The sequence below is a fragment of the Anguilla anguilla genome, chromosome 9 (assembly GCF_013347855.1).
Source record: "Anguilla anguilla isolate fAngAng1 chromosome 9, fAngAng1.pri, whole genome shotgun sequence".
NCBI classification, from domain to species: domain Eukaryota; kingdom Metazoa; phylum Chordata; class Actinopteri; order Anguilliformes; family Anguillidae; genus Anguilla; species Anguilla anguilla.
This window is the reverse complement of record NC_049209.1, coordinates 1,161,396-1,231,447: the sequence shown is the minus strand read 5'-3', so window position 1 is coordinate 1,231,447 and position 70,052 is coordinate 1,161,396. Positions and strand designations below refer to the sequence as shown.

The 70,052-nt window shown below is 48.3% G+C and overlaps 5 protein-coding genes across 10 annotated transcripts in view; 1 reads left to right on the top strand and 4 right to left on the bottom strand.

Annotated features, from left to right (window-relative positions):
- The window catches only part of dbn1 (drebrin 1), a 65,997-nt gene extending 59,544 nt beyond the window's left edge, over positions 1–6,453 (bottom strand). Inside the window, 1 exon segment of the mRNA XM_035433515.1 lies at positions 6,239–6,453. Within this exon segment, the coding sequence (XP_035289406.1) occupies positions 6,239–6,321 (83 nt within the window). The 5' untranslated portion in view covers positions 6,322–6,453.
- An 8,214-nt stretch (positions 6,454–14,667) lies between these two features.
- Positions 14,668–31,974, bottom strand: zgc:77151 (uncharacterized protein LOC337153 homolog). Its single transcript, XM_035434722.1, has 10 exons — positions 31,491–31,974; positions 27,873–28,133; positions 21,525–21,717; positions 20,740–20,994; positions 20,134–20,246; positions 18,961–19,108; positions 18,446–18,498; positions 17,269–17,366; positions 16,808–16,970; positions 14,668–16,270 (listed from the first exon to the last, which is right to left on the bottom strand). The coding sequence occupies exons 1-10, from the start codon at positions 31,509–31,511 to the stop codon at positions 15,125–15,127; spliced, it is 2,451 nt and encodes an 816-aa protein (XP_035290613.1). The 5' UTR covers positions 31,512–31,974; the 3' UTR covers positions 14,668–15,124.
- A 1,433-nt stretch (positions 31,975–33,407) lies between these two features.
- On the bottom strand, positions 33,408–43,649 carry LOC118235402 (hexokinase-2-like). Of its 3 annotated transcripts, none has more exons than XM_035432665.1 (11): positions 43,548–43,649; positions 42,078–42,198; positions 40,059–40,221; positions 38,703–38,851; positions 38,130–38,249; positions 37,451–37,546; positions 37,018–37,117; positions 36,586–36,769; positions 35,287–35,442; positions 34,509–34,742; positions 33,408–34,064 (listed from the first exon to the last, which is right to left on the bottom strand). In XM_035432665.1, the coding sequence occupies exons 2-11, from the start codon at positions 42,183–42,185 to the stop codon at positions 33,854–33,856; spliced, it is 1,521 nt and encodes a 506-aa protein (XP_035288556.1). In that variant the 5' UTR covers positions 42,186–42,198; positions 43,548–43,649; the 3' UTR covers positions 33,408–33,853. The 3 variants fall into 3 exon arrangements, with proteins under 3 accessions (XP_035288556.1, XP_035288557.1, XP_035288558.1); XM_035432666.1 differs by having other exon boundaries at positions 42,078–42,192; positions 43,548–43,589; XM_035432667.1 differs by lacking the exons at positions 36,586–36,769; positions 37,018–37,117; positions 37,451–37,546; ... (3 more) ...; positions 42,078–42,198; positions 43,548–43,649 and adding an exon at positions 36,510–36,536.
- Positions 43,650–49,072: 5,423 nt separating this feature from the next.
- uimc1 (ubiquitin interaction motif containing 1) lies at positions 49,073–59,968 on the bottom strand. Of its 4 annotated transcripts, none has more exons than XM_035432661.1 (17): positions 59,087–59,967; positions 58,627–58,696; positions 58,184–58,332; positions 57,471–57,797; positions 56,586–57,095; positions 55,671–55,725; positions 55,365–55,483; positions 54,405–55,181; positions 53,883–53,947; positions 53,227–53,321; positions 52,875–52,936; positions 52,110–52,386; positions 51,063–51,135; positions 50,527–50,632; positions 50,351–50,402; positions 49,972–50,011; positions 49,073–49,361 (listed from the first exon to the last, which is right to left on the bottom strand). In XM_035432661.1, exons 1-17 carry the CDS (start codon positions 59,204–59,206, stop codon positions 49,196–49,198), a joined length of 3,063 nt encoding a protein of 1,020 aa, XP_035288552.1. In that variant the 5' UTR covers positions 59,207–59,967; the 3' UTR covers positions 49,073–49,195. The 4 variants fall into 4 exon arrangements, with proteins under 4 accessions (XP_035288552.1, XP_035288553.1, XP_035288551.1 ...); XM_035432662.1 differs by having other exon boundaries at positions 58,184–58,311; XM_035432660.1 differs by having other exon boundaries at positions 58,184–58,344; positions 59,087–59,965.
- A 61-nt stretch (positions 59,969–60,029) lies between these two features.
- On the top strand, positions 60,030–64,650 carry znf346 (zinc finger protein 346). The gene is made up of 7 exons (XM_035432668.1): positions 60,030–60,139; positions 60,916–61,019; positions 61,402–61,500; positions 61,593–61,740; positions 63,545–63,763; positions 64,170–64,269; positions 64,500–64,650. Exons 1-7 carry the CDS (start codon positions 60,082–60,084, stop codon positions 64,621–64,623), a joined length of 852 nt encoding a protein of 283 aa, XP_035288559.1. The 5' UTR covers positions 60,030–60,081; the 3' UTR covers positions 64,624–64,650.
- Positions 64,651–70,052: the final 5,402 nt, after the last annotated feature.

Here is a 70,052-nt window from a genome sequence, read left to right as displayed (position 1 = left end):
AGTGTGTGTGAGGGGGACGGTAAGTGAGCTGCTCCTGGCTGCTACAGTGTGTGTGAGGGGGACGGTAAGTGTGTGTGTGAGGGGAACGGTAAGTGAGCTGCTCCTGGCTGCTCCAGTGTGTGTGAGGGGGATGGTAAGTGAGCTGCTCCTGGCTGCTACAGTGTGTGTGAGGGGAACGGTAAGTGAGCTGCTCCTGGCTGCTACAGTGTGTGTGAGGGGGACGGTAAGTGAGCTGCTCCTGGCTGCTACAGTGTGTGTGAGGGGGGCGGTAAGTGAGCTGCTCCTGGCTGCTACAGTGTGTGTGAGGGGGACGGTAAGTGAGCTGCTCCTGGCTGCTACAGTGTGTGTGAGGGGGACGGTAAGTGAGCTGCTCCTGGCTGCTACAGTGTGTGTGAGGGGAAGGTAAGTGTGTGTGTGAGGGGGACGGTAAGTGAGCTGCTCCTGGCTGCTACAGTGTGTGTGAGGGGGACGGTAAGTGAGCTGCTCCTGGCTGCTACAGTGTGTGTGAGGGGAACGGTAAGTGCGTGTGTGAGGGGAACGGTAAGTGAGCTGCTCCTGGCTGCTGCAGTGTGTGTGAGGGGAACGGTAAGTGTGTGTGTGAGGGGGACGGTAAGTGAGCTGCTCCTGGCTGCTACAGTGTGTGTGAGGGGGACGGTAAGTGAGCTGCTCCTGGCTGCTACAGTGTGTGTGAGGGGAACGGTAAGTGTGTGTGTGAGGGGGACGGTAAGTGAGCCGCTCCTGGCTGCTACAGTGTGTGTGAGGGGAATGGTAAGTGAGCTGCTCCTGGCTGCTACAGTGTGTGTGAGGGGCACGGTAAGTGTGTGTGTGAGGGGGACGATAAGTGAGCTGCTCCTGGCTGTTATCTGTGTGGTTTAATACAGGATGCGCTGTGCTGTGAGTGTGGCGAGGGGGTCCACGTTGTGAGGGGAGGGGGGGGGGGGCGGGAGATGGTGTCTGGATCCGTGGGAGGGCTCTCCCAAAACCTTGAGCCCAGAGGCACTTAAACGCCTGCTTTACCCGGGACGCTCAGAAACACAGGAACACTCCGCCCTGAAACTCTCCTGTTTCTAACAGGCCTTTAGGAGGTCATGACCCCCCGGGAGACACTGCACAGCCTGGGGGGGAGGGGAGGTGGGGTAGGGCCCTGTAGGCGTAGCTGATACAGAGATGGAGTATCTAGCATGCTCCTTCCTGTCCAAAAACACTAAAATTTGCCTTTTTCATTATTCAGCCTTTCATATACCTGGGCCTTTATCTCTGCAAGTACACACCCTCATGAGAGAGGAACTGATCTTCAGGCATCAGGCCTGTGGGGGGGGGGGTTGTGTGTGGGGGTGGGGCAGGGGGGGGGGGGGATTAGAAACAGATAATCAGGGCCTTTGGGACGCATCACCTGCTCAGTAATTACCTTCTGAGGGGGGTTAGGGGCCGAAGGCCAAAAACCTGTAATCAGCAGCCTAGGTGAAACACTACTGACCTCTGTGTGTGTGTGTGTGTGTGTGAGTGTGTGTTGTGCGTGTGTGTGTGGTGTGCGTGTGTGTGTGTGTGTGTGTGTGTGTGTGAGTGTGTGTTGTGCGTGTGTGTGTCTGTGTGTGTGTGTGTGTGTGTGTGTGTGAGTGTGTGTTGTGTGTGGTGTGTGTGTGTGTGTGCGTGTGTGCGTGTGTGTGTGTGTGTGTGCGTGTGTGTGTGTGTGTGTGTGTATGTGTGTGTGGTGTGTGTGTGTGCGTGCGTGTGTGTGTGTGTGTGTGTGTGTGTGGTGTGTGTGCGTGTGGAACAGACACACAGCCTCACCCCCGCTGGAGAAGACATGGCTGCTTGCTGAACTGAGAAGGTCGATTATGCGGATATAATTCACACTCTGAAGGCTGATTATGGGTATTAAAAGGGGGGGGAGGGGGGCGGAAACAAGCGAGTCTTTCAAAGATGCCGCTTTTATATGAGTCTGCAGTATTCTGTCAAGTTTTGTGCCACATTGGGGGGGGGAGGGGGGCGGCAGGGTGACAGCGGCCATCTTGCCATGGTGCCATGGACTGGGAGTGAAAATGGTGAGTGTGGAGGGGGGGGGGCGGGGGGGGGAGGGGGTAAAGCTCAGTGGTTTGGGGTCAGCAGTGGCTGGGAGCATCTTCTTTGTTCATCTCACTCTGAGTGTGAGTAATGGGGGCAGCTTGCACTCTCTGCCGATTATTTTCCACAATATGATTTAAAAATAATAATAAACATGGTTTGACCCGGGGTGAGCATCGCGTTGACATTTCAGTGTGGCCTAGAAACTGAGCCTGCTGCAGCTAGCGCCTCACACTGCCCCACACACGCACCGCCTCACACACGCACCGCCTCACACACGCACTGCCTCACACACGCACTGCCACACACACGCACTGCCCCGCACACGCACTGCCCCGCACACGCACTGCCCCACACATGCACCGCCTCACACACGCACCGCCTCACACACGCACTGCCCCGCACACGCACTGCCCCGCACACGCACCGTCACACACACGCACCGCCACACACACGCACCGCCTCGCACACGCACTGCCCCGCACACGCACTGTCACACACACGCACCGCCTCACACACGCACCGCCCCACACACGCACCGCCTCACACACGCACCGCCTCACACACGCACCGCCTCACACACGCACCGCCTCACACACGCACTGTCACACACACACACTGCCTCACACACGCACTGCCTCACACACGCACTGCCCCGCACACGCACTGCCCCGCACACGCACTGTCACACACACGCACTGCCACACACACGCACTGTCACACACACGCACTGCCCCACACACGCACTGTTACACACACACACTGCCACACACACGCACTGTCACACACACACACTGCCACACACACGCACTGTCACACACACGCACTGCCCCACACACGCACTGCCACACACACGCACTGTCACACACACACACTGCCTCACACACGCACTGCCTCACACACGCACTGTTACACACACACACTGCCTCACACACGCACTGCCACACACACGCACTGCCTCACACACGCACTGTTAACACACACACACTGCCTCACACACGCATGGTTACACACACACACTGCCTCACACACGCATGGTTACACACACACACTGCCTCACACACGCACTGCCCCGCACACGCACCGCTTCGCACACGCAGAGGAGAGCAGTGGGAGTCATTCACCGTTTTTAAAATGGCCACGCTTTCCCAGGGTGCTGAATCATCAGTGGAGCGGAGCAGGATGCGCTCCAGACTCGTACTACAGCATCTAACATCGTCCGATCGATCGCTGGGATACGATGAAAATACAGTCCATTCTTTAAAAGGCGCCCCCCCCCGAGAGAGAAATCTGTCTTTCTCTGAGTCTAACAGGGCTGGGATTAGACCCTCCTCTCTGAGACAGACTGAGTCTAACAGGGCTGGGATTAGACCCTCCTCTCTGAGACGGACTGAGTCTAACAGGGCTGGGATTAGACCCTCCTCTCTGAGACGGACTGAGTCTAACAGGGCTGGGATTAGACCCTCCTCTCTGAGACGGACTGAGTCTAACAGGGCTGGGATTAGACCCTCCTCTCTGAGACAGACTGAGTCTAACAGGGCTGGGATTAGACCCTCCTCTCTGAGACAGACTGAGTCTAACAGGGCTGGGATTAGACCCTCCTCTCTGAGACGGACTGAGTCTAACAGGGCTGGGATTAGACCCTCCTCTCTGAGACAGACTGAGTCTAACAGGGCTGGGATTAGACCCTCCTCTCTGAGACGGACTGAGTCTAACAGGGCTGGGATTAGACCCTCCTCTCTGAGACGGACTGAGTCTAACAGGGCTGGGATTAGACCCTCCTCTCTGAGACGGACTGAGTCTAACAGGGCTGGGATTAGACCCTCCTCTCTGAGACAGACTGAGTCTAACAGGGCTGGGATTAGACCCTCCTCTCTGAGACAGACTGAGTCTAGCAGGGCTGGGATTAGACCCTCCTCTCTGAGACGGACTGAGTCTAACAGGGCTGGGATTAGACCCTCCTCTCTGAGACGGACTGAGTCTAACAGGGCTGGGATTAGACCCTCCTCTCTGAGACAGACTGAGTCTAACAGGGCTGGGATTAGACCCCCCTCCCCCCTCTCTGAGGGATGCTGACTCAGCATTTTTTGCCTTCACCTTGAGCACAGACAGGGAAAAGCAGTACCCCAACACGCCCAGGGGACCCCAACACCCCCAGGGGACCCCCCGTTACGGCTGGAGCTTGACCCCAGTCTCCTGGCAGCACGCTCAGCCCCAGGTTGGGAAAGAGAAATGGGGTTTTATGTTCTCCTACGGAGGGGGGGGGGGGGGTGTTTTTCCTCAAACACTCTGTGGACCAGACATGGGACAGATTTGTGGGCCCAGCAGCCCACAGCAGCCAGCCCCCGTCCGCTTTCAGAGGGGAACACTAAACAAAAACACATCCCCCGCTTCTGCAACAATCAGAGAACAACAGCAGCCAAACCGACTCCTATCTCCTGTGGACACATGCAAAATTTAGGGAGGCTCCCTTGAGAAAATCTTAATGGGTTTGCATAATAATAATTATGCTACTCATATTTCATATCAATACATGTGTAGTGTGTGTAACAGTATAGACAGTACAGATAGACTATACTAATAGACAGTACATAGAATGAGTTGGCAAATGCTTGAATCACACCGATGTGAACATACATACACAATGAGACACATTTAAAAGAATTAGACCCATTTAGATTTTGTTCAACCTGTTATATTTATAGAGTAAAGGTTTTTAAGAGCAGCACTCAGTAGCACCCACTTAAATCCTGAGGAGCACTGGCAGCCCGTACCGTTCGGAACTGAATCACGGCGGTTCTCTATCAGATTAGTCTGCCGTTCTCGCCAGGAGCAGAATCCATTTCCCCGGGCAGCCACAGTTTATAACAACCATTATCCAACTAATGAGATCTTTCTCCATCTGGATAATCTGAAACTAATTTCTACCTTAACTTCCCTCCTGGCAGCCTGCCGGCAAAACCACTAAAATAGCACATATTAATTATCTCTCTTCCAGAAATGTAATAATAATAATAATAATAATAATAATAATAATAATAATAATAATAATAATAAATTAAAAGCACAAAAAGTTAGTTTCTAATACTCGTGTCTAGAAAAAGGACCTCGCTGCTTTCAATGCTCAAAATGTATAATTAAGGTGAACAGTCAATTAGTCCGATTAATAGTTCCATGAGCGGCCATGTATTTTTTATTAACAGAAGACTATGGCTAATAAAATATGCTCTGAAGTATGTCCCCCAGAAACTGATTATTCGGGAACTCTAACGAGCGATCCAACGGCCCACTCGTCACAGACGGAGAAAAGTACGCACCGTCTCCCCCGCGGCGCTGACGGTCAGTATTGATAACGTATAAAACACAATGCAGCGAGAGGCACGCGATTGTACATTAACACACACTGCGGGATCACAGAAAGCGCGAGCAGGCGCCGTCAGTCTCGTGCCGTGTCAGTTCTCGCCTCGCCCACCTCGGCGCTTAACGTGATGCGAGAAGAGCCTCTCGCGCAAACAGTAATAAAGTGAACGGTTTCTCCGGAACAGAAAATGGGAATCGCTATAGGTTTCGCTAAAAAATGTGAAAAGAACGAGGAAAGGCGTCCACGTTGCAGTGCGATTGAAACTAGCGAATCACTGGCAATGAAGCAAAGACTCCCTCCAACTGTGCAAACAATTGTGCCCCTTGCCCAATATTGGAGCTGCTCGAATTTGTCAATGCGCACAGTGCCTTTTGTACCGAAAGACAAATCGGTTACAAATAACCGAGGAACAGAACTGCGTGTATTACACATCTAATTTAAAACATTCAAAAGTACACAATCAATTATTATTATTATTATTATTATTATAAACAGGGAAATATAATATTTTTGGTAAGGATGGACATTGCTTGAGATATTGCGATATGGATATTATTATATGAATAGTATATGAATCTTAAACATCAATGCGCTAAGCGCAAAAAAAACTGCTGGCTCGTCGTTTCTTTTCATCCCAGAGAGAAGGACCAGGATGCTGCATCTATAAATGTGTGCGCGTGCAGGGTGATTTCCAGCGGCATCCATCGGCACCGTTAACAACTGTGCTCATTGTTCAGAAACCAAAGACCGCATAGGCTAACGAAAATACCTCAATAACTATCAATGAAAGTAATGCCCTTTGATTTTACTCACCAGTCAGTGGACGAGTTTTCGTCGATAACATCCTGGTAGGCTGTAAGGAGGTCCAGTCTGTTTTTGCTGAGGTTCACAGCCATATTGCTATCTTTGCAATCATCCAGCCCGGTCTAAAAACTGCACAGGAACACAGGGGAGGCGAGAAAGACTGCGAGGAGGCAGAGCGGACGGTGGGTAGATATTGAGATTGGAACAAAGAGACGGCGCAGCCCTCCACGCTATCCCAGAAAGCCGCGTGGTCCTAGTGCTGAAATTTCAATGGGCTAAGCGGAGTCACTTCTGGGTCCTAGCGCCACAGAACGTTGGAATAGACGCTGCGCGTGCCCGGAATTTGATTTGAGAAGACAGGTCCGAGGCAACGATATTCTGCACGTGAGAGAAGAAAAAAAAACGAATGCCTGAGGATATCACTGCATTACCGCTGAGGATTCAAACACAGCTCCGCTCTGAGAAGGTTTGGGTCGCCACGTCCTGAAAGTCCTTCTCCCTCAGCTTTACAATAGACCAAGAATATTAATTCCACTAATTAATTTCATTTAATTACATTAATGGAACTGGTCTGCTGCAGCCTTTTGGGGTTAAAAAATGTGCTGAGTTTTTCCAAAACTGTATAATGGCAATGCTGTATGCTATTATAATAACTCACCTGCATTAGCTCCCAAATGAAGCCCTTAATTTTAACACCTGTGTTCTTGTCTCACGTGCTTCTCAAAATCAAAGTGATTTGAATGTGGAATCAGGAATTTTAAGAGGTAAAATCATTGTCCTTTACTGTTTCTTTAACAACCAGAAACAACCCCTGAATCTGACCCTGAAAATATCCTTAATTTTCTTATTTTACATTTTCCACCTCACCATTTCAGCTGAGCATCCGCCACACGGGGCCAATACAAAAATTCAGGAACCTCAATAATCAGTGTTAATGACTTTATCATTATAAGGTACTGTTCCACCTTTTTAATGTTGTTTAAGAAAAGAAAAACAAAGGAACAAGCCGCTGATGTGGCCAGCAAGCTTATGGAAACCCCACCTGGGCTAATTCTTGAGTCGCGCTTGCTGTTGCAGAAACCATAAGCACCTGTCCAGTCACCGCGGCAACAAGGCCCTGTTTTGCTCCTGCTGGACGGACATCCTGATACTCAGGGACCTGGCGTAAGAGGTTCTCTTTCACAGTAAGTCTATAAACAATGATTTTAGGGACCTGGTGTAAGAGGTTCTCTTTCACAGTAAGTCTATAAACAATGATTTTAGGGACCTGGTGTAAGAGGTTCTCTTTCACAGTAAGTCTATAAACAATGATTTTAGGGACCCAGTGTAAGAGGTTCTCTTTCACAGTGAGTCTGTAAACAATCAGAGTGATTTTTTAGGGGAATGTTCAGCGGAGGGTTCAGTACGGGGAGCTGAAGGCAGAGCACGGCTGAGCGGATGGGACGGGAGGCGCTTCGACCACGTTTAGCCGACCTCGGGCCCCAGAGAGGACTGCCTCCCCCGCTCGGTTCGGGCCGCGCCGCAGTTTAATTGCAGTGCTACGCCCCTGGGGGGCGTCTGCCCCCCCTCCTCCCCCCCCCCCCCCCCCCCCCCCCCCTCCTCGGTAGCGCCATAGCGCTGGAGGAATCCGGCTCTACAGACAGACCGGCCGCTCCTCTCCATGGGGACGGGAACGCCGTGGCACTCCGCCCGACCAATCAGAGACGGGCTCTGGAACATGACACTACTTCCTGAATGGGAGGGAGCCTATCACGTGCAAGAGCAGTTTCACTGTCTACATTATAAAACCCACACACACCCCTGCGTGCACACTTATGCTCAAAACAAGCCCCTGCACACACCCCCCTAGTCATAGCATCCACCCCCCAGTGCTAGCCCAACACCCTCACCCACCCGATTACACACACACACACACACACTCTCCTAACACAGACACACACACACACCTCACTCACACGCGCACACACACACACACACACACCTCACACAGACACACACACACACTCACACAGACACACACACACAGATACACACACACCTCACTCACACGCGCACACACACACACACACACCTCACACAGACACACACACACACTCACACAGACACACACACACAGATACACACACACCTCACTCACACGCGCACACACACACACACAGTACACACACTCACACACACACGCACACACACACTCACACACACACTACACTCAGAAACATACACACGCACACGCACACACACACTCACACACACATTACACTCAGAAACATACACACGCACACACACACACACACACACACACGCACACGCACACGCACACGCACACACTCGCACTCGCACACACACACACACACACACACTCAGCTCACAGACCATCCCCTTCGCCGTCCCCCCTGGTCTTACCCAGTAAAGATGGCTGTTGCCTGGAGTCACCTCCTCCTCCTGCAGTAAGTGGGTTAGCATTAATTAATTCTCCAGATCCATCCGATCCTTGGCAGCTCCAGCAGACTGCGAAGGTACCAATTATTCTGTGTTGTGACAGCGATTGTTCTGAGGAAGACATCTGTCCGGCAGTAATGGGCATGGGTCCCAGAGCCTTTCTGAGGCTGGAACCCACCCTCACAGTATTCCACATTCACCCCGAGTGTTAAACTAAACACAGGACACCACCCTCACAGTGAGAGGCAGCCCCACGTAGTCCACATTCACCCTGAGTGTTAAACTAAACGCAGGACCCCACCCTCACAGTATTCCACATTCACCCTGAGTGTTAAACTAAACGCAGGACCCCACCCTCACAGTATTCCACATTCACCCTGAGTGTTAAAGTAAACAGAGGACACCACCATTTCAGTGCTACACTCTGAACTTCAGAGGAACAGATTCATGTTGATTCATATTTCTGTGCCGAAACCACAGTGATTCTGGGAGGTGTCCATCTTTGTTTCAACAATGTACACGGGTCGTACAACAGGAATGTTCCGTTATTTTAATAAACATAAGGAAATAGCAAGTCAGACGATTAAAATGGAAGCTTTAAGAATGGTGATGGCGATGCACACAATCAGAAAAACATAAGCTCTGTTTGTGGGTGCTGTGGGAGGGAGGCGGGTTTGTTTCTGTAGCTAAGAGACTGTGTGCTTATGTGCAGGGTCGGGTTGCTCAGACTGTGGGGGGTGAGAGGGTGAGGGTGAGGGGGCAGGGGGGCAGGGGGGTGGAGGGGGGAACACAGGCTTGAGTTTCATTCACAGTTTCACTTTCAGGAACAAAGGATTGTGCCAGAAAAACAAGGCAGTGTGGAGCCCAGCATGTAAAAACTGCGTCCCCATCAGTGAGTCACCGTCCCAAGTGGCTCAAATCTGTCCCCCAAACGGCCAAAATCTGTGTTCCAAAACACCCAAATATGTGTTCCAAAACACCCCAATGTGTCCCAAACACCCAAATCTGTGTCCCAAAACACCCCAATGTGTCCCAAACACACAAATCTGTGTCCCAAACACACAAATCTGTGTTCCAAAACACCCCAATATGTGTCCCAAACACACAAAACTGTGTTCCAAAGTGCCCAAATCTGTGAACCCACACGTGTGGCCCAGGTCTGATTGGAGAGTCATCCTCAGACAAAACCACCCAGGGCTCGGCTGCCTCTGAAACAGGCAGATGGTTGATTTGCACTGAGAGCTAAATAACTGCTGTAGACTTAAGCCCCATTGTTAGAGACAGGGAGGACGGTCAGTAACAGGTCGTATAAAGAGCCCACTTTAAATGCTTTTTTTTCTCCCTTATTTACAAGTGAAATTCACCAATTAAAATACTGGCAAGGACCAAAAGAGTAATAAAGCAAATTGGGTAAAAGAAATAGACTAGGACTAATGTGCCATCCTTTATCAATGCCACTAATTTAATACGGATTCAATTAGAACACAGCTGCAATGCTTTTATGCGTCTGAAGTGTTCTAATCACGGTCCAAATCATCTCACAGAAAGACAGCTTTTATCAGTTCTGCTATTCAGACTTCAGGGGGCACATTTCAGAATGTCGGTGTTAAGAGCAGCTTCACAACGGCCATTATGGGCATCGGTGAGCACTGAGGATCGAATCACCCAATCATTATGGGCATCGGTGAGCACTGAGGATCGAGTCACCCAATCGCAAAACAGAACCTGCACGCCAGACGTGCGTACAGTAGAGCCATTTCGGAGTCGCGATAGAACCTGAGAGAAGAGAGAGAGACATTGTTGACAGGGCAAAGGCAATGCATGCAATGCAGGTTTGAGTGGGGGGGGGTCTGGGGCAGGGGTTTGAGCGATGGGGGGGGGGGTTTGAGCAAGGAAAGGGTTGAGCGAGGGGGGGGATTTTTAGTAAGGTGGGGGTTTGAGCAAGGGGGGGGTCTAAGTGAGGGGGGGTTTGAGCAAGGAGGGGGGATTGTGAGGGGGGGTCTCAGTGAAGGGGGGTTTGAGTGAGGGGGGGTCTCGGTGAGGGGGGGTCTGAGTGGGGGGGGTTGTGAGCAAGGAGGGGGGTGGGGGTTTGAGTGAGGGGGGGTTTGAGTGAGGGGGGGTTTGAGCAAGGGGGGGGTTTGTGAGGGGGGGTTTGAGTGAGGGGGGGTTTGAGTGAGGGGGGTCTCAGTGAGGGGGGGTTTGAGCGAGGGGGGGTTTGAGCAAGGGGGGGTTGTGAGCAGGCTGGCTGTACTGTGCCCATTTCCCTCCTTTCTTTACCGTCTCATTGTTGTTCAGGAGCTCTGGCCTGAGCAGGAATGCGCACTTCCTCCTGTGAGCCACCGCACGGACTGCAGGGTGTGTGTGCGTGTGTGTGTGCGAGTGTGTGTGTGCGTGTGTGCGTGTGAGTGTGTGTGTGTGTGTGTGTGCGTGTGCGAGTGCATGCATGTGTGTATATCTGTAAATGCATGACTGTATGTATAAGGCATACTGTTCTGTTCAGTCACCTCTCAAAACATAAAACATACATGCAAATAACCAGCTTCAAAAATTAAGACTAGAACGATAAAAATGATTAAACAAAACATTTGTATTTTTACGTTGCGGAAACGAGGGGCATTGACTAGCCTGTTACTTTAAAAGGAAATCTCATCACACAAAGTGCCTGATGTAGTAAATTTGACTGACAGGGCGCAACAGGTCTAGCAGGGCCTTTTATTACGGGGCTCTGCCCATTTGCATGAGGGCAGACATTCTGGTTCTGCTGCAGACGGCTGCCCTGTGAGGCACCTCCGTGCGCACAGTGTCCCCGCAGCGGGGCACTAAGCCAGGACGTCATGACAACAGCTCCAATAAAACCAAACTCACTCCTCCAGCCCATAACATGAGAAGTACGAATAACCCAGAGAAAAATGATTTGGCTTCAGAGATGTAAAACCAACTGGTTTTCGTGAAAAGCAAACAGACGCACTTCCATTCTGTTTAACAGGAGCTCCAGGTAGATTACCTGGCTGAATGCAGCTGGACAGCAGACAGCAGGTTAATGCTCAGCCCGTGTTTTAGCACACAGGTAGAGATGGCCTGACGACAGCCCAACAAATGCAGGAAACATTTAAAGAGGTCATTTCTGTCCACGGAAGACACAGCCCTCCCCACAGAGCTATTAAAGCTTCCCCTCCTATCCTTCCTGGTCTTCTCCACTCAGAAGCATCGTCAGCATTTTTCTCCACAGCAGAACCCACCCCCCACCCCCGCAAAATTACGAAATGGTAAAAACACGTGGCCGACCAAACTAAAAAAAAATTGCATTATGGCTCCACCTTCAGGACACGTTGGGGAACTGCAGCCCCTACCTTTAACAAATGGGCCCATCAATAGAATTCAGATCCAGTGTCTATAATACAGGAGAGACACAGGACACACTGCAGGAGATAAAATTTTAATATAAATATACAGTGTTAATACACATGGTTAAATGACCATCTTTCAACGTTTCATCACAGATTCCTGGATACAAAGAGCTGTGCATGGCGGAGTTACATAATGCTTCAGCTATGGAGGCTCGTACACAGGACCAGAGAGGCATGCGGCTCACAGCCCATCGATACAGGAATGTGGGTCAGCAGTGTGAGCCCATCGATACACAGGTTTACAGAGAAGCCACAAAATGCCATGATCTGCACCCGAACGGCAGCTTTTCAAGTACTGGGGGAAGAAACCACTTAATTACACCATAACTTGTTCATATATATTCTGATTGTTTTGTTACTTGTTAATAAATCACTGTCAAATCTAGGACAGCATAAGTGTGATTTCTTTTTGACATTTCATTGCAAGCAATCTTTTAAAGTCCCCCAGGTAAACAGTTCTGTAAAATGACAACTATTTTTTTCAGTAAAAAAAAAAAAAAAAGCGCTTTGACAGACTATTGATGTTTGGTCCCACGAGCAGAACCATTCTGTGGGGTACAGAGTACACTGGGAGGGAAAGGTTTGGACCAGTACCAGTCAGATAGTGTGGTCAGCTCATGGCATGAAACGCACTTTAAAAATACATTACATATTTTTATCAACATGCATAACTGAATGTAAACAACCTTAAATTATGATTTTAAACATTTAAAGGCTACAAAAAGAATATTAAATAAGGCTTAAATATTGAAAATGTTCACTGAACAGGAAATTACCAAAAAAAGAACAGCCCAGACGAGACAAGAGACATTTAAAATCTGCACCTTTACAAGCCGGGATGGGAATCTCGGACCGCAATACTAAGATGACACAAAACACATCAGTTATAAAAAAAAACAGCTGCAGTACTTATTAAAATATTTCTATCAAACTGTGGAAAAAACACAAACATATTACAGAGGATGATCAAAAAGCAGGTCACCAGGACTGTGTGCTCAAATGGTGTGTTTTTATATATATATTTAAAGATGTAAACAGCTCATACTGACCATGTGTGCAGTGATATGCTGATGGTCATTATGCAATATCATGCTAAAGGACCCAAAATAGCCCACAGAACACTGCTCACTTCCGGTGAGATTCGACCTCGAGCACCTCATGAGTGAGGTCAAAGGTCAGGTGTCAGAACAGAACTTCCAAAAAAAAAAAAAAAAAAAAAAAAATACATTTTGACAACTCACACGTCAAAGTCTGTTTTGTTTCATGACTGTTTAGATTAGTGTCATTTCAATATGGATTATCAAAAGCGAGCAGGCGGGTTAATTTGAAAATTTGGCATCCTTAAAATATATCGTTTTTAAATACCATGGAAACCCACTGGTGGAAAAAGGCGGAGTAGAATGGATACAGTAGATGCACATCCAGCATTCTGGACCAATAGGAGAGAAGAGCGCAACTCTTTTTCTTCTTAAAGGTACACTACACCTTTTTTGGTACACTGAGAGATTAGAATCCAAAGTTCTACTTTGCCATTATTCACTGCTTATCAAAAAAAAAAACAGTTAACAGCTGAAGACGGAGAGAATCTCAGCCTCCACCTGCCTTTCACTGATCGGTTATGCCCCGCAAACCTGCGATTTATTCAGGAATGGCGTGAGAACGGCTGTGTGCTCGTTTTTCTAAAGAAGCCCCTGTCACAGTTTATCAGGGGAAAGTAATGGCGCTGAAGGACGAAGGTGGGATTCCAGTGTCCTGAGCACAGCATACCTACTGCAGAACCGGCAGCTGAAACCACTACGCAGTCTAATATTTAACCAGCTAGCATGCTAGCAGCAGGATCATTAACTGCAGGGCGGGGGGGGGGGGTGCCAGTCTCTCCTGAAAAGGGGCGGGGTGGGGGCACAGCAGGATCATTAACTGCAGGGCGCGGGGGTGCCGGTCTCTCCTGAAAAGGGGCGGGGTGGGGGCACAGCAGGATCATTAACTGCAGGGCGCGGGGGTGCCGGTCTCTCCTGAAAAGGGGCGGGGTGGGGGCACAGCAGGATCATTAACTGCAGGGCGCGGGGGGTGTCGGTCTCTCCTGAAAAGGGGCGGTGGGGGGGGGCAGGTTCTTGTTTTAGCCCAGCACTGAGACGCCTGACTCTGCCTGTCGAAGGCTTGGCTGCTATTTTGATGAATCGGGTGTTTTAGTGTAAAAACTCACACCAGCCCTTTTCTGGGAAGACCGGGCACCCCTGGGATAGACGTTAAAAAGAAGAGTTGAGAGGCAATGCCGTAGCTAATCGATGCTTAAAAACAAGAACTATATGCCGGTGAGATTTTTAGCAGCTAAAAAGCCGTCATTTTGTGTTACGATAGGATGAAACGGATTCGAGAAAAAATTTAAAATTACATAAATATACCTTTAAGTGACATCTAACTGCTTGCACAGGTATTATTTCCTGAAAGATACTTCAGAGATTTCAAATTTAAAATTGCTCATATTATAACAACACATCGTTACAGCAGGTAAAGCCAGGTCATCTCGAGTTTACACACTCAGTAGAGAAGACAGAAGATACAATTGCTGAAATCAACAACCATCAAATAACTGAAAATCTGGATGACATCTTAATGCAGTTAATCTGTATTCTTAAAGAACAAACTGTCCCTTGAGTTTCTCTAAATTAGGACACACTACATGTATAGACAGGTATGTACAGTCAATTCAGTGTCAATTCAGACTCTCAGAACAGGACACAATTGGGAAAATGGATTTAAAAAATAGATTAACTATTGCAGGATATGTCTTAAGAATTAAATATTTAAACAATCTAAATTAAATCAAGTATGAAAGCTGGACAACCTATGTACAGTAAAGTTAACGGTTTTTCAGCACTGACTCATAATATGGCAATATTGCTAAAATGGATGCAAATATGAATGCAGACAGAGTTTGTGTGTGTGTGTGTGACTGCGTGTGTGTCTAAGGAGGTGACTGTGTGTTGGTGTGTGTGTGTGTGTGTATGGAGGTGACTGCGTGTGTGTGTGTGTGTCTTTCATGCTCCTGTTACTCCGCCCCTCTGCAGTCTGCTCCAGTGTCAGAGCAGCTGTCCCAAGCTCCGCCTCCATCAGCCCCGTTGGCCAATGGCGGCTGCAGCCCCAGCCCAGCAGTTCCAGACGGACAGGGAGACCCCGCCCCCCGAGCGCTCTGCTCCCGCAGGGAGGCGCGGGCTCGCCGCGGGCAGCTCAGGTCCGCCGGCTCCTCCTGCTCCTCCTGCTCCTCCAGGAGGAGCGTCCCGCAGGCGGCGTGTTTGAGGAGCCCCCCCGGGGGGGTCGAGCCGTCCCACTCCGCCCGCGCCCGCTTGGCCGCGAGCGGGGAGCCCCCGTCCTGCCAGCCGCCGGCCCCGCCCTCGTCCTCGGCCGGCCGCTTGGCGCCGCAGCGCTTGCTGAGGTTGAGCGGCAACGCCTGCTCCTGATTGGCCGGCGTGGGGGGGGCGGGGTGCGGTGCCCGACCCAGGTCCTGCGCCAGCACCTCCGTCAGCTTCTTGGCGAAGGAGTTGAGCTGGGAGGAGCCGAGCCGCGTGCGCATGAGCTGCCGCACCTGCAGGCTGCAGTCGATGTCCAATGGGAGGATCCGCAGCGGCGGCATGGGGGGCCGGCCCCGCCCCTCCCCCGCCTCCTTCTGCCCCCGCTCGTCCCCCCTCCCCCCCGGGAACAGAGAGAGCCTCGGGCCCTCGGGGGCCGCGGTTTTGGGCTGGTACAGGAGGACGGAGGGGTGCTGGGGGGCCGGGGGGTCGGGCCCCTCCACGCCCCCCAGCCCCAGGCGGGACCGGAACAGGTCCAGCGGGCACAGGCCCTTGGGCAGGCTGAAGGCCCCCGGGGGCCCGCTCATGTGCAGTCTGGTGAGGGCCGACAGAGAGGCCGGGGACAGGGCCGCCACGTCCTCCACCTTCACCCCGGGCTCCGCTTTGGGCTGGGGGGGGAGCGGCGGGGACGGGGCGAGAGGTTGGGCCAGCCGGGGGTCCTCGGGGGCCGCGGGCCCCAGCCCGTTTTGGAGGTTGCTGAAGTTGAGTTCCTGGAAGAGCGACCCCTCCTGGCGGGTGGCGGTGGCGGGTCTGCTCTGCGGAGGCGTGGCCTCTGTACTGGACGCTTTTGCGGCGGCTTTGGAGTTGCGCCGGCTCGGGGGCCTGCCCCGCTTCCTCACCGGCACCGCCTGCGGACAAGGAGGCCACATTTACCCAGAATCCACTGCTGCACACAAGCCATTTGCACAGAGTGTAGCACAGGACGGGGTGTAGCACAGTGGGTAAGGAACTGGGCTTGTAACCGAAAGGTCGCAGGTTCGATTCCCGGGTAGGACACTGCCGTTGTACCCTTGAGCAAGGTATTTAACCGGAATTGCTTCAGTATATATCCAGCTGTATAAATGGGTACAATGTAAAAAGTTGTGTAAGTCGCTCTGGATAAGAGCGTCTGCTAAATACCTGTAATGTAATGCACATCAGTTGGGGTACTTCACTCTCAACCCCGAGCCAGAGCCTGTTTCTACTGCAGGCGTTCACCTGGCACTGATCCACCAGTGAGGGAAACACCCTACAGGAAACGTGCTACAGGGAACAGGCTACAGGAAACAAGCCATTTGCACGGAGTGTAGCACAGGACGGAGTGTAGCTCCAGGGAACAGGCTACAGGAAACACGCTACAGGGAACAGGCTACAGGGAACAGGCTACAGGACTCCGTAAAACTGACCGGGCTGGTGGGCCCATTGGGGCTGCTCGTCTTCTCCTTCTGATTGACCTCTGCTCCTTTCCCCTTCTGCAGCTCCTTGCTCCTATTGGCCGCCGCAGACAGCTGAGGTTTGGAAAGCTCCTCCCCTCCACCCATCAGATGCTGCTCATAAGCCAGGATCAGCCTGCAAGCGAGGAGGATTAATACAGGGGTCCTGGGGGGGGGGGGGGGGGGGGGGGGGGGGGGGGGGGCAGTCACCCAAGGGGGGAGATTTATAAGGGTGTAAGGGAGGGAATGGGGGCATGCAGTCGCACAGGGGGAGATTAATATTGGGGTATTAGGGTTAGGGTTAGTGAGGTGGAGCAGATTACTCAGGAGATGGGTATGGGGCTGGGGCGAGCACCCCGGTGAGCAGGGACCGTGGTTCGGAGGGGGACCGCGGTTCGGAGGGGGACCGCGTCGTTCGGGCCCTTCTCACTCACTTCTCGTAGTGTCTCCGGGTGCAGGTCGCTGCGCTGGTGCTGCCCGGACTCCCCCCGAGCTCGTTATACACCTGCTTCCACAGCCGCTCCGACGTCACCTGCAGGAAATAACCAAACCAGCCAATCACTGACCTATACAACCATCAACCAGCCAATCACTGACCTGCACAACCATCAAACCAGCCAATCACTAACCTGCACAACCATCAAACCAGCCAATCACTGACCTATACAACCATCAACCAGCCAATCACTGACCTATACAACCATCAAACCAGCCAATCACTGAACTATACAACCATCAAACCAGCCAATCACTAACCTGGACAACCATCAAACCAGCCAATCACTGACCTATACAACCATCAAACCAACCAATCACTAACCTGCACAACCATCAAACCAGCCAATCACTAACCTGGACAACCATCAAACCAGCCAATCACTAACCTGGACAACCATCAAACCAGCCAATCACTAACCTGCACAACCATCAAACCAGAAAATCACTAACCTGGACAACCATCAAACCAGCAAATCACTAACCTGGACAACCATCAAACCAGCAAATCACTAACCTGCACAACCATCAACCAGCCAATCACTGACCTATACAACCATCAAACCAGCCAATCACTGACCTATACAACCATCAAACCAGCCAATCACTAACCTGCAGCCAAACCATCACTACCTAGCGCAGAAAACCGGCTGAAACCATCACACACCATCACTGACTACAAGTCCCAGTCATCAACCTCTTACAAAGGCACATGTGACTAATGAATGAATCATCATCAACTCTGTAAAATTCACACGGAAAATACTAATCAATGTAATCAATCCCCATTATTAACCCCTCACATAGACAAGTCTGGGCAGCACACCATCATCAGTCAAAACCAACCAATATAATCAACCCCTTACATTAATGAGTCAAATCATCGCCAACATTGTGCAAACACACGAGGACACTACTCCCAACAGGCTACATTCACCAGGACCCAAAGGGTGTCAGAAACGTTCACACTCACACGGACAGATCACCAGCACCTTCACACCCACATCAGGAGCATGCTCAGAGCAGCACTCCAAAACTACTTAACGCTGACACAGAACGATTCCACAGCTGCACTTAAACTCTTAAAGCTTTTTCCCTTTAGGTGCCAATACTCACCCTTTCATAACCTCCCAGCCGCTTCACCACGGAGAAGAGAAGGAAAAGATCGACTGCAGAAACACGAGTAAAACACGGTTAATACGTTCGGAGATCAGTGAGGAATTATGGGTTTTCATTTTTTAAAAAGCATAATGTTGATTATTAATCTCTCTTTTTGGGTTCCAGGATGTGAGTCATCTTTAATTTTCACATTAATTACAGTCATGCACAGGATCAGACCTGTCTGAAGCCAGCACAGTGATCATAAGAAGCTGTGCTGAAGATGGTGCTGTGATTAGGGGAAGCTGTGCTGAAGCTGACGCAGGCACTGTGATTATGGGAAGCTGTGCTGAAGCTGACGCAGGCACTGTGATTATCTGAAGCTGTGCTGAAGCTGTGATTAGGGGAAGCTGTGCTGAAGCTGTGCTGTACTGAAGCTGACGCAGGCACTGTGATTATGGGAAGCTGTGCTGAAGCTGACGCAGGCACTGTGATTATCTGAAGCTGTGTTGAAGCTGACGCAGGGCACTCACTCTTTTTGAAGCCCAGGTTGGGGACCTTGCTGATGGGGGAGCCCCGATGCTCCATGAAGGCGAAGAGCTGGTCCAGGAAGGGCTGCTCCTCAGGGTGGGGGAGCCAGCCCCCCTCCCACGGCACCTCCACACTGCCCATCACGTTCTCCTGGGGGGGGTGGGGGGGAGGGAGGGTTAGGATCGCTCACACTCAGCGCCCCGTTTCTGACCTGCGCCTCCCATCCGCCCCGTTCACTGCAGTCCTGCCTGCTGGAAGCTCACTAACTCCACATTCACACGCTCCACAGTCCTGCTTCTCAGCTGGAGAAGCGTCCATCGGACGAACACTGAGGCGCTGGCTGGCACAGGCTCACTGTGAGAGAGCGCTGTGTGGAGCAGGCAGGATGCAGGGGAAGAGCTTATTTTAGCTCATCTAAACAAATCTGATGGGAGGGCAACACACAATAAGCTCCAAGTCACAGATTCCATCAAACCACGGCTCTCCATTTTATTCAGCTGTAAGGACCGACGCACTCAGCCAGTACGCCAGCCACAGAAGCTAACCTCTCCCTGGCAACAACAGAGTCAAGCATGCTAAGCACTTTGAGTGGCGAGGAAGCAGTTTTTAAATAAAATGAATTGTTCAAAAACCTTTTGAAAACACAGCTTCTGCACAGAAATATCACAAAGGGCCATTATAGCTGTTCGGTTTCCCCGACTTCCTGTTATTGCTGGTGAAACTCAGCGCCGCAATATAAATACAAACTGGCTCAGCGTCGCTGCCAGACTGGCTGGCCTCCCAGCATCGCTCTCAAATTTACATTTCATCTTAAATTCCTGTGTATTGTTAAAACACTTTTTCCCCCTCAGTGGATTATGTCAGAGGTCATTTTTTCTGTCCAATAGCTGTTAATCTACAGAGGGGTTTTTCAAATGCTTGTTTTATTCATGAATTATTTTTAAAAACCTATGTATATGCCAAAAGGTTTTTTTGTGCCATTTTCCACATACAATTCCATAGAAATTACCAAATATATCAAAAAAGCTCATGTAAATTATCAACTATTTTGGTTAAGAAGCACCATGTAAAATCTGGTAGCTATATCTATAAGTTCAATTAAAAAAAAAAAAAGTTTTTGTACAGGAAATTTACAGAAAACGGCTGATAAACTACTTTAGCTTTTTTCAGCCTACCTTCATCTTCTCAATCCAGGACTCTGATTGGTTGAGGGGCGGTCTCTCCATCCCCTTCCCGTCTCTGCCCCGCCTCTTACGAGGCCTTCCCTTCAGGCTGAGAGAGGTGCATCCTGGGATAGAATCGGACAGGAGTTTGAACAGAACAGAAGGCCAGAGATGAGCAGGCCCTCTCCACCAATCACACGCAGCATTCAAAGGTCACAGATCATTCTTAAATGTAGGGTTTGCATTTTAGTTTTGCCCAATAGCTAAAAAACCCAAGAGCTAATGGATATATTCTAGTTGCAGAGATACTCTGTTATATTTGTAGAGCTAATGGATTTATAAAAAGGCCGTGTATCGTCACTCCAGCAGAAGTTTACCCACGTTGCTCATTTTCCCCGAGCATGGACTTGCATGGACGTCACATGCTTCAGTAGAGTACACTAAGGGCTGCACTACTCTACAGCTGCTCAGAGACGTGAACACAAGGAGCCCCGTGGGATCCATAAACACAGATAAACAAAGTCACAGATGGTCTGAGACATGCTGAAGCTCACCCAATTACAAAATGGCAAAGAGTGTTTTTACTGAATCCTCACAACCTAAAACTCCTGAACTCACCCAGCTGGGTCCACACGCGGGCGCTGCTGTCCAGGGTGGGGTGGTTAAAGGTGTCCCGGCAGTACAGCACCAGGGTGTTGTGGTGCGCCGTCCGAATGCCCCCCAGGGCCAGCAGGTGGGGGTCTTGTGGGCCGGGGGGGCCGGGGGGGCCAGGGGATCTGGGGGGGTCCTGTATGCGTCGCTGAAGGGAACGGAAGCGACAGTACTGCAGGTAGCTCAGCACCCTCACCCGCTGCTGCTCCACAGGTACCCCACCTGCAGGGGAACCCCAAAAAGAGTCAGGGCCCTGCCCCGCAACAAGGCCACGCCCCCAAAGCTGCTCACAGCGCGCTCACAATCACGCTCACACTCATGCTCACGCTCACCTTCACGCTCGCTCACACTCACCTTCACGCTCGCTCACACTCACCTTCACGCTCACACACACACACTCACACTCACACTCAGGCTCACCTTCACGCTCGCTCACACTCACCTTCACACTCACGCTCACACTCACGCTCACACACACACTCACCTTCACACACTCACGCTCACACTCACCTTCACGCTCACCTTCACGCTCACGCTCACCTTCACGCTCGCTCACACTCACCTTCACACTCACGCTCACACTCACCTTCACACTCACGCTCACACTCATACTCATGCTCACCTTCACACTCACGCTCACACTCACCTTCACGCTCGCTCACACTCACACTCACGCTCACACTCACACTCACACTCACACTCACACTCACACTCACGCTCACACTCACCTTCACGCACACACTCACGCTCACCTTCACGCTCAAGCTCAGGCTCCGCCTTCGGCTCGCCGGGGTCAGAGGTCACGGCCGGTGAGGTTCCGTTACAGCCGTCCGAGCCTTTGACCTTCCGCCCGCTTCTCTTCCATCCGGAAGGTTCCGGGCAGGTCCAGTTCACCAGGTCCTCCACCCGGATCACCATCTTCTTCGACACCGCCAGAACTTCGTCCTGGAGAGGAACACAAACCCCACTAACCAACCAAACGGTTTAGAGCCTGCCGCCTGTTTCAGAGAATGAACTGCCAAAAAAAAAAACTTCACCACAGTTTTTTTTTCTTTACGTTTATTGTTTATTGACACATCTCCACCAATGGCAGAAGGGTGTGGGCACACCAATCCCAGGGTGACTTTCACATTCCATTCTCAGTGCGTCAGTGTGAAAACCTGCTGGTTCTGGGAAGAGAAACGTGCAGACAATAGAGAATACGAATAATTTACGCATAAAAGAGAACAGACAGTCCCTCGTCCCTTTAACGCCAGACTGGGGGGTGGGGGAGATCTCACATTCATGAAAATCTGATTTATGATATTTTCTCTGAATATTTACATTTTCATTCTGAAGGCACTTAGGAAAGGCTCTTATCCAGAGCAGCACACACAGCTGACAGTCCTCACCGTACGGACCGTTCATACAGCAGGACACGCACTGAAGCAGGTCACTTTAATCCTGCAGCAGTTAGATTACTGATCCTTAAGCACGCGGCTCGAGGGCACAGCACTCAAACCTGCAACCCCTGCAGCTTCAAGCTCAGTGTCCTTCCCATAATGCCACACTGCTGCACTAAACTACAGTCTTACGACGGCGCCAGCACTAATGAAGTCTAAGGGAAGCGCCCCCAAAAACCACATCACAAATAAACGGTTTTAGGGAAATAAAGAGCAGCTTATCCGTTCCTCCTCAACGACGCAGACAGGCTGAAATAACGGGAGGTCTGAGCGCCGTTAGAGGTCGGGCAAGGTCACCGCAGGAGAAGAACGCGGCAGCGCAGAGAAACATCAAAACGTTTCATCTGCAGGACCTCCGCTTTGGACCGCCGTGGAGCGGGAGCGTGTGCGAGCGTGTGTGAGCGTGTGCGAGCGTGTGTGAGCGTGTGTGAGCGTGTGCGAGCGTGCGCGAGCGTGCGCGAGCGGCAGGAAGAGACCCAGCACAGTCATCCATTACTCAAGCGCATCTGCTTCTAAACTTAGAGCAGCACCCCCCCCCCCCCCCCCCAGCATCTGGGATAAATCACACGCGGGACGGCCAGCCCTGTTCTGGGGGACGCTGCCAGAGGAGGATCAGCGGGACTTCTGTCGCTGACATGCAGAGCAGAGCCAGACTGGCCGGGGGTGAGAAGAGACGCTCGCCCGCAGGAAACCGCCTCGCTCGCCCGCAGGAAACCGCCTCGCTCGCCCGCAGGAAACCGCCTCGCTCGCCCGCAGGAAACCGCCTCGCTCGCCCGCAGGAAACCGACTCGCTCGCCCGCAGGAAACCGCCTCGCTCGCCCGCAGGAAACCGACTCGCTCGCCCGCAGGAAACCGACTCGCTCGCCCGCAGGAAACCGACTCGCTGCCGGTGCTTTAACGGCACGCCCGGATCCTACCAACGCACCGGCAGCGCGTGAGGCTGCCAGGACCAAACCGCACATCACAGGACCAAACCGCGCATCACAGGACCAAACCGCACATCGCAGGACCAAACCGCACATCGCAGGACCAAACCGCACATCGCAGGACCAAACCGCACATCGCAGGACCAAACCGCACATCACGGGACCAAACCGCACATCACAGGACCAAACCGGCCATCACATGACCAAACCGCACATCACAGGACCAAACCGCACATCACAGGACCAAACCGCACATCACAGGACCAAACCGCACATCACAGGGACAGGACCAAACCGCACATCACAGGGACAGGACCAAACCGCACATCACAGGACCAAACCGCACATCACAGGGACAGGACCAAACCGCACATCACAGGGACAGGACCAAACCGCACATCACAGGGACAGGACCAAACCGCACATCGCAGGACCAAACCGCACATCGCAGGGACGTCTCCGCACGTGTCCATGCTCACTGCGTTTATTTCAGTGCTCCCAGCTTCACGACTTCAGTCTGAGAACCTCAGCCTCACATGAACCTGCCAGTAATAAGCGGGTATTTGACTGGACACAAATTACGTGCAAATTATACCAACACTCGCTGCTCGAAATGAGCGAGAACAGCCGGGGCATACGTACAGACACTTACAGACACGCACAGACACTTACAGACACTTAAAGACACGTGCAGACACGTGCAGACACGTGCAGACACTTACAGACAGGTACAGACAGGTACAGACAGGTACAGACACGTACAGACACTTATAGACAGGTACAGACACGTACAGACACAGACACGTACAGACAGGTACAGACACGTACAGACACAGACACGTACAGACAGGTACAGACACTTACAGACAGGTACAGACAGGTACAGACAGGTACAGACAGGCTGGAAACGATCACTGCATTCACTCTTCCTCTCCTGCCCGATACACACAAAAGCTATAATATTACTATTAATACTATTAATTAACTATTAATGACATCACAGTCTGATTCTCCCGCTGGCCGTTCCACTGCGGCAGCCATTTTTCTTTCACATTTCTACACAAAGTCATCTAGTTTAGATTAACAGTGTAAGTCCTGGGCTGGCAGCTTTGTGTGCTACAGACCGATAGATCTGATGGGCTAGAACCTCCCCATTACAATGCCAGTCGCAACCTGACAGAATTAACACTCTTAGCCACACAAAACTCAACATGACTGGATGAACTGTCTGTCTGTCAGAGGAAACTGTGCTTTTATTAACAGACCTGTTCATGTCCCTTTGTCGCCCTCTAGTGGCCCCCAGCTGCAGCCTGAAAAGTTTCAAATATATGATCCTGATGTGAGGTATTCTCACACATTCACAATTCACTTCATCTCACCCTCCTCCCCGGCCTGCCCTGCTCAGCTACCAGCCACAGGGTCATCGGTCCATCCATACCAAAGCGGGTCCACTTCTCTCTCTCTCTCCCACTCTCTCACTCGCTCTCTCTCTCTCCCACTCTCTCACTCGCTCTCTCTCTCTGCACAGTTAACCATTCCAAGAGCCGCCTTCTACCAGCTCAACACGCAACTGTGGAGTGAAATCAAAGCCCTTTCTGGAGCCCAGATGCCGTCTCTGTTCTGCTCTCATCAGCCAGAGCGCCGTGTAACCATGAAAAAGCTTTTTTCCCCAAATAAACACATGAATACTAGCAGCATCTCATTGGGATCCACAGTATGATCATTTCTGGTTAAAAAATAACAGTAATAAATGAGTCTGATTTAATGATAAACCAACATCACTAAGCAGATTGTTTATGCTATCCTTCTGCCCGCCCACCTCCATCCGTTTCTATAGGAACATAGCTGCCAACCGACAGATATTTCCCAATTTAAAAAAAAAAGTATTACTCCCTTTGCACCAGCAGGATTTCACCAGGACACTACATTTAACTGGTGTGAAGACACACTCATTTCTACTGATTAAAAGTCAGGCCCTTATTGGATAACACACGGATCACGTGACCTCAATAAGGTGTAAGTTACGTAATGCAGGATTGGCACAGCAGTCCTGTCCCTACACTCACAGGCTGTAGGGTTTCTGGTTAGGACACCATTTTGTTCCCAAAATGTGACCTTAACACAGAACAAATGTAGCCTGTCAGACCAGCAACAGTCATGCAAATGAAGGACTGAACTGAACGAATGAGAAATCTAACGTGTTTCGCTCAAAATAACATGGATACACCCGAGCTTGCTGATTGTGAAAAGGAATTAATTGACATGGACTTCTTTCCACACACACCCACAGAACAACCCAAGTTCCTACTACACACACATTCTTTTAAAGGGTGTCAACAGACAATCTAGACACGAAAGCTCAGCTTTAGTATTACAGCAATATCAGCATATTATACAGGATCTCCTATCCCTTGTTTCATAAATATACATTTATCTACATAATTGAAGACTGGAAGTCTAGCTAATGGTGCATTTCACACAGCCCGTACACCAGTGTACATTAACTGAAAGATCAGCTCTTTGTTATTGGCCCTGTTTCACCCTAATAATTTTAATACAGAATGCAGCTTTGCAACTTGCCAACAGCCTTCCCGGGCAGGCCCTCACCACACCCCGGCACATCTCGCTCCACGGGCTGCCTGTAGCAGCTCCCATCAGATCCACAGCCACGGAGCTGGCCTGCAGAGCTAGCCTGCTCAGCAGCTAACGAAACGGCTCAGCCACACCCGCAATCACTCCCCAAACCCGACACCCCCGAGAGAACTCCCCACGCCCCCACCACAAAGAGAGAGGCGCTCCCCTCCTGGCATCACACACACACCCACGTGTACGGAACTGCCCAAATACCCCTGTGTGCCCATATCTAACCCTAACCCTAACCCAAATACCCATGTGCCTATATCTACCCCTAACCCTAACCCAAATACCCATGTGCCCATATCTAACCCTAACCCAAATACCCATGTGCACTGGCCCCACAAATCTAGAACTGCCCAAATATCATCCAAACCATAGCGAAGTCCATTTAGGAGTCACTGCAAGTGTGCCGGCACAACAGGGCTAAATTCAGCAGGAGGCCAATCACATCCATTTAGAACTAGGGAAGCAGCCAATCAGAGGACTGGACACAGCTGGAAACAGGGAGAGAGGCTGCTGCGGAAGTGTCCATCACAGCAGCGTGGGATGTGATTGGTAAACAGATTTGGTTCCAAATACCAAAATACCTGGTATAAGCAACTGACCGCTGCTCATTCACAGAAACAGCTCATATGCAATATGCCAGATACAGCGTTAAGCAAGTGTGGGCTTTGGGCATAAACAGACCTACAGGAAAAAACTGCATCAAATTTAAATTAACTGGCAAATGGACCGTGTGAATTATTATTATTATTTTTTTAATGGTCATAATTTTGTTTATTTTTTTAATGGTCAGGTTTTTCTGTGACTTTATTTTGGTTGTAGTTTGTACTGAGCTGTTCATCCAATATTACAGTCAGACATTTTGGTAACAAAATGGCTTCCCTGAGCATTTGTGTAGATGACTACCTCAGAAACACTTAGTCAGACTTCAGAACTTCAGTGTTTATGACATTTATGTGCCTAGCAGTCTCCAACCGACACCACTGAAGACTATATGCGGCAAAACTTTTTGAAAGAATTAAAAACAGGCTACCACGTATTAGAGAAAAATTAATTTAGGGTTTCTGAAAATGATATGGAAATATTCTGGCTGAGACTGACCACATCTGTAACACATTACACCGTTCAAACTATTTCTGGATGTAAAAGCAATGTTCTTCTTATAATGGTACACAGTCTGTGTGAAGGGAAAAAAATGTGCCATTGTGAAATCTGTATAGTTTCAACAAAACATGCTTGAATGGCTTCAAAGTTGAATTTCTTTCCTCACAACTGAAGTTCTGTGCAGCCCAAAAGCATATCATAAAATATCAGAACCCACAAACACATTTGCTAAATCTTTTGTTGCAAACCGAAACATGAGGACTTTTAATTTGACACTTCAGTGACATAATACTCCGAGGGCCCCGCGCGGCGGCGGCGGCGGCGGCGGCTAGGTCTGCTAGCAGCTCACGGACGAGAGCCACACTCACCCGTCCACATTCCTGCACGGCACAATAAGGCCCAGATACCCAGGATACGGCCCAGCGCAGAGAGCAGAGGAGTCCGCAGAGAAACAAACTCGATCCCGGCAGGGTGTGGGACATGAAACCCAAGCCACAGCGGACACAGGAGAGCCAATGCTGCCCCAGGGATGCGAGACACAGGAGCATCCGGAGAACTGTATGACTGCACACAATCCCCGCCCCATCAAAATCCACCCGCCCCCCCCACACCCCCCACACCCCCCTAGCCCCATCAAAACCCACCCGCGCAGTCAAAACCCACCCGCCCCCCCCACACCCCCCCAGCCCCATCAAAACCCACCCGCGCAGTCAAAACCCACCTGCCCCCCCACACCCCCCCCAGCCCCTTCAAAATCCACCCGCCCCCCCACACCCCCCCAGCCCCATCAAAACCCACCCGCCCCTCGCCCCCACACCCCCCCGCCCAGTCAAACCCACCTGCCCCCTGTCCCCTGCCCCCACACACCCCTCACCTCTCCGTGCTCCCCTGCCCGGCCCTTGGGGGTGTCCTCCCTAACCCTCCTCCTCACCTCTCCGTGCTCCCTTGTCTGGCCCTTGGGGGTGTCCTCCCTAACCCTCCTCCTCACCTCTCCGTGCTCCCCTGTCCGGCCCTTGGGGGTGTCCTCCGGGAGGAAGTAGAGCCTGGAGCTGGCCAGCAGGTGGCGCTGTGCGCGGTCCTCCCACAGCAGGGCCAGCTCAGCGACGCACACGGGCTCCTGGGGGCCGCAGCGCAGGAAGTAGAACTCGCCCAGCTTCCAGACCGCCGCCGGCCGCTCCTCCTCCCGCCGACAGCAGAAGGACTTGTAGAAGGCGAAGGACCCGCGCAGGCAGCAGGGGGCGCCCAACCACTGCCCAGAGCAGAGACAAGGAGCTCCGTCAGTCAAACATAGACCCCGCCCCCTCTCCCCTCGCACCCAACCACTGCCCAGAGCAGAGACAAGGAGCTCCGTCAGTCAAACAGAGAGCCCGCCCCCTCTCCCCTCACACCCAACCACTGCCCAGAGCAGAGACAAGGAGCTGCATCAGTCAAACATAGACCCCGCCCCCTAGGGCCCAAACCACTGGCCAGAGCAGAGACAAGGAGCCCCTTCAAACAGAGACCCCCCAGCCTCCCCCAATGCTACACACAGTTCATGCAGCACATGACCATAGATCCCCCTGCAAAAGGAGATAAAACATGGGAGGGGTCACATGGCGTGGCCCACTTCCTGTGCCACACTACAGATCTTATAAGCAATGAAATGAAGTTCCTTAAAAAAAATGATCTTTTTTTTTTTTTTTCCTCCCAGAGTGCCACCAGATATTCCATATCCAGCCAACAGGGAAATAAACTACAAATGATAATGTACCACACAATAAATTCAGCATTATTTTCGATGCAGTAAAGGAAGCGAACACACACTGACTGCTGAGTTCTTGCCTTCACTGGGTCCTGAAGTTCTAAAAACAGGATACCATTCCAATTAAATACAAAGAGAAAAACCTTCGCCAACTTATTCTTCTGTTGGCAGAAGGCTTGACAATGGTTTACTAAAGACAGAATCGACGGCAAACCAAGACGTTCTCCCCCCTCCAAGCATTTCAGAACAACTGAATTCTGTTCCCTGTACGTTAGACTTGAAGTTGTTTTCAGCACAAAGTAAAATAAGAGTATGTAAATTAAGTCAGTTGTGCAACAAAGAAGGAAGAATTCTTCGGTTGGTTCGATCTGGTTGGGTCAGAGAAATGCATTGTTTCCGTATAAAGAAGGGGGGGGGGGGGGGGTGATGATGCAATTTGATTTAGTCTTCCTTCAGTCTTTCCCCTGCTCATTTTACCGAGGTATTCTTATGCTGGCGGAAAGTCATCTTGCATTTTGACCTTTATGTGCAAAAAGGTTCGTACGCCACAACGCTGTTACTTGAACGTGTGGAAATGAAAAACACACAGTGCTTAAGAAGGTTTAGCCCCGGCCCGAGCACTCAGCCCCATTCCACACGCCTTCACATGATACACATTATTTCATCTGGGAAACTGCACATTTTAACCGATTCAACCCAGCGTTTCTGTCAAAGGTCTGCATTCCTCGGCATTTATAAACATGGTGCGCTGAACAAATATTCACATCAGTGCCGTGGCTCACCATATGAATAATCTGTTTCCAGTGAGCCTTGTGAAATACTCCTATTTTTTTTCCAGTCAGTCACTGCAAGAGATTGGCAGCGTTTGTTCTTTTTCATCTGCATTAAAGAAAATGCCTCCCCGTTCCTATTCAGAGTTACTGTGTACCAAACCGCATTCCGGCGCATTAATCTACTTAGGATAATTACTGACAGCAATGTGAGTCTGTATGTATTTTCCACTCATTTAGAGGAGTGACGTTTTTTCCCCAACAAGAACAGAATTTGAGCAACATATTGGCAAAATGGAATAAGCTATTAATGTACATAAAAACAAGTACACGAGTGAGGTACTAACACTAACGTCATTAGGCGTACAAACGTTGTTACCAAATTTTTTATTCTTAACAGATGATTATTATATTTTAAAAGACGTCCAGATCAACCCAGCTAAATTCACATAAGCCTACACGCCACTGGTCAACCCAATTCCATTTTCTTGGATTTAAAGACTACGAGTTTGTTCAACTTCTTTCCAAATCATTTTTTGACTAGTATCCATTTAAAATATTGAACACACCAGTTTAATCTGCGAATTAAAATGATCAATCTTATCGCACGGTGTTTGAACAGAAGGCGATACGTGTACATTTCGTCCTCGCTGCTGTCGAGTAAAAAGTTCCGTATGAGGACTTCTCTGCAGTCTCCCTCACAGAGAAACTGAGCCTTTATTCACGAGCCACAGAGTGAAGCGCGTGCAGCAACACTGGGCCTACTAGCGGCCAGAACGAGGCACGCGAGCAGTGTGATAAAAAGCAAAAAAAAAAAAAAAAAAAAAGGCGAATCTCAATACTGTTGCTTTAATGCATGCATTTCAAAAATAACGCCTCAAATGTGTTACTGCAGCACTCAGGTGCACATTGGCTAGGACAAAAAACCAACAGGAAACCAGAAGTACAAGCACTTATCAAAAAAAAAGCAACATAAGCAACATATCTGACCTTGGGATTTCATATCATTCTAAATATTGTTTACACAATGTCACACCGATCAAAGACAGAATGCTAGTGAATTTAGGCGAAAGCAATATATGCTCAAAATTATTAAACCAGCTAATATTCAAACGTTTAGAATCACATCTATACTATTAATTTTACGAATAATAAAAATGAATATAATTTGTTTTTAAACATTACATGTTGCACGTAGATATATATATATATAATTAAAATACTCCCCACTATCGATAAAGTTTGTAATATAACATACACATTCCATAGCAAATAAAGAACTGCTTTATATGAGCTTGCTAGTCCGGTAATCGTAAATTCAAGTACAAAGCACTGTGGTTTCCTTTCAATATTAATATTCCTTTTTATTCCAATTACACAAGAGACATAGAGTCTGAGGAAGAAACTTTTAAAAACGTCAAGAGAAAATGCCGGCCATTTCTATAATAAATCAAATGCTCCACCTAGTTGTCTTACCAGCGATATAGCCAACAATTTTAAATTATGTTGTTAATCATAAAAAAATATTTAGTTACATCTCTGATATTTCACAATATCGAAGCATTATGGAGCAATACGAATCGTTGAATTACGGAAATAATATCATCTGAACATAACCAAAAGAGTTTCAGAAATACAGAAATGCGTTTAGCTAATCTGTAATGTGGGGGTGGGGGTTGAATGAGGACCTAGGTAGTCGACACGACACACAAAGAAATTAATCATTAACTTAAAATATCGAAATATTGATGTCGAATTAAAATGTTGAACTTTGCTAATAAAGTCGTTTTCTAAGGGTTTATGACATTAGCACACCGCCGATTTCGATGTTTCACAAAAACGATATTTAAAAAAAAAGTTTCCACTCATTCAAAGAAGTTTACATTTCAGAAGTGTTCGCTAGCTACACAGGATAACAATCAATCCGACACATGCTAAAACAAGTTTTATATGTCCGAAGAGAAGCCAGCAGATCTAGAAATGATCGCGATATCAACTCGGTTTATTCCTCTTGGCAACAGGTAAAACAAGCATGCGTCAGCGTTCGTTTACGGCGATTTATTTGAAAATAATATAAAGTGAGTATTAGCGTTACCTGGATTGCATTCCGCTCCATAGCTGCCCAACATTCCCTTATTGCTTCGCTAGGACTCCTATCAAGTTACACAGCCGGGTACTCACCGGCACGCAAACAAATGCACAAGAAGAAAAGCCTTCTCTCTTTTTTTGTGAAAATAGGACAGGATCTAGGTGTGGCCAAACTCAGTCTTAACGAAAGTAGAACTTATTGATAATATGGAAGCATATAAACTTCATAAATCGCGTATTTAAGCGTTAATACATTTGATTATTGGGTGTGAAAATAAAAAAAGTTACGTTTTACATTTAAAACCCGCGTCCATCGACTTCATGTTGGCGGAATATTAAATTGTAAAGAGCAATGCTTAGCTTAAAATATACGGAGCATGCGTAGGAAAGGCATATGGTGATTATCCCAACTTTGTGTTTGCGGATTTGATTCCCCCGACTTCGACAATGAAACGCTCACACGAGCAAGGACACGAGCTCACTTCTCGCCAAGTTACGCAAACCGTAATGCAACATTGTGATTCACGAGTTTCTGCGACCTGAATAATCTTGGTGGGCAATTTAGTAGCGAACCGTTTTTTTTTTTTTAGAAATTCCGCACCATATTAAAACAAATATAAAAGATATGGCACATCTTTTTTTAAACACGTTCATTTCACAGTGTAATTTCAGCACACGTATTGGGTGCAGTGCATATGACGTTTTCTTATTGTTTACTGTAAATAAAATATTACAGTGCTTTTGGAGAAAATAAACTGCTCGACCAGCAGGGGGAGTCTGCACATTATTGTTTCACTCTCGTGGCTGCAAAAATAAGTTTTTAGGGGAAAATCCAGTTATATCTGCGTTTCTCTGCAATGCGCGTGATTAATACGTTTAATTGCACACACATTTTCCAGGAAAAGAAAGTTGTTGGCTAATCGGACTTTCATATAATAATGTACTTTTCTTTTAGGACGTCAGATAAAGTTATTGTGGTCAAAAACGGAATGCAGACAATCATCCACCAAAAATATTAATCTCGGCTGTGTTGGCTCTTCTCGAAATCGAAAGGCAACACGCTGGAATGTTATGAGGGTTGCTAGGCAATACTTACATTATATATTATATGTTTTCCAGTAGCTTTCTGCAGGATTTTAGTTCCAGCTAATGAATGCAGACCAAAGAATGATGATACATGCTATTTTAATTTCCATCAAGATCAAGAGAAACACATTTACATTCGAATTTATTTCTGCCATTATTAGTCATCTTGAAATATTATCTGTTTCCTAAATCTGTAATTGTGCGTTCATATCGAGAGGCACAAACCAAAGCAGAGTCCCGGGTCAAACACTTCCCCAGAACACGAGGTGAGAGGAACTTTAAGTATCCCATAATTTCAGCTCTTATTCATCTTGTGAATACAGAATTTTAAAAAGACCAGCTGCATTTCACAACATACAATATGGGCGGCAGTGTAGCCTAATGGTTAAGGGTCTGAGCTTGTAACCTAAAAGGTCTCAGGTTCGATTCCTGAGTAGGTACACTGCCGTTGTACCCTTGGACAAGGAATTTAATCTGCATTGCTTCAGTATATATCCAGCTGTATAAATGGATGCAATGTAAATGCTATGTAAAAAGTTGTGCAAGTCGCTCTGGATAAGAGCGTCTGCTAAATGCCTGTAATGTAATGTAGACTAATGTATTTTAATGAAAGGCAGGTTGTTCATTTCATGGAAATATAAGAATTCCCAAAAATTCCACCCAAAAATTACCACTTTACCCTCTCCACCCAACAATCCCCACACTTCACCTGGTCCATCAATTCAAAAACACAACACTTTTTAGGGCCTGAGCCCCTCCAGTTTAAGGGCCAGTAAAATCTGTGAAGTAGTCTGCAACATTAAAGCAAAAAAAAAAAAGGTCTCAATATCAGTGCAAATTAACGTTGTCCCAAAGTCAGTGCATTCTACCCCACCCATTTTGAGCAAAATGTGGACGTCAGATCCAGATTCTAAGGGCATAATTTATAGAAAACATTTTCAAATTGATAAACAAAATCTCTCAGCAAACAGTTTAAGCACATGAAAGTATATCAGTCATGACTTTGCTGTCCTTAACTTAATTGTCTTTTAATTTTTATGACTTTTAAACATTGCTCAATCAGCCAGTCAGTGATGTAAACAGGTGTATATGTTTGCCAAACCTGATGAATACTTAAAAATGACACATAGGCACACCTCTCTGGGCAGTTGTTCCCTACACAAACACATAAAAATTGGGCTGCATTTCTGGGCAGGTACTGCTTGCACTGTCACTTTGGTACGCTTTAAACAGACATGTAAAACTGTGTGGCATTTCTGGTGTCTCCTCTAGCAGAGTTAGTTTTCATGCCTCTTCCTCTTCCTCTTCCTCTTCATCCTCCTCGCTGTCCTCATCCCCGTCGCTCTCCTCCAGCAGGTGTGACTGCGCAGCCAGTCGCTGGGCAACAGCGGTCACCATGGCAGAGCCCTTCCCGCTTCCGTCCTCCGAGACCAGGAAGCGGATGTCGCACTTGGGAGCCAGGACGCGCACCACATCACGCAGTCGCTGGCTGAACCTGCAGGGGGCGCAAGCACCGCCCGAGGTCAGCGGGAGGCACAGGCTCTGCAGCGGCACAGCCGCTCACAGACGCATTACCGCTGAGCAATGAGATCACACACAGGCTGCTACGTATCAGACCTGGGTAAAATACGTATCTGTTTTGGATTCAAATACTTTTCTGTGCTCTGTTCATCTTGCTGGTGTAACTGAGCCCGCCAATATGACCAGGAGGCGGGTTTTGCACTTTCTGAGACTATTTCATTGGTTAACAAATACATATTTAACCTTTAACTTGTGCTACATATCTAATGGCAACAACTCTGAAAAAGGGGAAAAAGCCAAAGCAAAATGTTGCACTGTATCTGTATTAAGCCCCAGAGTACACAGCATCCAATGGCAGCTATTGAAATGCACATATAGAATATTCCATCAGTAGCCCAGGACAGGGGTGTGGCCTTACTTGGGGTGCTTCCTGTACACCGTGCCGTCCACCCCCACAGTAGTGCGCAGATGGTCCAGCTTGCGGTTGGTACGGATGCGGTTGGCGATGGTTGCCAGGGCCGCAGCGCAGAGCTGGGCAGAGCGGGTGGACAGGGTGGCGCACACCAAACGCACAATCTCGCAGTCCTCGGGACCAGCCGGCAGCCCCAGCTCCGACAGGATCTCCTGAGCGCGGCTCAGTCCCGTGTCGTCTCTGTGGGCACAGCACAGGCACAGCGCAGCCAGCAGAACCAGTTACAGACTGGTACCACAGCACAGGCACAGCACAGCCACCAGAACCAGTTACAGACTGTTACCACAGCACAGGCACAGCACAGCCAGCAGAACCAGTTACAGACTGGTACCACAGCACAGGCACAGCACAGGCCAGCAGAACCAGTTACAGACTGGTACCACAGCACAGGCACAGCACAGCCAGCAGAACCAGTTACAGACTGGTACCAGTCTGTGCACACACACCCAAGCCATACTAAACTGTGACAAGTGGGGATTTATGTGAAACACATTAATGTGAAACAGGAAGGCTTTCTGGGTCATCTGTGTACTGTTGGTCCTACACACATTCAAATTTAAAAATGTTGTTTTTGAAAATTATGTTTGAATCAGGCATTTTTGGCTCTGTTTAATTCACAACACTGAAAATCATATATTACTATAGATAATATGAAATTGATTTAATTGGAAGAGACAATCTGGGAAATTTCCAGCTCAAAAACAAAACATATTCTCTTACGTACTTCTCTATTTCAGAAATGTATCTGGTTTCAAATTTCTCCGGTGTACGGAGGGCATCAGAGATCTTCCCCCCAAAAAGCATGTTCTCCTGGGCAAGCTTGATGAGAACCAGCCGCGCCACCTCCCCGAGGTACATCCCACTGATCATCTTCTCAAACCTGCAAAGAGTCAGCCATGAAGCCTCAAAACCACAGCCCTGAGGCCTCAAAACCATGGCCATGAGGCCTCAAAACTATGGCCATGAGGCCTCAAAATAATGGCCATGAGGCCTCAAAACCACAGCCAAGAGGCCTCAAAACCACAGCCAAGAGGCCTCGAAACCACAGCCAAGAGGCCTCAAAATGTTTTACTTTCTTATTACATGTTTTGCAAAATGCATCTTTCAAAATGTTAGCTACAACAATAGCAGCATATTTGTGGTATGCCTTTGAATGGTAACATTAACTATAATAAAAACTACATTTCATTAGTTGCTTACATAACAGATTGCATTACTTTCAGTCTACAGAAACAAATAAGTGAAATGAAAAAGCATAATTTTGTATTATTTTGATTTCTACCACAAAAAGACCTCTGCAATCCCAGCTTTAATTATACATTTCCAGAACACTGGAGAAAATTGTGGTTAGATTCCAAACAGGTTTGTGTTCCAAACAAGTTCTGTCAGCCACAGAAAAATGTTCCAGGCATGTCACACACAAACTCACTGGCAAGTGCAGAGTGGAAGGAGAAAAAATCAAATAGGAAACGTTTCAGTACATGGAAATGAACCCTAACCCTTACCTTCCACAATATGGATTCTTTAATAATAACACAGAGAATAACACAGTGGAAGAACATTCTAAGGCCATTCCTGCAATTTCCTTAAATTTCCTGCAATTTGACTTAAAGATAATGTTCAAGAAACATCCAGGAAACTGGACAGAGGTGCATTCTGGGAACGGAGCACAACATCCTGTGTGTGAGAACAAAATACTGGCAGTGTGTGTGTATCAATGAATGAGGACTTATTCATGTACACCCGGGTTGAGTGACTTACATGTGTACACCAAGGACGAGTGACTTGTGGGGACTTGTGTGTACACCTGGGTTGAGTGATTTGCAGGGACTTGTGTGTGTACGCCCGGGTTGACTGACTTGCAGGGACTTGTGTGTACACCTGGGTTGAGTGATTTGCAGGGACTTGTGTGTATACGCCCGGGTTGAGTGACTTGCGGGGACTTACGTGTGTACACCTGGGTTGAGCGACTTGCGGGGACTTACGTGTGTACACCTGGGTTGAGCGACTTGCGGGGACTTACGTGTGTACACCTGGGTTGAGCGACTTGCGGTCCACCTCCACATCAAACTCTGTCTGGATGTCTCTGAGCGAGCCGTCGTCCCCGAACCCCCCCCACTCTGTGTTGATGCACATGCGCCCATCCTCCCCCTCCACCCTCTTCACATTCTTCATCTCCTCCATATAGCATGCGTTCGTTCCCGTCCCTGCAGCGCACACACACACACACACACACACACGCACATGCACATGTTCAACAAATGCAAACTCCTAGGTGGCGCTTTCCCTGCAGTTAAAACTCACTTCGCTCAGTAGACAGTTTATGACATGATTTACTCTGTCAGTCTTCTACACATCTGGCCAGGGTATCACTCTGCAGTCTGTTTGGATAAAATGAGAGGACTGCAGTGTGAATAGGTGCAGGCGTGTAATGTGCTATGCATTCAGGGCTCACCGACTATCATGCCGATTTCACAGCTCCTGTCTCGATATCCACAGCTCATCATGGTCCCCACAGTGTCATTCACCATGGCAACAGAGCCGATGTCATAGTCCTAAAGGCATTGAAGGAGGAGTGTGAGATCAAGCTCCAACCAGCCTGGTCACTGAGCAGACAAAACCATTCCATTTAACCCTCTGAAGAGTAGATTTATTGAAATGTTTTTAGTTTTTTTCTAAATTCTAAGCCAGTGTTCTAGAACTCTTTGCTCTTCAGTTACCAGTGGTGATTGTTACATCAGCATTAGAGTGTTTGGTTAAGAACATTCTAATCACATGTCTGTTATCTTAAAGGGGTAAAGGGTTAGAAGCAGAAGCACTGTGCTGCTTCACCGACTGTCTGTCAAAGCTGCCTTGTCTGCTGATTGGCACAGAGGCCTGTCACTCACCCCTCTCCTGCGAATGGCCTCCCTCAGCAGCGCCACCACATTCTGCCCCTCCACTCCCGAGCAGTTGAACCCCTTCGTCCACCTGATCAGGATGCTCTGTAACCGTGGGCAACAGCAGGGACAGACAGGACGCAGCCATGGTTACCGCATCCCTGGTGCACATAAAACCCTTTCCACACCTGTCCTACCTGCAGGCGTCTACAGCCGCTTAGCGCAAGCAGACCCCACGAACGGGCATCATCACCTGTCCTGCAGTGACACCTGTCTGCACAGTAACACCTGTCTGCGCAGTGACACCTCTCCCGCAGTGACACCTGTCTGCACAGTAACACCTGTCTGCGCAGTCACACCTGTCCTGCAGTGTAACTGGACCCATGTGACTCTCTGTGCAAAACTCCTTTACAAAAATCTGAACAGAAAGTTCATCCTTAATTATCAGCATTTTATGCAGGGCGGTAACCATGGATACACATGGACAGCAACAGTAGTCGGGGTATTGACTCAAGGCCTCTTCCAAAACAGCACATACATCAAAACCGCAGGGAGATGTCTCTCCAGGCTGTCACGATAAATAATAATTAGTATGACAAATATGATGAATAATAATTATGAATATTACAAATAATGATAAATATGATTAATAATAAAGATAAGTATGTTGCGAGGTGCTGGGGCTGACCTTGTCGATTTCTATCTGCTCGCAGGGGAAGGAGAAGGTGAACCCCAGCGGAAGGGTCTGGTCCTTAAGGCCCAGCGACTCCAGGAACTCAGAGAGACAGGCTGCGATGTGGTCAAACAGCTGCAGAGGAAAGCAATTCTGATTGGATCCTAGGCCAATTATACCTTTTATATTCTAAAAAAGAAACGTCTTCCAGGTCACATAGTAGAAGCAGAAACTCGGGGGATTTTCAAGACCAGGCTTGATACGGTGTTAGATACTATCTAGTCTGTAGGTAAGAACACTAGGTAAAATTTAGTTAGGAAAATGGCGAGCATTGTTGACCTGAATGGCCATTCTTATGTTATGTTGTTATGTTAAAAAAAGCTTTTTATGACCATACCAGTTTATGACCAGCAGAGGGCAGTGTGGTTCTTTAGGTGTCACTGATCTAATGTCTTCTATAGAGGCTGCTATTGTCAAGGGTGTCTGCTAAACAAATAATGATAACACTGATAACACACACACACGCACACACACACACAGATAGCACACACACACACGCACACACACAGATAGCACACACACACACACCTTCTCTCCAGGGCCCAGCATGATCTCCTGAGGAATGGCGCAGATCTTGCTGTCCATCTTCAGCACCCTCTGCTCGTCCTCCACCACCCGCACGTGAAGCACGCGGAAGTTCGTCCCGCCCAGATCCAGCGCCAGGTAGTCCCCCTTCTCTGCAGCGACAGGGCGCGGGGTGAGAGGGACTCGCTGCACACTCAGGGCTATAAGGACTCGCTCCACACTCAGGGCTATAAGGACTCGCTCCACACTCAGGGCTATAAGGACTCGCTGCACACTCAGGGCTATAAGGACTCGCTCCACACTCAGGGCTATAAGGACTCGCTCCACACTCAGGGCTATAAGGACTCGCTGCACACTCAGGGCTATAAGGACTTGCTCCACACTCAGTGCTATAAGGACTCGCTCCACACTCAGGGCTATAAGGACTCGCTCCACACTCAGTGCTATAAGGACTCGCTGCACACTCAGGGCTATAAGGACTTGCTCCACACTCAGTGCTATAAGGACTCGCTCCACACTGAGGGCTATAAGGACTCGCTCCACACTGAGGGCTATAAGGACTCGCTCCACACTCAGGGCTATAAGGACTCGCTCCACACTGAGGGCTATAAGGACTCGCTCCACACTCAGGGCTATAGGGACTCGCTCCACACTCAGGGCTATAAGGACTCGCTGCACACTGAGGGCTATAAGGACTCGCTCCACACTCAGGGCTATAAGGACTCGCTCCACACTGAGGGCTATAAGGACTTGCTCCACACTCAGGGCTATAAGGACTCGCTCCACACTCAGGGCTATAAGGACTCGCTCCACACTCAGGGCTATAAGGACTCGCTCCATGGGGATGGACACAGAGCCAAGGCTAACTGAGGCGTCCCTTATGGATGATGTCAGCAGTCGCTTGTGTTTGCTTGTGTTTGCGCTGCCTTTTCAGACTGTTAGGTAGCGTTAGCTAACGTTCGTGGTGAACAGAAAAAATTGAATATATTGGAAAATGTTCGCAAACATTAGCTAACGGTCGCCATCGTGAACACACAACTATACCCAACATGCACATACACACACACACACACACACCTGTACCCAGCATGCACACACACATACACACACACCTGTACCCAGCATGCACGCACACACACACACACACACACACACACACCTGTACCCAGCATGCACACACACACACACACACACACACACACACCTGTATCCAGCATGTACACACACCTGTACCCACCACACACACACACCTGTATCCAGCATGTACACACATAAACACACCTGTACCCACCACACACACACACACACACACACACACACACACACACACACACACCTGTACCCAGCATGGTGGCATACCTGTGCCATCCGGAGTGGCCCTCACGAAGGTGGGCAGCATTTTGACGGGTGCATTGTGGTGCGAGTGCTTGCCCAGTCCCCGGATCAGATCCTTGTGCAGACGGGCTGACACATCACGCAGCGTCTGCTCCGACAAATGGAAGGGCTGCAGCCAGTCTTTCACCTGCAGAGGGCGCCAGAGCGCATGGGAGATAAGGATAAGATAAGAATCCGTGCTGCAGAATCATGTGATGACACAATCCTCTGATTTGGAATAAACTGGAAGGACACAGAGTACATGCCCTACCACCCCACCCCCACAAAAAAATAAATAATTCCAGCCAGCACTCTATCTCCCGCAAGCAGATATCCAGAAGCATTAAAGCAACCCGCTCATATACATACCATAGAATCACACACACAAAAACTGGAGTAATTTCAGATCCTCATCAGAAAGTGGAAGTGTTTATCAAGTATCCAATTATTACTAAAGCATTTTGTTGTTTTCCTATAGCATATGCCCTGTATTAACCTTGGAACAAATGAATTGGCCATGTTGGGGCAGTTATCTTCAGACCAATGAGAGAACTGTCTGACCTTCTACCATTTTTAACAACTCCTTTATGGACATCAGACAGCACTACAAGCCAGTATTTAACAAAACACTGAGGAATTAATTAAAGCACATATTTACCAATATTTCACAAAGACCAAGCATCTAAACTGAAATGTATTTTTTTTTTAAACTGGACTGAGGAGAAAATATTCCACAGGAAGGGCCTGGCATTTATTTGGTCTAAACACTGAGGCATTAACACATTATGGATCTCTAGAGATATCGGACACAATTGCCTCGTTAACAAGCAGAACTTCCTGTTCCGTTTAGGGCCCTGCTACTGGCACAGGATGCTGCTTGCAAAACTCCGCGCTGAAATACCAGACAAGTTTCAACAGTTTTTCTTCATAAGAGCTCTTCTTTGGGAGCGTTTAAAAGCTGGCTCAAGAGCCGCGTAGCTCACACACGTCTCAGTAGTTTTCCTAGGTGTGTCTTCCCCACCTCTTCTCCCTGCCCCTCTCTCTCTCTCTCTCTCTCTCTCTCTTTCTCTCTGTCTCACACTTGCTTTCTCTCTCTCTCAAATTCAAATTCAAATGAGCTTTATTGGAATGACAACACTTTAGCGTAGCATGGCCAAAGCCGCTGTTTACATAAAACAACAGCAGTAGCAATGGCTTTATGAACGATAATGTACAATAATAATAATGATAATAATAATAATAATAGGGTACTCAGACCCTCAGTAATGGGGGTGGGGTTCCAGGCTTTGTAAATATAAATAAAATTATGGTAATAAACAGCAATATCTTTTAAAAAGACTATGTACTCAAACCCTCTCTCATCTTTGGTGCGAAATGCACAGACTGAGCTGACAGACAGGAATGGCCAGATTTCTCATGCACAGCCTACCGTTTCAGCTTCTGCAGTAAAGCAGAAAGAGAGGTGGGCCTTTATTTTTAAAATTACTGTGATATAGAAGAGGGCCCTTGCCCATATTTCTTTTTCTTCTTGCAAAGGAATAGTCACTGAGTAGTTTCAGAAGTGCCAGGTTTATAACTGAACTGCTACACGCAAATATCGGTGGTTTGCAATTAAAATATTTGGACATCTGTGACTAAGAATCGGCAGAGTGATGTCACGGGACACACCTTCACTTTTGTCATGAGGAATGTTGTCATGTGAAGAGAGAGAGAGAGACCATCCTTAGAGTAGTTCAAATAAATCTTCTCCCAGGAACTAAACAATAGGGACACCCAACTAACCTTCCAGGAACTAAACAATAGGGACACCCAACCCCAAAGCCTGGATGGGCCACGTGTCTATTTGTAGCTATTGCCCCATGAGAGAGAGAGAGAGAGAGAGAGAGAGACATTAAGGCAGTTTGGGATGCTGAAAGAGGGAGAGGGAGAGGTTGAGGTTGTGGGGGACTGAGAGAGGTTGCTCATGACTTCAAGAAAGGACAGGTTCAGACTGGCACACAGTACCTTACGCAGGTTGGCGAAGGTAGACTCCTGATCTGGAGGGTTCGGGCGAAGTTTACTACGCTTGGCACAGGGGGCGCCATTGACATCGGCTTGCTCTGTGCTGCTCATCTGGATGCTGAGGCTTAGAGGAAGCACAAATAAAGTTGGCAAATGCAATATAGTTTTCCTGTCAGCAATAAACTGCACTTATTTAAGCTGATGTCATTCTGTCCATTGTATTTCAAAGTGACAGAAATTTCAGAATTGTTTGTCAATCTTGTGAATTATCATAAGTGTGACTTAACGTTTGACTTAACGTTTCCTCAGCTACTAGTAAAACAAGAAGAAGAAAAATAATAATAATAATAATAATAATAATAATAATCACCTGTAATCAATCTTTCCTTCACCAGTAACTTCATCAACTAGAAAGCTGCTGTTTATTCGTGTGGGAATTGTCTTGTGGGTATGTCTCACGTTTTAATTGTATTATACACTCTAATGTTAAACATACCATATGTGCAAGATTTACTTATGTATATCTTCTTGTTGAACAAAATGCAGATAACCAGGCGTGCCCATGCTTTGTAAAGAAAAACACTCAGCGCAGTCGAACACGTGTTCATGTGGTAATAGTAACTTTCATAGAGCCAATGCTATTTCGATTCAAGTGGGAAATTCTGCGTTTCTGCCTTAACATTTTCCTGTAAAATACACTATGCGTCGTGACCATACACATGACAATTTTGTAACAACCGGTCATCTCGATCGCTCTGATGAAATTCGCCACGGGACCGTCATGCAGCAAGCTAACGCTCTGTGCTGATAAGTCAACCGGACGCCTGAACCCGATGCGTAAAGTTGCGTAAAGTCTTGTTAACTTTTAAGGGTGGTTTTTTAAATGTATTTTTGAACGTTTTCATAACATTAGCAACACGACGTTCTTTGTAAACGATTGTATATCATATTTATTTTACTACGCAGTAGTAAAATAAATATGTTAATTCAGCTCTGACAGATTTTATACGAATCCAACAGGGATGTCAGATCCTATCTGTGGATAATTTAATATATCCTAGCTCTTTTAACTCATTACGGTAATAAGACGCGTAACGCAACTTCTGTATTTACAGTGCATCTTCTTCTGGGGTTTCCAGCGTATTACTTCAGTGTGTAGCATGTATTGTATTGAAATACTATTCCTCCATTAGGACTAAATCTATATTACTCGAGAGAAAATGTAGTAAAATGAAGGCAGACTCCGTCGATGTTAACCGAAAGCCCAGTACTTAATTCAGTCTATCACTCTGAAACCCAATGAGTATGACTAATAAAGTACAATAATGTTGCCTATATTGATGTATCTAAACATGGATGTAAAATACTGGAAATTCTCGTAAACCAATATAATACATATGGCAAAAAATAATTCCGAACCCATCTACAATTTGTGCACTAGTGACAGCACGGAAGAGATAAGCAGTCGTTTACCTTAGAGGATTTTTCTCCGACTTCTCTTTTCAAGTATGTCCTACCGTCTCTCACCTACTTCCTGATCTTAGAGTATGTGTAGGCCAACAACTGTACGCGAGGCACACCTCTTCTTTAAATATAATTAGAAATGGGCTTCCTGATCGTCCGCAATTCCACGTGTAATTACTGGTCACCAATTTTGCTTTCTAACATTTTATCACACTCTCATAAATCGTTTGTTCATTGGTAAAATCAAATCAAAGCTAGTAGATGTTCTGTATTGGAATAGCCGTTTTAATACTCATGTACACATTCCAACATCTAGGTGGAAATTCCTGTGTGGTTCCAGACTGGTTTTCAGCTGGTTTGGTGATGGTCAAGCGAGCAGCGAGATGGCAAAAACACATCAAGCTGGTGGGACAACTTGGTACAGACAACAGGTCATCGCCAAATTCCAGATGGTATCTACCTGGAGCAGAGGCTGATTCCAGCTGGGAGGCCGTGTTGTATAATGGGTAAGGAACTGGTCTTATAAGCAGAGGCTGATTCCAGCTGGGAGGCCGTGTTGTATAATGGGTAAGGAACTGGTCTTATAACCTCAACGTTGCAGGTTCACTGCCGTTGTACCCTGCACCAATATTCATCTGCGTAGCTTCAGGCTATATTGTATAAATGGATGAAATGTAAATGCTATGTAAAAGTTGTGTAAATCACTCTGGATGAGAGTGTCTGCTGAATGCCTGTGATGTAAATCTCAGCTGGATCGTTGGAATTCCCACCAGAGCATGAAACGGTCTCTTGACCTCTTGGTTGCGCAACTAAATGAATTAAAACTTGCTGTGCAACCGTATTTTTATCACACAAGGTTCATTTTCATTATAATAATAATAATAATAATAATAATAATAATAATAATAATAATAAATTTATTTTATATAGCGCTTTTCATGAACTCAAAGACGCTTTACAATAGGTGGTACATACATACATATATACATACATGGAAACATACAATTCAGAGAAGGAAAAGAAAGAAAAAAAAAAAGGGGGGGAAGACAAACATCAAGGGAAAGCTGGGGAAAAGAGGTGGGTTTTAAGGCGTGATTAGAAGGAGGTGAGTGAGTCAGAGGTACGGATGTCAGGGGGGAGGGCATTCCAGAGTTTAGGGGCGGCAACTGAGAAGACGCGGTCGCCAAAAGAACGGCGCTGAGAGGGGATGGTGGTGAGGAGACGGCAGTGGATGAACGTAACTGTCTGGGTGGCTGGTAGGGGAGCAGGAGATCAGAGAGGTAAGTGGGTGCGAGGCCATTTAGGGATTTGTAAACTAGGAGGAGGAGTTTGAATGTGATGCGTGATGTGATTGGGAGCCAGTGTAAATCTTTCAAGATAGGGGTGATGTGAGACCGGGAGGATGTGCAGGACAGTATTCTTGCGGCCGAGTTCTGAACCAATTGCAGTTTGTGTAGGAGACGGGAGGGAAGACCAGTGAGGAGTGCATTGCAGTAGTCTAGTCTGCTGGAAATGAAGGCGTGAATGAGTTTTTCTGCATCGGGGTGGGTGAGAGAGGGTCTGAGTCTGGAGATATTACGCAGGTGAAAAAATGAAACCTTGACAGTGTTGTTGATGTGCTTTTCAAAGGAGAGGGATGGATCAAGTATGACACAGAGGTTGTGGACCAGGGGGGAGGGGGAGACAGGGGAACCGTCAATGGTGAGGGAGAAGTTGTGTAGTTTTGTGAGCTGGGGTTTTGGTCCGATGAGAATAATTTCGTTTTTTTCGCAGTTGAGTTTAAGAAAATTGTGTTGCATCCAAGATTTGACGTGAGTCAGACAGGTTTCAATGATGGCAGTGGGTGGCTGATTTGTGGATGTAGAGCTGATATAGATTTGGGTGTCATCTGCATAGAAGTGGAAATTGAGACCAAAGCTGCGGAGGATGGGGCCAAGAGGAAGTATATAGATGGTGAAAAGGAGGGGACCAAGAACAGAACCTTGAGGGACACCCTGTGTGACAGTAGCAAGATCGAAGGTGTGACCATGGAGAGATATGAATTCTGACCTATTTGTGAGGTATGAGTGAAACCAGTTGAGAGATGGGCCAGTGATGCCTAGGCGAGACAGACGGGTGAGGAGGATGTTGTGGTTGACTGTGTCAAAGGCGGCAGAGAGATCCAGGAGGATGAGTATGCTCTATGCACCAGAGTCAGAGGATAGGAGGAGGTCATTTACCACTTTGGTGAGGGCTGTTTCAGTGCTGTGATGGGGTTGGAAGCCGGACTGAAGGGGCTCAAATAGGTTATTGTCGGACATGTATGAGCGGAGTTGGGAAGCAATAACTTTTTCAAGAAGTTTGGACATGTATGGGAGGTTGGAGATGGGGCGGTAGTTGGAGAGGGTGTTTGAGTCCAGGCCAGGTTTTTTAAGGATTGGGATGATGGCAGCAGTCTTGAAGATGGAGGGGACAGCACAGTGGGTCAAGGACAGGTTAATGAGCTTGGTGAAGTAAGGGCAGAGAGTAGGGAGGCAGGCTTTAATCAGGGCAGTGGGGGCGGGATCTAATGAGCAGGTGGTGGATCTGGCAGAGGAAAATAGTTTGGTGAGTGAAGCACTGTCAATCTGGGTAAAGGTAAAACCGGGGGGGGAGAAGTTGTGGTGGCAACAGTAGTACAGAGTAGTTCATCTAAAGGGGGTGTGGGTGAGGTGAGAGTTTGGTGTATGTTTGGATTATGTTGGAATAGTGAGAGGATCTGGCAGCGATAAGGGCATCTCTGTATGTCTGAATGTGGAGTTGGTGGGCTTGGGCATGGACAGTGAGACCAGTTTTTTTGTGGAGACGCTCTAGGTGACGGCCGGTCTGTTTCATGGCACGGAACTCGGGGGTAAACCAGGGGGATGGAGTGGCAAAGGTGACCAGCTTAGTTTTGAGAGGGGCAAAAGAGTTAAGGGTACTGGATAGTGTGGTGGACAGCTGAATTGCGAACTCTTCAGGGGAGTGTACAGTGCGGTCAAGTGGTAGGGTGGATGTGATTGAAGCAGCAAAGTGGGCAGGGTTTATGGAGTTGGTGGTCCTGAAGGATATGGTTCGCGACTGTATGGGCTGAGGGGCAGGGGTGGACAAGAGAAAATTAATCAGTCTGTGATCAGACAAAGTGAACAGAGAGCTGGTGAGGTTTGAGATGTTCAGACAAGGTCAAGTGTGTGGCCCTTGGAGTGTGTGGGGAAGTGTACATGCTGAGTAAGGTTGAAACAGTCCAAGACTACATTGAGGTCAGAGGCAGGTGTACACTGAGTGGAGTCGACCTGGATGTTGAAGTTGCCCGGTAGCAGTAGACGGGAAGACAGGGAGCAGGCAGAGAGTAGTTCAGTTAATTCAGACAGAAAAATTTGATTTGGTTTAGGGGGGCGATAGATAAGAACAGCAATGACATTGTGTAATTTAAATGCAATGTATTCAAAAGATGTAACAGAAATCGGGAGGGAGACTTCGGATGGGGTGAATTTAACATGGAAAATGGTTGTGAGGCCGCCACCCCTTCCAGAGGGGCGGGGTTTGCAGAAGTAGCTAAAACCTGGGGGCGTGGCTTGATTTAAAGAGAAAAAGACGATATATGATGACCATTCTCCTGGCCAAATGCACCATTGCAGGAATGTTTGTAACACATCAAAATACCTGCCACAGACTCAGGTGCATTTCTCTGGATTAGATTGAACACAAACACATTTAAAAGTGAGCCTTTGCTTTTCTTTTATGGAAATGCATAACCCAGCTGCGTACGCTCAGTGGCCCAGGAACTAAGCAACAGTTCACCTCCTTCATCCGCACTGTCCTCATCCTCGCCAGTGTCACCACGGCAACCGCCACACTTCTCTTATCCTGAGAGACCAGGACGTTTCCCAGGATGCATCACGCGGTCATCCTGGTCCAGCGGAGCTCATCTTGAAACGGGAACTGGGGAGAGACTCATCACGCCTTAAATACTGATTTACGACTCACTTTTAATTGTGTGGCGTGACTAACGCAGTTAAACTACGTTATTAAATTATGAGGCACACCCATGTGACACAAGCCTATAATCTGCCTGACATGTACAGAACACAATGTATACCAGTGGATCCCAAACTCGGTCCTGGGGGACCCCTGTGTACGCTGGTTGTCATTCTAACCTCAACTGCAATCCCAGGATTTTAACAAGCTAGTAATTTTTTTAATTAGGTGCTTTTCATGTTTTAGAACTCGGTCTCCAGTCTTATCCAGAAAGGGCCAGTGTGAGTGCACACACCTTATTCTACTAATCAACCACTAGCGTCTTTGCTAAGCACGTTGATTAGTAGAATCAGGTGTGTGCACCCACACTGGCCCTTTCTGGATAAGACTGGAGACCGAGCTCTAAAACATGAAAAGCACCTAATTAAGAAAGATTACTAGCTTGTTAAAATCCTGGGATTGCAGTTGAGGTTGGAATGAAGACCAGCGTACACAGGGGTCCCCCAGGACCACAACAGGATGCATGGACTCGTACACAGCTGTGATCATCGACATATCTACACTCCAATAATAATGAAGTGACTTTACTGGATAGTTCTCCACAGATCAGAATCCAAGCTGTAACGGTCATAATTTCAGGGAGAGTTGAAGACTATGATGTGATTCCAGGTATATTTCATATGGTAGACATGACATGGAATGGACACATATATATCATATATACAGTCAGTACTCCACGGCTGAAGGCCATTTATCCATAAATGTTATGAAACTTAAATAACTGGAAACACCGTGCACTTTAGTCCATTTAATCATTACCACAAGGGGCAGTGTTGAGTCACATATGCGTTATGCAGGCCTCTGGGTGCAGCAGCTCCAGTGAAGCCCAGAAATTCCCACCTGCTCCGCGTGAACCGAGCTTCCGATGGAACGACCGCGGGGCTCGGCTGACGAGAGGAAAACTGAGGTGTGTGGAGAAAGCAGGACGCTGGAGTTTGCCCTCCGGAGGAGAGCCCAAGCTCCGACTCTTCTCATCATTATTTTATATATTTTGGAGGAGAAAATTTCAGTGGAAAAATTCAGTGGAATTTTTGTTGTTGTTGTTGTTATGACCCCAGAAAAGATATGGGGGAAGGAGGAGCATTGGTTAAATGAGAAAGTGAACACTGATCACCATGAAAAGACACGACTAAGAAAAAAAGCTGGGATTGCAACAGCAGTTAAGACGCTTGGGAGATTACGAAAGATCAACTGAAGGTGCCAAAGCTTTTCTTTAACGATGGAACACAACCCCCGAAAACACAACAGAGGTTAGAGAAACTGTGACCCGACAGGTTCGAGTCATCTCAGACATCAGATCTGAAACAGTTCCTCTAATTAAAATTCTGATCACAGATCTTAGTAATAATCCGACTGAGCAAAAAGACCACGCGGTGATGTTCTCCTCAGCTCCCAAAGCAGGGCTAAGCTGAACGCTCAGGTTTGCTTCAGACACACCCCCAAACCAAACCGGGTTCGGAAAAAACAATTACAGCAATACAAACTGACCACAACGGCAATGCAATGCTGGAATCATTTAATTGCATATTATTAAATAAACGTATGAAACACTGTGACATATAAAATTTTTGCAGTTGCTAAAAAAGAAAGAGGAAAAGCTGGCCAGTACTGTTTTGAAAGAGCTACCGGTGGAACTTCCTCTTCCTGCCGGCCCTCTGGCTGGGCTTGGCGGAGAGCTGCCGCTTGAAGTCCACCAGGCAGTCGGTTGCCTCGGAGATGGGCGTGAAGGCCTTGATCGGGGAGTCGCTGACGGAGAAGCCCGCGGTTCTGCTGCCGCCCGATTCCGCGCTGGAGAGAGAGCGACGCGGCGTCGGAACCAAACGCACGCTCAGCCCCCCCCCGCACACCGCCCCACACATCTATACAACGTTACCACCACCTTTTAGCCCCCAAAAACTATGAGTCTCAAAGGAGACAGACACTAGGAAACAGCAAGGATGAATGGAGAAAGTTTATTTAATCTACTCTCTACCAATGGCTTCAGTTTGCAGTCTGCTGCATTATGGAGCTGTACCTGCTGTTAGTGATACGATGGAGCTGTACCTGCTGTTACTGATATGATGGAGCTGTACCTGCTGTTACTGATATGATGGAGCTGTACCTGCTGTTAGTGATATGATGGAGCTGTACCTGCTGTTAGTGATATGATGGAGCTGTACCTGCTGTTAGTGATATGATGGAGCTGTACCTGCTGTTAGTGATATGATGGAGCTGTACCTGCTGTTACTGATATGATGGAGCTGTACCTGCTGTTAGTGATATGATGGAGCTGTACCTGCTGGTACTGATATGATGCAGCTGTACCTGCTGTTACTGATATGATGCAGCTGTACCTGCTGTTACTGATATGATGGAGCTGTACCTGCTGTTACTGATATGATGTGCGATAGAACGGTACCTGATTTCTTTCCTTCTGAATGAATGCGATGGCCCAGCTTCTGTATTTAAATGAAAAATAAAACAGGGTTACATTTAAAACGCCTGTATTATGCGGTGTCATATTTGATTACATGATCATGAATAAAATTCATACGGGTGTTAAAGGACAACCCAGCAGTAGATATCATATGCGATAAGTTCATTAGCTCTGCAACAAGCAGAACTCACAGGGGCTTCTGAGCACAGACACTCATTCTCCAACATAATGACAAAGCGTAAATCTGTCAAGATCCAAAAATACTGCTTCCTGCATTCCTTGAGAAACTCTCTGAGACAGTACAGTGGCAGGCTGCAGGTTCTGCCCCATGTTCATGTAGGAGTGCACCACACCAGCATACCAGAGTCTTTCTGCTCCGACCGGTCCAACGCTGTCAGCAAGCTCTTCGCTCCCTGAGGGAAAAGGCTGAAGTTAAGCTCAAACCATGCAGTACTCAAACACTAATACAGCAGTACTCAAACACTGTTACAGCAGTACTCAAACACTAACACTCAAACACTGATACAGCAGCAGTACCTGATTGGTGCGGGTGGACTTTTGGATGCAGGCCTCCACGTGGCTGTCGTACTCAGGCACAGGGAACAGCCCGTGACACAGGAAGCACTTCTCCTGCAGTGGTACTCTGCACAGGAAGTGACACGGAACACTTGAGCTGGCTGCAGAACAGCAGCAGTAACACCCACATACAGACAGGTGAGAAATGAAAGTGGAGAAACATAACGAATGCAGATGCTTCCATACAGGTGCACTGCATGATACAGTTAGGCAGTTAACATCCTATCGTGCCCTGCAGCATGTATAAAAATTCTGAGCAGGCCCAGTTGACCTCGATTTTGGATCAAGATGGCAAGTGGAAAAGATCCAAGTGACTTTGAAAGAGGGTTCATTATTGGGGAATCGCAGAACCCGGATCACCCAGATCCAGACAGAAAGCCTGCTGACCCAGACTCGCACACAGGAGCACAGAACCAGGCCCACAGAACGGCCCACAGAACCAGGCCCACAGAACCAGGCCCGCAGAACTCGCACACACAACGCTCTTGTCTCCTTACCTGGTAAGTCTGGTGCTGGGCCGATCCTCATCAGCCTCTTCAGTCCTCCTGGTGCTCTTCCGCAGAACCATAGCTGAGAACGACAGGTCTGCTCTCACTTACAGATACAGGACAAGGAGGAGCCCAGCAGCCCTCCTGTCATCCACAGAACCAGTCATGTGTTCACACGTCATCCAATCACAGCCGCTCGGCAGTAATTAAGCCAAAGGCGAGAGACGGAAGCCAGACACTGCTGTTCTCTGAACGCTGTCTCGTCTGATTGAGCCGTGACACCTCCAGCTGTGTGTGCACCAATCACCTACTTTAGGAACACCGGACTACCATCACACAAACATGACAGCATGTTAATGTGATGGGCTGCACAGCTGAGTTCAGTAGCATAGGGCTTTACCACAGCAATATGAATAATAATAGCTTAAAAAACTCCCTGGATAAGACTGCCTGCTAAAGTAATGTCATGTAATTACTCTAATGCAATATAATGTAGTGTAGTGTAAAGTACTGCAGTGTAATTCAGTGTAAAGAACTGCACTGCAGTGTATCACAGTGTGCTGCACTGCAGTGTAATGCAGTGTAGTGTATAGTAGTGTGCTGTAATGCAGTGTAGTGTAGTGAAATGCAGTGTATAGTAGTGTGCTGTACTGAGTGTAATGCAGTGTATAGTAGTGTGCTATACTGAGTGTAAGGTACTCTAGTGTGCTGTGCTGTACTGAGTGTAATGCAGTGTATAGTAGTGTGCTGTACTGAGTGTAATGCAGTGTGCTGTGCTGTACTGAGTGTAATGCAGTGTATAGTACTGTGCTGTACTGAGTGTAATGCAGTGTATAGTAGTGTGCTGTACTGAGTGTAATGCAGTGTATAGTAGTGTGCTGTACTGAGTGTAATGCAGTGTATAGTAGTGTGCTGTACTGAGTGTAATGCAGGGTATAGTAGTGTGCTGTACTGAGTGTAAGGTACTCTAGTGTGCTGTGCTGTACTAGGTGAGCTGTAGTGTATGGTAGTGTAATGCAGTGTGCTGTGCTGTACTAGGGGAGCTGCGGGTCGCACCTTGCGCCTGTGAGCAGCTCTCCTCGGTGTCGGCGCTGCCGTCGCAGTACGCAGCGTGCATCTCGATCTGCGACAGCGGGAAGCCGTGCATGCAGATGGGACACTCCACCCTCCCACTGCGGCCCTGCGCATCCTGCGCATCCTGCGCCTCCTGCTCCGTCACCTCCACCTCCATGGTGGCCTCCTCTCCTCCTGCTGCTGCTTCTGTGGGCTGGCTGTGCACCTCCTGCCCCACCTCCTCCTGCTCCACCTCCATCACCTCAGACTCCGGCCTGGGCTGGGACACAAACAGACACGTCCCTAAACGCTCCGCAAACACTCTCCAAACGCTCCCCAAACGCTCTGACTGCGCATGGAGTTCAAGCTTGTTTCCAGTGTTAAAATGGCTGATATAATGTAACAGTATTAGCTCTGTGAGTCGCTGGAGTGTCAGTGCTGTATGACGTACCAGCGGAAGTTCTGTGTGTCTGTGTCTCTAAGTCTGTGTCAGTGAGTCTGTGTCTGTAAGTCTGTGCCTGTAAGTCTGTATCAGTGTGTCTGTAAGTCTGTGTGTCTGTGTCTGTAATTCTGTGTCTGTAAGTCTGTGTGTTTGTGAGTCAGTGTGTCCGTAAGTTTGTGTGTCAGTCAGTCAGTGTGTCTGTAAGTTTGTGTGTCAGTGAGTCGTGTGTCTGTAGGTCTGTAAAGTCTGTGTCAGTGTCAGTGAATCTGTGTGTCTGTAGGTCTGTAAGTCTGTAAAGTCTGTGTTCTCAGACGCTGAGCAGTCACCTGACTCCCAGCAGGGCTCTCCATGTTCACATCCTGCGTGTTCTCCTCGCTCATCTGGGTCTCTGAAACAAATAAACAGCATGGTGATGAAGTACAGTGGAACATCACCGCCCCCCCACCAGACATCACCGCCCCTAACCTACACCGCCGCCCCCCCTAACGGACAACGTGGTCTGCTTTACTCTCGGCCCACTGATCACTGCATCCCCCACCAATGACATCATAAACAACAGCAATGAACATCTGGCCCCATATGCACAGTTTTAAAAAGAATGTGGCCCCCTAAGAGAGTGACTGGAGAACTCTGATCTTCATCTTAGCTGGGATGAGGAGTTTGACCCATATACTGCACCTGGACACATTCCCTCCTCCTCCTCCTCTTCCTCCTGGTGCTCCAGCAGCTGTGTCTCGGGCTGAGGGGGAGTCCGGTCCCTGAGGGCGCGTCTCCTGGGCATGACAAGTACACCGTCGTAGCACGTTAGCACGTTAGCGCCAGCAAATCCAACTGCTGCCAGTCACCTGAGTGGGTCACCTGACTATATCCTGGCAGCACTGACTCACATCTTCAGCACTGACTCACATCTTCAGCACTGACTCACATCTTCAGCACTGACTGACATCTTCAGCACTGACTCACATCTTCAGCACTGACTCACATCTTCAGCACTGACTCACATCTTCAGCACTGACTCACATCTTCAGCACTGACTTACATCTTTCTTTACAACTTACTGGATTCGACCTGTGCTACATTACTGACAGGACCTTCCAACTGAGTCAGAAAATTGTGCTGTGGCACAACCATGAAATGCAAGTGTATTTAAAAAAAAAAACTGTGTACTGAAACATTAAATGAAGAATACATTGCTTTAACGAAGGGCATTAATACACTGACACAAGTCATTCACATTAATTAACTATTTGCAGGCAGTTCTTTATGGAGAAACAAAATTGCATTAAGACATTCTCATTAATATTAATTATCTGTATGCTTCATGCATCTCTTACCTCAAAAGTCTGAATTTGTCTGGTGGTTCTTCAGGCACAAAGTTAGAGTCCAACGAGGATTTTGGCTACAAAAAAATTAAATGAACATGACTTTGCAAAGTTACATATTTTACATCCCATCTGCTAGTTTACTGAACTTTTAACATCAGTTCAAGTCAAGGTCAATCTCTCACAAAGTATATCTGTCAAAGCGTGGGGAAAAATGCACAACCTGGTGGTTGGACTTGGTACTACACCAAATATGCAGCAGTGACCAGTGAGATATGATTTCCGGGGTTTGATCATGATTTTACCGGATTGTGCACTGAAGCGCATTAATGTGTAGCTATATGAACACTGCGGCCCCTGTTAAAGAGATTTGTGTGTGATGAGTTGGCCCTGTTGATGGGGTTGAGTGTGATTAGTTGGCCCTGTTAATGGGGTTGAGTGTGATGAGTTGGCCCTGTTAATGGGGTTCAGTGTGATGAGTTAACCCTGTTAAAGGAGCTCTTTTGTGAGGAGCTGGAGGCCAGCTGCACACACCTCCTCTGGCAGTGTCTGTGATGGAGCCTCCAGAGCTTCACTGTCCGGCGCCCCGCCCTCTCTGTCCCCCCCAACCGCCTCCGAGCCTTTCTGCGATCCGCCCCTCTCCTCCTCCTCCTCCTCCTCCTCCTCCGCCTCTCCCGGGTCCTCCTCCTCCTCCTCCTCCTCGTTGCGCAGGGGCCGGGCAGGCCGGGAGCGTTTGAGGCGGGCCCGGCGGCAGAAGGGCCGTTTGAGGGGGCCGGGGAGCACGGGCTCCCCCCACTCGGCCTTGCGGAGCAGCCCCCGCTGGGCAGATTTCAGGCTCTTCTCGTACACCTCCAGCTGGGTGAGGATCACCTGAGTGTAGTCGTCCGGGTTCTGCCCCCGGGGGCAGAAGGGCACGCCCCAGTAATACAGCACATGCCCCGCCCCCTGCTCCTCTTTAGTGGGCTGGGCCGGGGCCTGGAGGGAGGGGCTAGCCCCGGGGCCACCGCTGCAGGAGGGCTCTCCCTGTCCTGAAGGCACTGCAGGTATGGGAGCGTACATGTTCCTGAATGTAATCTTTCTCCGAATGCCTCTGGCCCCGCCCACACCCGCCCTGGGAGCCGAGGGGGGGGCCAGGCCGCTGAGGGGGGTCGTGGGATTTCGGGAGGCGTCCCGCGGGAAGACCGGGCTGGGCACAGAGCCGGGTACATCTCTGAGGAGGGATTCCGATTCTGAGTAACTGCTCTGCTCACAAACTGCACTCTGGGATCTTGGAGGACTGGGGGTCTGAGCCACAATTGGGCATTCTTCATTCTGTAACAGAGACAGTTGAAAAACCCAGTAAACATACAGTGAATCAAAAGTCAAGAGCTGAAATTGAGACTATTATTACAACTACTTAAAGGTATAGTTTTAATTGTTATGACAGCCAACCAGTGAACAATGAACGAGAATCACTCACAGGAGACATTTAGTCTCAAACAGGGATGAGTTTACCTCCACAGGACTTTCCTCATCCTCGTTGTCTTCCCAGTGTAGTGTCATCTGAGTGGAGAAGTCCTGTCCAGGCTGCAGCGCCACCTGCAGGGCCCCTCCAGCGGTGCGCTCGGACACGCCTACAGGGAGCGACAGTTAAGCCCCGCCCACCGACACACAGCTGGGTCACGATAACCCAGGAGACAGTGCTTCAAACGTGAACCAGAGCCAACGCCACCAACGCCAACGCCAACGCCGCTGAACTAACATCAGCAGCTCTTACCCACCGCCAGGGCCTAGCAGGGAGCGTCCGGAGAGGGAGCTTACCGTGAGCGGGCTGGCTGCTCGTCGAGCGCTGGCTCTGCTCCCGATCAGAACCGCCCTGTCAGGAGGAGAAAAAGGCCTAAACATGTCTCCCCCCATCCCGAGAGACATCATTTACTGACGCCTTATTAACCCAGTAATAACCACAGCACGAGGGGCTTGGGCATTCCACATTACATTAACATTACAGGCATTTAGCAGACGCTCTTATCCAGAGCGACTAACACAACTTTTTTTTTTTTTTTTTACATAGCATTTTACATTGTATCCATTTATACAGCTGGATATATACTGAAGCAATGCAGGTTAAGTACCTTGCTCAAGGGTACAACGGCAGTGTCCTTACCCGGGAATCGAACCTGCAACCTTTCGGTTACAAGCCGAGTTCCTTACCCACTGTGCTACACTCCGTCCTGTTCCACGACAGAGAGAACAGACTGAGGCGCTGACTGTGTCTTATGTGACCTCTACAGAGAGAACAGACTGAGGCGCTGACTGTGTCTTATGTGATCTCTACAGAGAGAACAGACTGAGGCGCTGACTGTGTCTTATGAGATCTCTACAGAGAGAACAGACTGAGGCGCTGACTGTGTCTTATGTGACCTCTACAGAGAGAACAGACTGAGGCGCTGACTGTGTCTTATGTGACCTCTACAGAGAGAACAGACTGAGGCGCTGACTGTCTTACATGATCTCTACAGAGAGAACAGACTGAGGCGCTGACTGTGTCTTATGTGACCTCTACAGAGAGAACAGACTGAGGCGCTGACTGTGTCTTACATGATCTCTACAGAGAGAACAGACTGAGGCGCTGACTGTGTCTTATGTGACCTCTACAGAGAGAACAGACTGAGGCGCTGACTGTGTCTTATGAGATCTCTACAGAGAGAACAGACTGAGGCGCTGACTGTGTCTTACGTGATCTCTGCTCCCGTCCTCGCGCTTGCCTTTCAGAATTACGCCCCTCGGAACCAGAGGCTCCAGGTGGGATCTGTGGGTCCGTTCAGAGCAGCCGTGGCTCCCGGGGGGTCGGCCTTTACGGTGAGGGGGGGGCTCAGAAGCCTCTTCACCTCCACGCGGCGCACACGCGACGGCCGCGGCCGTTTCCGGAGAGTTCCGCGCCCCTCCGGGCCCCCGCCCGTCCTCCCTTCGGTCTGAGCGGGGGAAGGTGGGGCTCTGGGGGGGCTCCGGGCTCGGCGGCGGAGAGGACGGCGACGCGCCGGACGCGGGTAATTTGGCGGGATCGCTCTGCGAGCAGAGCACAAACCCGGCGGAGCGGCAGTCCTGCTCCAGGGCCTGGCTCAGCTTCTCTATGCGGAGCACGGGCCTGTGGGAGGGGCCCCCCGCCTGGGAGGGGCCCCCCGCAGAGGAGCCCCGAGATTCTCCCTCAGAGTCTGAGCCCAGGGCCTCTCCTTGGGACGGGCCGATCTGAAACAGCAGGCAGGGGAACCGAGGTTAGAGCAAGAGCCAAGGGACAGCTGACAGGACAACTAACATGGAGGGGAGCTAACGTGGAGGAGAGCTAACATGGAGGACAGCTAACGTGGAGGAGAGCTAACATGGAGGACAGCTACCATGGAGGAGAGCTTACATGGAGGAGAGCTACCATGGAAAATTGAAATGCTAATTGATTTTTCTTTTTGTCTTCAGGTGCACAACACTGCACAAACAAATCCGATGAAGGCAATGGAAAATGATAATAGTACAAAATGTGCACATTGAACTCTTTTAAAGATCTGTGCTACAACAAAGAGGATAAAAAATGTGAGGTCAAGTAGAGACTCTAGAGAAACTGCACCGTACCGCCTCTGAGGCAGGAGGAGCTGACAGGGGAGTGTCCGTGCCGATGGGCGGAGACTCAGACGGGTCTGCTGATTGGCTGGGTGGGTCGCTAACCCTCCCTCTCTGAGCCACGCCCACTCCGGTTGCCATAGTGAACTGGTCCTCTGTGGATACGTCTCTCTTCCTATTGCTCAAACTCAGAGATAAGGGCTTCTTTCTGGGGGGGAAGGCAGGGCTTTCTGCAGCGGGGGTGGGGCTCTGGCCAGCCAAGGGCTGTGACCCCCCGACAGGGGTCATCACCAACGGCAACGACTCACAGTCCTCGCTGTTAGCCTGCATGCCATTAGCCTGCAACAAAACAACATTTCAGAAAAAATGACATCCATTCTGAGGATACTTTTATCCAGACCAGTTTTCAAAATGAGGTATAAAAGCACTAATATTAATATTGAGAAATGCAATTAGTTTATGCCTTGGCTATATATATGATATACTGTGCATCATTACAGTAAGTGACATATGTATCAACAGGGCTCAACAGTGCTCCCATTTTAGGAGCATTTACTTCAGAAATTTAATATGTGGTAAGTGGAAAAAATGTATTAGGAGCACATCGCTTAACGTTCTAAATTTTTCAAATATTGGAGCACATGTGCTCTTTGGGAAAAATGTTAGCGCAGAGCCCTGATCAACAAACAGAAAGCGATTTCCTGAGCGCAGGACGCTAGCCGTACATGTAGACTCTGAGCGATGGCCAGCCTCATGTCCTCCTCTTCCTGCTGCTGTCGTCTGAGCGCCGCGTTCCCAGCTTCCCTTTCACTCAGCCGCACCGCCAACTCCATCATCTCCTCCTCCGTCAGCTCTGCGGAAACAACATCCCTGTCTGGGCACAAAACTGCCAGAAGGAGGAAGGACTCATCAAGTCAGCTAAATAAAGCCAATTAGCAAACTCAGTTTTAATCATGGGTCTCAAAGTGGACGAACACTTCAAAAACCAGCAGACACAACAACCCCCCACGATCTAAGTTTGAAATCCCTGATTTCAAAACATGGACTATGGTGTACGGTTTATGCCGATACTAGATGGACGAGGTGTGTCTGATTGCATGCATTGGCTATGTTTTAAGTCTTAGCAGTATGACATTTCTCTAATAGTTCTACTAGCACCACATCATACCTCTAGCCTGTGTTCTGGTCTCTCTCCCACGCAAACGGCCTTCCCTGGCGGCTGGTCTGTGCTCCTCTTCCTGTAGCAAAAGCGAAATTACGATAGCAGCGAATTACATCTCCACACTTCAGTTAACAAATGTTTTCCTTGCGCGAGCTAAACACAAAACAACATGAGCGAATACAGCACGTTAATGTAACGTTAAGGTGAAGTTAAGTACTTACGAGACATTTGACTGTCAGAAATAACACAATTTCCCCATAACGGTACCTTCTACAGTAGCTCCTCGTCCACAGGCAGATACATGCCAAATACATAAATTAACTCAAAGTAACGCTAGCCAAGTTACAGCTATTTACTCGCCAAACTTCCCTGTGTTGTTTGGAGAGTTCACTCACACAACATAGAACTCAGCTGACTATTCTAATGCAGAACCATTACGGGTGCTTCTGTGAGCCTTCAAACTAACCTCATTTTCGCTGTCAGAAATGATCAGTAGTTCGTCATTATCTGTGTGTCTTCTCTTGCTGGGAAATGCACTGCCATCGTCGTCGGTATCTCTTCTCCGAGTTCGCTTTTTCCGTGGCATGTTTAGCTAGATAGTCGATATCTGACAAAGCGCTGTCAAACCAGTACCATTAGTAGCAGCTAGCTAGATCAAACATTCGTTTTCCACATCGATAACGTTCGATAGTTGTGATTAGCCAGATAACCTACAGTGTTCGCTTGATTTACAATGGAACGGCATTGTTTTTGAACTTCTGCCTAAGTTGCACCAAAAGCGCGAATTTACCCGTAGATATAAGCTTGCGAACTTCGGAGTTGCTAATAACACACTCACACTTCGCAGACTCGGAAGCGTCCATGTTTTGTGTTCGGTCATGTGACGTGATGAGGCATGACGGGATACCTTGCCCGTTAATTTGTGGCGCGGAAATATGCAACCGACGCTTGCTAGCGTTCACCTGCAGTAGCTAACTAGCATTAGCTACCAGCTAGCATGGCAAGAAGTAAATCAACTGCCATCAATGTATGCAGTCTTATAATATATTAACTCATTAGCTAGATATTAACAGATAACCAAGGAAACCATCCACATCGAATTAGTTGAAATGTAACCAAGCCCAGTTCGCTAATGCCATCTGTGTTGGTAGGATAGCCGAGTAGATTAGCTAACTTATACGGTTTGGTCACGCAATTGCCATCTTTACCTGCACGAACAAACATGAAACCAGTTATTTCTAAATGTTCTGTGGAGACCATAGACCGAATAAATTAAAAGGTGGAGACATAACCCTTCAAATACTGATAGTCGAGACTGAAGTGGCCAGCAGCGGGCGACAGTGAGACGTTTCGTTTTACAGACTTCTCGTGATGGTTTACGATGCAGTCCAAGTCTCGCGATAGTTCACGACGTTGTCCCCGCTTCTGCGCCTCAGCGTCTTGCCGACTCGTCCTGTAAACATGGCGGACGAAGAGCAGAATGGAGATTTTCCATATTTACCGTCGGGGGCGGCGGAGGGTAGGTTTCTGAATTCCAGCCCACGGGATTACCGGGAACGACCACGCTCGGTCATCTTTGTTGTATGAACTATTTTAGGTCGCAGCAGATGTACTGACAGCGCTGTTGTCTGCAGAATAAAGTGTAGCCTCTAGGTAGCAGCATTGATAATGTTAGGTATCATAGAGATCAGTCTTGGAAAAGACAACATCCAAGGTCGAGAAAGCTAGTCATATGGAAGTTGCAGCCAATTCACTTGCTGCTTACTCTATATTAGTATGCATGAAGTATTTTGAGCAGAAGAGAGTTGGTATATGTTGCTGAAGTTCGGGTGCTAATGCTAGCCATCCAGCTTGCTGCTTAGTTAAGCTATGTTATGTTGCAGAAGTAACGCTATATGCGTATTTTTGTTGGCACCGTCCACGATGTAAGCACAGGTTAACGTCTTTGCTGTGACAGTTAATTCTCCCTGAACTTCCTTTTAAGTTGCGCGTAACTCGCAAGGTAAACACAATCCACTCATCAACGACGCAGCAAGCAAGCTGGCTAACTAGCTAGCTCCTTTTTTATTTTGTACACCGGTAGCTAGCCAAATTACTTTATTAGCTGCAGAAATCCATTTAGGATATTGCTTACTCTGATTGCGTTTTTAATTTGCGTAATCAAATGTTTTGTTAGAGTCAATGTAGTACAGAATGTGTTTGCACGAGCCGACATGCATCTAGTGTTCTCTGCTCCAGATAATGACGCCATGTTGTCATTCATAAGTCATCGCTAACGTCTCATTTCTCTTGCAGTGAACAAGATGATCAAAGAAAACAGTAACCTGTTTTCTGACGCCAATTGTAAAGTATGCAACGCGGTCCTGATTTCAGAATCGCAAAAACTTGCCCACTATCAGGTTAGTCACTACTCAGTTTGATCAATTTTCAGAAACCGCTTGTGTACCTCTTTAAACAATTTAAGGATCTTTTTCTGTTTAAAAAAAACAAACATATTTTACACTAAATTATCAGGTGGAATGACATAAAAGCTTAAATATGCAGTTTTAGAAAATGGTTTAAAGTTGTTAATTGTACTTTATGTCTAAAACAACAAAACCGGTTGCATGTAAGCTGTCCAGGTGTGCACCTTAGCCACTTGTAAATAAAGAAATAGTGTATCTGACTCAAAAGAGGATGAATGCAGTGTGTAGTTGCATGTCAAAAAAAAGAAACCTGCAAACTTGCCTCGGCGTGATGATTCTCTAAAGTCTGTTCCTGAATGCCGTGTGATCGCTGCAGAGTAAAAAACATGCCAATAAAGTTCGCCGCTACATGACCATTCACAAGGACGAGGAGCCATCAGTGAAGAGGTTCAAATCGCCCTCCACCACCGACAGTGTGAGTTTTAAGCGTATCCCCTTCCTCCTGATTGCATAGCCCTCTACCCTCTGTGCCTTCGTCCTCATGTGCACGTTATCCCCTTTCCCCAGGTCAGCGACAACGGGGAGGCGGACCGCTACAAAGTCTGCCCCGTGTGCAACATGACCTTCTCCTCGCGGGTGGTGGCGGAGTCGCACTACCAGGGAAAGGTGCACGCCAAGAACCTGAAGCTGAAGACCTACGGCTTCCAGGCTCCAGGTTAGCTTTCCTGCGCTGCACTTCAACAAGGCTGCTCTTTAGTGCTGTCTAATACACGCACACTCAAGTGCAGAAACTGTGTGTTCATTTTAAACGGTGCGGTCGGTTGGTGTCATGCTGCACTTTCGGGAGAACTAAGTGTCTTGCCAGTATTTGGCTGAATTTGTTCGTGTTTGTGTGCTGAGTGACTTAACAGGGCCGCCGTGTAAGATAGGCAGATTCCATATCACGCAGAGCAGCGAGAACAAAAGCACATGTATAGAGTTAGCATGTAATGAATCAGTCGTTTGAGATGCGAAAGCGCTTCACAGTTCACGAGGGGGAAATTGACCTTGATCGTATCATCCACCTGGGAGATGTGCGGCACGCATTTTGAGGTGGAAGCATTTGACACACAAAAAAGCTGGAGAGAATCGAGTAAATGATAATGAGAGACAGCTATAATTAATTCCATTAAACTGGGGGGTAATTAGATGGTAAGATTGAAAGAAGTAGCTGGGGAATTAGTCCACAACGCCAGGGAGACCCTGCTCTTTACGGTAAGCGCTGGGGGGGGGGGGTCTTATAATAACCATCCAGACCTGAAAGAAGGCACCTCCTGCTTCACAGTGTTCCTGCCACTGCGCTCCTGTTAGAATTATTCATTCTTTAAAGCTGTGCTTACAGGCAATATGGGAGTCTGTTGCGGTGTTGTTGTTTCAGGGAGTGATATGGGAGTCTCGTACGTCATTATTGTTTCAGGGAGTGATATGGGAGTCTCTTACGTCATTATTGTTTCAGGGAGTGATATGGGAGTCTCTTTCGGTGTTGTTGTTTCAGGGAGTGATATGGGAGTCTCTTGCGGTGTTGTTGTTTCAGGGAGTGATATGGGTGTCTCTTGCGGTGTTGTTGTTTCAGGGAGTGATATGGGAGTCTCTTGCGGTGTTGTTGTTTCAGGGAGTGATATGGGTGTCTCTTGCGGTGTTGTTGTTTCAGGGAGTGATATGGGAGTCTCTTGCGGTGTTGTTGTTTCAGGGAGTGATATGGGTGTCTCTTGCGGTGTTGTTCGCTACCCTAACTGACCTGTAGCGAGTGGTAGACACGACTGGCTTTGTTTTACGCATGAAGGAGATTTTGGCACAAACATCGGTGAATCAGCAGAGGTGTGAATCAGCTGTACCGAAGTGCCAACAATCAGCTGTGCACATTTTGTGTGTGTGTGTGTGTGTGTGTGCGCACGTGTGTGCGCACGTGTGTGTGTGTGTGCGCACGTGTGTGTGTGTGTGCGCACGTGTGTGTGTGTGTGTGTGTGCGTGTGTGTGCGTGTGTGCTCAGATCACTCTTATCAAATGCAGCAGGTGTCATGTCTGTCCGTAAATCAGATACAGGTTTAATTAAAAGGTGTTAATTTGGGCTCAGAGAGGATGAGTGATGGTTATGGTTCATTATCTTGATCAGGGGTGTCAAACTCACTTGTTGCAGGGCTGCAGTTTTTGTGTTTTTTACCAGTGTAGGCTTTGGAAATAAGGTGTGTGGACCTGTCAGTTCACTAAAGACTCAGCAGTCACTGTAACACTGACGACCAGCACAGGCTGTGGCCTATCAGCACCCCCCCCCCGATCTGCCCTGAGATCTGTATGGAGGAGGAGAGCGGTGGGCGTGCGAGGCCTGTGAGTCATGGAGAGAGAGAGAGCAGCCGTGTCATCAGCCGCACAGCAGAGAGGGGGGGAGAGAGGGATGTGCGGGTGAAGGAGAGTACTGTGCAGTGAGAGTAAACATGGCAGAAGAGCGCGTGCTGACCCCCCCCCCCGTGCCCCTCTTCCAGCGCTGCCTCCCGCTAAGACCCCCAGTAAGAAGAAGGTGGAGGTGCAGAGCGCGGCGCCCCAGGGCCCAGCAGAGGGCGACCCCGAGCGCTTCTGCTCCATCTGCCACGCCTCCTTCAACAACCCGCTGATGGCCACGCAGCACTACGCCGGCAAGAAACACAAGAAGCAGCTCACCAAGATGAAGCTGCTGGAGACCTACGGCCCGTCCTCCACCCCCGGTGAGAGCTCCACCTCCCGCACCTCCCCCCACACCTCCTGCACCTCCTCTGCCCTGGTGAGAGCTCCACCTCCCGCACCTCCCCCCACACCTCCTGCACCTCCTCCGGCACCTCCTCTGCCCTGGTGAGAGCTCCACCTCCCGCACCTCCCCCCACACCTCCTGCACCTCCTCTGCCCCCGGTAAGAGATCCACTCGCACCTCCACTTGCACCTCCCCCCACACCTCCTGCACCTCCTCTGCCCCCGGTAAGAGATCCACTCGCACCTCCACTTGCACCTCCCCCCACACCTCCTGCACCTCCTCTGCTCCCAGTAAGAGCTCCTCTACCCACAATTCTAGCAGCAGAAGGTTGATTGTGTCAGTGAGGTGTGTTTGAAGCTGTTGTGCTCTTGCTGTGTCTGCAGCCTCCACAGTGAAGGGCTACCCCTGCACAGTGTGCAACATCGAGCTCAACTCTGTGGAGCAGTACCAGGCCCACATCAGCGGCTCCAAACACAAGAACCAGTGAGTTACCCTGCGCAGAGCTTACCTGGGCTGCCTCACCTGGGCTCCCTCACCTCCCTCTCCTGGCTCCCTCACCTCCCTCTCCTGGGCTCCCTCACCTCCCTCTCCTGGCTCCCTCACCTGGGCTCTCTCACCTCTGCTCTCACACACACACACACACACACACACACAGTGTTCAGTGACATTTTTAGATGTACCTCACGGACTGGCTTGTGTCTGTGTTTTTGCAGTGTGAGGGTTAAGAAGGGAAACAGCACTTTCACCAGCCCCTCAGAAACGCTTCAGCCTGCCGAGCCATACCCAACAGCGCCCCTGCAGGAGGACTGGGGTAACTACAACCAGGACTATGAGTGACCAGAGGGACCACCCCAAAAAAAACAACATGGCAGAGTCTCTACAGACAGAGCACCCCTCAAAAACAACATGGCAGAGTCTACAGACAGAGCACCCCTCAAAAACAACACAGCAGAGTCTACAGGGAGAGAACACCTCAAAAACAACATGGCAGTCTCTACGGAGAGAACCCCACGAAAGCAACACAGCAGAGTCTCTGCAGGGAGAGAACCCCACAGAAAGCAACACAGCAGAGTCTCTGCAGGGAGAGAACCCCACAGAAATCACACAGCAGAGTCTCTGCAGGGAGAGAACCCCACAGAAATCACACAGCAGAGTCTCTACAGGGAGAGAACCCCACGAAAACAACACAGCAGAGTCTCTACAGGGAGAGAACCCCTCAAAAGCAACACAGCAGAGTCTCTACAGGGAGAGAACCCCTCAGAAATCACACGCCAGTTTATACAGAGAGACACCGATCAGCAAACGTGTTGCATCCCCAAAAAACCCACGCCCTCCTCCTCTCGCTTTGACTCTCCCTCTGTCTCTCTCTGTCCGTTGGTCTTGTTCACACTCTGTCTCTCACTCCATCTCCTCTAAACCTTCGACATGCCGCTTGTTCTGGAAAGTTCTCTATGATATTTTATTATTATATTTTAGTCAGTCATGGGTGGTGCTGGCATTCTGGGTAGTCCCTGCTCGTGTCTCTGAGGTAGTCGTTGGGGGGGGGGGGGAGGGGGCGCAGGCATTCTGGGTAATCCCTACCCGGGTCTCTGAGTTAGTCGTAGGGGAAGCAGGCATTCTGGGTAATCCCTGCCCATGTGTCTGAGTTAGTCTTGGGGGAAGCAGGCATTCTGGGTAATCCCTGCCCATGTGTCTGAGTTAGGCGTAGGGGAAGCAGGCATTCTGGGTAATCCCTGCCCATGTGTCTGAGTTAGGCGTAGGGGAAGCAGGCATTCTGGGTAATCCCTGCTCGTGTGTCTGAGGACCGCAGGGTTTCTCAGTGATGCCGCAGGGGCCACGCAGGCCTAATTGGCTGGTCCTTGGAGACGGGCCTCGGTTGTTATGGGGCGTCTGTGTTGCTGCTGATTCAGAATCCACACATTTGTTGTATATGTGATGTTATATACACGTATATATAATTTTGTATCTACAATGTTTTTTTTTCATTCAAGTTCTCATTTTTACCTGTGATTTTGTTGTCGCATTTTAGCTTCTGAGTGGAGCCAGTGTCCTCAAGGTTTTCTTGTTTCTTAGGTCTGCAGTTACTTGCTTTTTTATCACAAGTATGAGGTGTATAGAGCAGAGGAGTTATGCCTTGGTACAGAATGAAAATATCGCACTTGCCCTTGATCGGTGGTTTTATTTTTTGTTTTTACATATTCCCCCCAGCATTGTCATCTTTGCTGAATATGAAATTGTGTGATTGTTTCTTACTTGGTGCAAGCTGTTGGTTCTGTCTCTTAAGAGCAGCTTTGTTTTAATTAAATAATTGTTTTCATACATTTTTAGGCGAATAAACGACACAAAGCTGCTCAGTTGAGACTGAAAGGTGCTGTAACCAGAAAGCTAATCTGATTTATTTTTACCTGGTAGGTTTAGAAGTCACGCAATAACAGGTAAATGTTTTGACTTCCTTTTCCTTCTGTGTGGTAGAATGTGTGCTCATGTAGATTCCCATTTATCTAGACTTTGATCTTCTGACTCTGTACTGATTCATAGTGTTAAGCTAGCCTGAAAATCATCCTTTGAAAGAAAGCCTAATATGGATGAGAATATTTGTTGGTGAGTACAGAGAGAATGTTTTTTATCTGCTGTGTGTAGCGACGGGTTCAGGATGAAGGGAACCTGGTTGATGCTGAACCGTACCATGAAGCTTAAGGTCAGAACTTCTCAAGCTTGATGAGAAGGTTTCTTTTTATGTCATAGATCCAAGTCCACAATCTCGGTACTGAGGTTTTAAAAAAAACTTTTCTGTTGCTAAGTTAAAATTTATTTGTCTTCATTTTCTTTTTTGTGGGTTATGTACCTAGGAAGTAACTGAATGTGAGAAGGCCTAGCAGCCTAGTTTGTGAACTGAAGTAGTTACAAACGATTTGTACTGTTTGTATGATTTGCGGTTTACATGCAAACGACATGCTTAATCAATATGGTTAAAATAGCAGTTTGAAAGTGTTGTGAAAACTTCCTCAAACATTTGACGTTTGAGATGGTTTTCTTGTGTGCTCTTCGATGTAATCATTCGTCATAGTGGTTTCCCCCCGGTTTGACGAGCAGAATGTGTGATAAATGCTTGTGTTAAGAGTCCGGGGAACATGAGTGGACACACTTTAATATAATATGTTATTTAACAGACAGGGCTGTATAACACGTGTGTAAATAACTTAGCTGAAACGGGCCTGCTCTTTCAAACCTCATAGTGTTAGTCGATGTTGTACTTGACAAGATTTATTTTAAATATGGTACATGTCTGCCTAGAGAAATATTAAGAAAATGTACATCTAGTAAAACATGTTTTAACAACGCCTTGTCTGTTCTTGTAGAGCACTAACCAACACCATGACTGACCCCGACCACCACGGTAACACAGGGTCCTAATATCGGCCATTTTCCCTGTTATCTGTGTGTGCACCAGCAGGGGGCGCACACATCCTCCTGATCGTGACCCACTGGCCTCTTTTTGGATATTGCTGCAGTAATTTGCATTAGTTTTAATAAGGAAGCTCGAAAGGGAGAGCTGGAATTGATTCCTCAGATGACCGACTTCGTTCCACCAAAGTGCATTAAAAAACTATCCTCCCAATATCCACAAAACAGTCTTTTGAAAGTGGCACATTGAAATTAGTAGTAAGTGTGACACAAACCAAAAAAAATCCATTCCTTCATGTTAAGAGCTATGCTAGAAGTGGTTCATAAATGCCTTTTAAGACTTGAACACATGAATTGGAATATCTTAGGAGGCCCTTTGGTTTTGAGTGTAGGTTCTGAAGAGCTTTTAGCTGTCCTCAAGTCGATTTGGTTAAACTGAGAAATTCTCTTCATCTGAAATTAATTTCTGCCAAGTAATAACTGCTCATGAAATCTACAGTTTGATATTAGAAGAGTCACTGCCATTTTGTGTTAGAGTCAAGGTACATTTAATTAGGAATTATTTCTCTGTATAAATATGTCAGTTGGTAAGGCATACTGAATGGGGACTGCTTTAGACTTATGCCATGTGTATAAAAAGCTCTGATTCCGTTCGATTTGTTTGGGCGGCAGTAAGTAAAACGCCTGATTAGCTAGCTAGTGTTAGCTATGTTGGCTCGCCGGCTTGCTTTGCCCAGCTGCACCTTCAGATACAGTAGGACTCACAGTCTCTCTCTCACATACAGGTGAGCTTACTTGTTTGCTAATGCTAATGATAATGCTCGCTAAGTCGGATATTTAATGTGAGCTAGTTTATGTGACAGGGACAAATGTAAATGAATAACATTACTGTAAATGTGCAGGAGTTGGCCAGGACACTGCAGTCCCTGGGCTGCAGGTTTGGCTGTGGGAGATCACAAGGAGAATGTGCAAACTCCTCACTGGGGGGACCCGGGCCAGCCGGGACTCAAACCTGCAACCTCCTTACAAGGCAAAGGTGCTGACTGCTAATGCTAGCTCACTAAGAGTATACTTTTTAAAAATCCTGTCCTTGATGTCGCCTTAGCTTATATATATTTTCTGTCTTTATATTAAACTGACCACGTCAGATTCAAGTGTCGTCTTTTTTATTTGATCGTTTGAGCGACCATAGTAGTTAGATAACCACACACACGACGCACACGCATATACACACACACATGCACACGCATATACACACACACACACACACATGCACACACATGCACACACGCACACACGCACACATGCACACGCACACGCACGTGCACACACATGCACACACGCACACATGCACACATACACACACACACACGCACACATATACACACACATGCACACACGCACACACACACACACACAACAAGAAAGGGCACATTTCAGACTTCTGGCAGGGAGACTTTGCACTGTAGTCTCTCCAGCACATTCAGCAGCTGTAAGCGTGTAGAAGCTGCTGAGATTATGCTCTTTGCTTAATGCTGTGACGGCGTTGGCTGCTGGGAGTTCACGGCAGCAGTTCTGATTAAGCTCCTTGCTCAAGGGCACCTTGGCAATGCCACGCTGCACGCCTGGGGCTTAAACCCGCAACCTCCACGCTAGGAGTCTGCTTCTCTGTCCTGTACACCACACAGCTGCTCAAGTTCATGGCTGAAGAAATTTTAAAGGAAGCTGCCATCCATTCTTAGTATCCTTTACGTAGCGTAATATAACACAACGTATCATACAACACAACACAATGTAACATACAACACAACACATTGTAGTGTAATATAACGCAACACACCATACCGTAGATAGCATAATGAACAGGCCGTTCAGCCCAACAATGCTCGCCACGAAATGTGTGCCATTGGGATGCAGTGCCTGGGATTAATACTCGTGTTAAACTCCGATCAGCATTCCTGGCGTTTAAATCCATTTAACTGTAGGCCACCATATCCTTCTTAACTATATAATTATTCTTTCTGATGTCAGCTGTAATGTATAAACGTTCAGCGCCCTTGCTCAAACAGGTGTGTTACTCATATCTGTGTGAAGCTTGGTTCCAGCTCTGTGTTAAACTGGCGTGTTAAGCAGGTGTGATTTACCTCCTTGCTCCTCTGATTGCCTTCGTCATTAAATGTGTCTCAGCGTTCAGGTGAAATTTATGATGCTGTCGCAAGCTGCTGTTGGCTGTTAATCTGGGAGCATAGTTATATTCGCAGTGTGTCTGATATCGAGTGTGAGCACGGCCTAGCTGGAACGACTGAAAAACGTACAAAGGAGTTTTAGAGAGAAAAAAGTGCCCTGGCATGAGCGTGACCTGGAAGTCAGGAAATCGATTTCTGAGAGTACGCTTTGCAAAATAATGTTTGCCAGATATTTCTTAAATGTGTGCTCTGGACGGGTTCCGAAGTGCATCAGTAGAACGTGTTGGGGGGGGGAAAGTGGAATAAACACTTAAAACCACGTTTCATAAACATCACGTGACAGTTCCTGGGAGCCACGTACACAGCCCGTCCAAGGTTTGAAGGGGGGGTTACGGGTACCCCCAGACCACCCTCCTAAACGTGTGTCTGGGGTGAGATCTTTCCTCTGTGTTTTACAGTAAGCTGTTCATTTGTAATGACACCCCCCCCCCCCCCCCCCCCCCCCCCCCCCCCCCCCCCCCAGAATAAATCAGGAGAGATTACCTCCTAAACAAACTGCTTTTAACTTAGAAAAAATTTCAATTTTTCCTATAAAAACCTAGAAATAAGTGAAATGTCCTTACTTGCACTTGAGTGGGTGAGCGGTACCAAAGGTCCAGGGCTGCACTGGTTCAG

What these genes read in the sequence shown, in the direction of transcription:
- uimc1 (XM_035432660.1), bottom strand. Translation starts at nt 59,206, where the DNA reads ATGCCACGGAAAAAGCGAACTCGGAGAAGAGATACCGACGACGATGGC. An exon ending in GACCAGAACACAGGCTAGAG is followed by an intron (nt 58,345 to 58,626) that starts GTATGATGTGGT and finishes TCCTTCTGGCAG; the next exon opens with TTTTGTGCCCAGACAGGGAT. An exon ending in CCATCGCTCAGAGTCTACAT is followed by an intron (nt 57,798 to 58,183) that starts GTACGGCTAGCG and finishes GTTTTGTTGCAG; the next exon opens with GCTAATGGCATGCAGGCTAA.
- zgc:77151 (XM_035434722.1), bottom strand. Translation starts at nt 31,511, where the DNA reads ATGGAGCGGAATGCAATCCAG. An exon ending in CCTGGATTGAGAAGATGAAG is followed by an intron (nt 19,109 to 20,133) that starts GTAGGCTGAAAA and finishes CACCCCCCCCAG; the next exon opens with GAGAACGTGATGGGCAGTGT. An exon ending in ACCCGGAGACACTACGAGAA is followed by an intron (nt 16,971 to 17,268) that starts GTGAGTGAGAAG and finishes CCTCGCTTGCAG; the next exon opens with GCTGATCCTGGCTTATGAGC.
- znf346 (XM_035432668.1), top strand. Translation starts at nt 60,082, where the DNA reads ATGGCGGACGAAGAGCAGAATGGAGATTTTCCATATTTACCGTCGGGG. An exon ending in CGCCCTCCACCACCGACAGT is followed by an intron (nt 61,501 to 61,592) that starts GTGAGTTTTAAG and finishes CCCTTTCCCCAG; the next exon opens with GTCAGCGACAACGGGGAGGC. An exon ending in GGCTCCAAACACAAGAACCA is followed by an intron (nt 64,270 to 64,499) that starts GTGAGTTACCCT and finishes GTGTTTTTGCAG; the next exon opens with TGTGAGGGTTAAGAAGGGAA.
- LOC118235402 (XM_035432665.1), bottom strand. Translation starts at nt 42,185, where the DNA reads ATGAGCAGCACAGAGCAAGCCGATGTCAATGGCGCCCCCTGTGCCAAG. An exon ending in CCTTCGCCAACCTGCGTAAG is followed by an intron (nt 40,222 to 42,077) that starts GTACTGTGTGCC and finishes CGCCCTCTGCAG; the next exon opens with GTGAAAGACTGGCTGCAGCC. An exon ending in GGCCACTCCGGATGGCACAG is followed by an intron (nt 38,852 to 40,058) that starts GTATGCCACCAT and finishes CTGTCGCTGCAG; the next exon opens with AGAAGGGGGACTACCTGGCG.